This window comes from Pituophis catenifer, unplaced genomic scaffold (assembly GCF_029215685.1).
Source record: "Pituophis catenifer annectens isolate HBS135680 unplaced genomic scaffold, rPitCat1.0.hap2 SCAF_1, whole genome shotgun sequence".
In the NCBI taxonomy this organism is placed as follows: domain Eukaryota; kingdom Metazoa; phylum Chordata; class Lepidosauria; order Squamata; family Colubridae; genus Pituophis; species Pituophis catenifer.
Window position 1 is genome coordinate 146,827,854 of NW_027256881.1, and position 72,089 is coordinate 146,899,942.

Here is a 72,089-nt window from a genome sequence, read left to right on the forward strand (position 1 = left end):
TAGCTCAATGCCATCCCTTATTTGAAGCAATGAAGAGCCACCAGCTCTTAAACCACACAAATTCATCCTGTCTCATCCTGTTGTGGGATGTTTTATGCCCATACACATGCACACATCTTTTATTATGACAACGAATCAGGGAGGAAAATTAAACTGAGACTTGATGATCACTCAATTATTTTTTATGGCTGAGCAAGACCTTTGAACCAAGGACTTCCAGTCTCAATCGTATGGTCTTAACCAATGAAACAGTCTGGTTCTCGGTCTTTTTGTTTTTCCTCGGAGAGCGACAAGCACTTATTAAAATACACACTTATTTTTTTATCGTGTAAAATACACAATTATACACTTTAAAACTTCTTGGCTTTACCAAAGTCTAGATGAATTAAAGCCTCTGTGCAGCATGTACAATATTCTCCCTCATCTCTGGTTATTGATCATGAAATCATTCAGAGAGCCATTTCAGATAATGGAAATGTAAACTCGGTGGCATCTTAAAGATTAGTGCATGATGACATCATAGTTTAACAGCTGCCAGCTATTGATGGGTATCACAAATTATGCTATTTGCACACCTGTTTGCATAAGCCAGCCAATAAATAAACCACAACTGGCTGAGTTCACAAAACCGAAACCATGCTTTACAAACTTAAATAGTTGGCTTCATGCAATGTATCAAGCTCTAAGTAAAGAATCATACGATAGCCTAGTGTAATATAAGAATACAGGCAGTATCTATCCTGCCTGTCTTTGGAAACTTCTACAAATATTGGGCTGGGTGCTGTTACAAAGACAATAGTAGACTGCCATAATGTTCATGTGAGAAGGACAATATCCCCGTTCTTTGCAAGCAGACATAGTTGTATTTGGCCTAGCTATCTCACCTCCCCTTTTTTTCCCTTCCTGTTTTGGAAATTGTTCTCTTCTCTTTCCTCCCAACAACATCTAGTTCCTAAGTATACAGATGCTTGAACATATCAGTCAAGACTATTTTCCACTCAGAAAATCATCATCATCACCATTAACTAAATCTCTCAATTTTTTCTGGGTAGTTTAGGCAGCAATTACTAGGGCTGATCCACTATATTATATTTTTCATTCATTCCAAGCAACGTGGATGGAGGGCAGTGACAAAATTACCGTGGATTAGATCCATTGTAAAATGTTGGGAGTTATCTGAACTGTGTTTCGATGTAAGTAGAAAAATCCTAGCTATAATCAAGAGAGAATCAAATAATGGATGCAAAAGCATTTAAGAAGCTGGAGAAGTTAGGTTAACTGCTGATCAGCAAACTACCAAGTAACATGCAATCAGTATATAAACCCTTTCCTTAAACGTCTTTGCTTTGCTGACGTAATTCCTATGGTTTGATGGGAACCAGTATAAAACTAATGTAGACACTTTGGGAAACAATCTCAAATTGTCTGTATTAATACAACATAGGCCTTTAGCAATTATTTAATGTCCCTGACATAAATCTAAACTAAACATAGACTTCATGTCAGGTCACCAAATGCTAACCTTTTCCCATGATAATCTTTGTATTCAAAATCCACCCCAATCTCTCCTTCAACCTCCAATCTAGTCATCCAACTCAAATCAATCCAGAAAGGCCAGACTGCAAAGCAGGTAACTGAAAAAACAAAACACAACTAGCAGCCGTGTGGCTGTGCTTTCATCATCTCACTAAGACTGTCCACACTGTCAAAGCTTCTGAGCAAAATAATAGAATGTTTTGCCTCTACTGAAAGACAAGATCATCAGAAAACGAATGAAGGGAACCCATTTCTCACATATTTCTTTGTTTGATCAACTGACTGACAATACAGTTCCTCCCAGGTCCTGCCTCAACACTCAACTTTTGTACAAGGAACCTGATTTTATCCTCTCTTATCTCCCCCACCCCACCTCTTTAAGCTAAGGCTGAAGTGCAGAACAGCCTCAGGCTGGAACCTTGATCGCTGTCATTGCTGCTTTGGGACCCTAGCTTTCTTTTCATTTTTATTTCTTGAAACACCTGGTTCTCTGCTGTATTTACATCCCACCTACTCTGCAGGACCCAATGGCAATATAAGAATGGTTGCAGGAACTGGGTAGGTCTAATTTAATGAAAAGAAGGAGTAGGGGTAACATGATAGCTGTGTTCCAATATCTGAGGGGCTACCACAAAGAAGAGGGAGTCAACTTATTCTCCAAAGCACCTGAAGGCAGGACAAGAAGCAATGGATGGAAACTAATCAAGGAGAGAAGCAATTTAGAACTAAGGAGAAATTTCCTGACAGTTAGAACAATTAATCAGTGGAACAACTTGCCTCCAGAAGATGTAAGTGCTGCAACACTGGAGGTTTTTAAGAAGAGATTAGGCAGCCACTTGTCTCAAATTGTATAGGGCCCCCTGTTTGAGCAGGGAATTGGACTAGAAGACTTCCAAAGTCCCTTCCAACTCTATTATGATTGATCTTCATAAATGAACTACATAAGGGTATAAAAAGGGAACTCATCAAATTTGCAGATGACACCAAGCTGGGGAGAATTGCCAACACTTTGGAAGAAAGACTCAAGATTCAGAATAATCTTGATAGACTTGAGCAGTTCAGAAAAGTAACTTTTACTTTACTTAGGCAGGAAAGTAAGCTTGCCTCCAGAAGTTGTGGGTGCTCCAACACTGGTGGTTTTTAAGAAGAGACTGGAGAACCATTTGTCTGAAATTATATATAGGGTTTCCTGCTTGAGCAGGGGGTTGGGCTAGAAGACCTCCACAGTCCCTTCCAACTCTGTTCTTCTTCTTAAGCTTCCTAGTAGCCCTGCGAAGTAGATTGAACTGAGAGGCAGGGATTGGTTCAAAGCGCGCCCGTCCCACCCAGGAGAGATATTGAAGTCCAATGAGAATTTGAATCTGGGCCTTCCCCCACCCACCCCCACCTCAATCCTCTTTCAGCGCTCTGCCATCTGAGGAAAAGAAAGAAGGAAAAGACACGGAGGCTGACTTTTCATTTCTTCAGAGTAAATCCGCCTGTCAGATCTCCTGTGCACGGAATGTTGCATAATCAGCACTAAATAAAGTATGGTTCTAATAGTAGGAAAGTACAGAGAGTTTCTCCCTCCTCCCCCTTCCACCCCCCCTCCCCTTCATTACTTTATATTACTTTGGAAAGCTTGAGAGCTCCAACTGTATAAATGCCAATAACTTCCCGAGTTTTTTAAGGCTCCTGCTGAAGTAAGAGATCAGATTTTAGCAAGTGCTTTGCAGGCAACCAGCCAAAAGCCTTCTGATTCACTAAAAGCAACGAGTGGACGAGAGGGGGGAGGGGTCCGATAAAAGTTGGCGAAGGAGGAGGGAGGATTAACTTCAGTTACCGCACAAATTAAAAAGAGGAGGAGGAGGAGGGAAAGGGGGGGCTCCTCTTTTTTTTTTCTTCCTCCTGCCAAGTGCGCCCATTTGCCGCGCGCAAACGCCTTTCCTTCCAACCGCAAACTCGTTTCCAGCCAAGCTCGGAGAGTCGCTTTCTGCCGCATTTTTTCTTTTTTTCCCTCTCTCGTTCTCGCTCTCACTTTCCCTTCAGAGTCCCGTTCCCGAGTTGTTGGGTGGTTTTTATTTTTTTTTTCCCTACTCTAACTGGATCGTGGTTTGTTTGGTTTGGGTTTTTTTTTTTTTTCCTCCAGGAAGGTAAAAGGCTACGGCGCCGCTTTCCGGCTCGCCGGATGACTCAAGATTTCCCCCCCTCCATCCCCGGGAGTTGAGCTCCTTCCCAACGCTGGGAAGGAAAAAAAAAAAAAAAAAGATCCGCAAAGAGAGAGAAAAGCCTGGCAAACAGGTGCATTCCGGGCGCGAAGGAAGGAGGTCGGACTGGAAGCGAACTGGAAAAGGTGCGGCCGGTGGAGCTGCGCCGGAGCAACTTGCGCGGGAAGCAGCGCCGCCCGCGAGGCTGCCGGGGAGGCCTCCGGGGGGCGCAAAGCACCTGCTCTGCCAAGCTCTGGATCGTGGGGCGGGGCGGGGCTGCTCGCACGTGTTGCGTTTACCTCCGTGTCCAGCCGTCTACCGAGAAGGAGAGTCTCTTCGGGCGCTACCCCCCCCCCGCCCCACACACACACACGCTTAACAAACAAACAAAAAAAAAAACCACGGCCGAAATCGTGGAATACCCTGAAAAAGAATAGGATCCACCGAACTACAATACCCTGCACCGTCTTTTTTTTTTTTTTTTTTGTAATTCTCCTCACCTCACGTCCCTCCCCTGTATCACACATCGAACGACAGGTATATGCGGCGTTTCTAAATTCCTTCCTTTTCCAATCTATCTTCCTTCTCGCCCCCCCCCCCCAACACACACACAATCCTTCCTGCAATCCGGGCTTCGTTTCTCTTAAGAAACGAAGGTGTGGGGAGGGGAGGGGGGGCGGAGAGGAACTTGACCCATTCGATTCCATTGTCGGTCGGTCGCCCTCCTTCCCCCCACCCCACTCCCGTCCGGCTTTGAGGAAGAAACTCCGACGCTTTCAACGCTGAGCTGACCCCAAACTGCAACCGCACACAAGCCCCGCCGCCTCCCTTTCTCCCTCCCTCCTCTGCCCCCCTCCCTCCCTCCTCCGAGGCTCCCAGAACAGAAGCTCCTGCCCGCACTTTCCACAACGTTTGCGGCGGCTAACTTTTCCTTCTCACCTCGTTAGCCGGCCTCTCAGGCCCTCCGCAAAAGCACTCGCTACTAAAGAAGGCCCCTGCCGTCCACCAGGCGACGGCAGCCGTGTGGGAAGGAGCGGCCGGGCGGAGTGGCTCTGGGGTTGTGGGGGGGGAAACAACGCAAAAGGTGCTTTGATTTACACTTGCGGCTGCAGCTGGGGGAGAAAAAAAGTTCGGGGAAAGAGAGGCGCCGTTTTGCAGAGCCGAGGATTATCTGCCGATTTGACTGCACAGCAACGGGTAGAATAAACCTCAGACTACAGTATGCAAAACGCCCGGGATCTTTTAAGACGGGAGCGGTTAAGCGCTCTCATGAAAGGTGCCTCCACGGTTATAACTCAAATCCACGCCGGCGCTTCAGAGGAACAGAAAGAGCGGCGGGGGGGGGGGGGAGCGGGAGAGAAATTGGTTAGAGCAGGGAAGAGGAGGGGGAAACAAGGCGCTTACCTGGACTTGGATGCAGAGCAGCAGGTAATGTAACCATCTGGGGAGAAAGGAGTGAGAGAGAGAGAAACAAAAACAAGATAAGATTAGAGGACGAGGTGAAACGGCGAAACTTCGACCCACGCGGGGTGGCTTTGTTTATAACGGTCGCGAGGAATACCGTCAGAGCCGGACCGCTTTGTTTTCCTCAGGGGAAAACCACCGCCGCCCCCCCCTTTCCACACACACCCCCAGCCGCCGCAACAGATCCGAACCACCCAAACCGAGACTTTTGAGAAAGCAAAAAAAAAAGGCAGGCAGGCAGGCAAGCGCGCGCGACGGGAGGGGCGGGGGGCCAGAGAGAATGCCACTATCCTTACAGGCAAGTGCAGGCGGAGAGCGGGGAATAAGACATCGCTGAGTGAGGTGGAGCGGCGGGGGTTGGTCAAGTGGCTTCAAGGGAACGGCGTCAAATCCCCCGCCGCAGGCTGGCCATAGGAAGGGTCCTGCTCCGGGAAGCTCCGCCGCTTTCCAGCGATCTCGCTTGGCGCTCAGCAGCAGTGAGGAGAAGTTGAAAGCCTGCCTGCTTTGCCTCCACCGAGTGACTCCCTTAGACATCAGCTCTCCTCTTCTCCCCCCCCCCCCACACCACCACTCTCTCCTCCTCCTCCTGGTCTGGGGATGGATGTGTGTGTGTGCGTGCGCGCGGGTGTGCGTGTGTCTCACTCCCTCTCTCTCTCTCGTGCTCGATCTCTGGAGCGGCAAAGGTCCTGCTTGATTGTCAGTAACTTCCGATCGTCAGCAAACAAGCCTGCCCTCCGGTCGCCTCCCCCCCACCCCCCTTCTTCTCAGCCTATTCTTCCCGTCTCTTTCTCAGATCCGGCTGCTTGCCCTGACCAAAAGAGCGACCCAGCCTGCGCTTTGGCGCTCAAGGATGGCTCTCGGATCCCGGCGGACTCTCCGCCTTTCTACCCTTTTCTCCTCTTGATCGAGCGCAGCCTCCGGCCGGCGCAAAACTGCCCCCTCCTCCCGGCGACGTCGGACAGGTTCCTGACGAGGGCATCGAAGAGGAAGGGCCGAGAGCTTGCTCGGCCAAGGACAACCCGAATGGGGCCACCGGCCTTGCCCCGCCGCCGCTTCAGCGCCTTCTCCGCCTTAGCCTCCCTCTTGTCTTCTCTCAACATCCTCCCCACCGCGCGAGAGAGCGCGCATCATCGGCCAGTGAAGGGAGGTGCTGGCTGCTGCTTGCACTTGCTGGAGGCGAAGGACAATCGAGAAGCCAGCTGGCTGCCGGCCCCCGCCTCCCTCCAGTCCCGTGGCGGGTGTGGAGCTCCACCTGGGCAGCCAACGGCGACCGCAGCAATTCGGGGACAAAGCGAGCGTAGCCAAGGCGCCCCGTCTTCTGATGCGGAGGAGCAGGCGGCTGACAGGCGAAACCGAGGCTGGGCGGTTGGAAAGAGAGAGAGAGAGCTCTCCCGGGAGGGCTGTTTGCCCGGATCGATCGGCCATGCTCAGAGGCAGTCTATCCTTCTAAATGCAAGAGAGGGCGGCGGGCGGTGCAGGCGAAGCGCCTTAGCATCGTGGCGACCTACGAGCCTTCCAGACATATGCCAGCCCAATTGAAAAGGTGATGTTGGACTAGCTGGAAACTTTGGTTCTGTCTGATTTACCCTTATCCCGGGCCCTGTCTGCTGTAGCAGCGCACCTCGGAATCCAGAATCAAAAAGAAAAGAACAGGGGCTTGGAGAGGGGAGGATGTTGTTTCCTCACTAGGTCTGTCCTCTTTCCACCTTGCCCTCTTGGAATCTGCCGGTGTATCTTGAACATCTTTCCTTACTAGTGGCTTAAAGCACCATTCATCGAAGCGTCTGAGTCCTCCTCTGTCCCTAACCACAGCACAAACATGCCCTTCAGTATTGAGATTTCTTGCTGTGTCTCCTGTGGTCCCCTTCATCTCATTCTTGGTCCATAAGTGAGAGGGGCTTAAGTTGTCCTTAGCTACGCTTGTATTAAATAACTTTTTTCTTCTTTATTCCAACACTGTCCAAAGACAGTGTTGCTTAGGCTTTGTCACTTCCTTAGGAGGAAGTTAATTGACTACAATGGCCCTGACAACTGAGGCAGTCAAGGCAGAAATAGGGATCAGCAATGAGAAGAGCAGATGTCATGCTGCTATAGTTTTGATAAGGATAGATGGTTCCAACTCAATAAAAAGAATGGCCACCGTAAATTAGGTTGACTGGGTGGTGGCTTCCATCCTGTGATCCTCCATGCTAACTAAATGCCTGGCCATTACTCTTGATGCTTTCAGACCAATGGTCAATCAATGTGACTTGTACATACACACTCTTCCCGTGATCTATGGGAGAAAGCTCAATATTTTCCCAAGACATAATGTGGATCTGGCCTTGCCTTCTCCAGAGGGATAGGAAAGAACCATGATTGTTCCACTCTGCCTAGCAGGACCCAATCAGTTTAAGCAGGAACAATTAGTTGTTCTGGAACAAGAAGGATTGACCAGTTTAAATCCTAGGATAGAGACAAGATGGGGCCAGCGTGAGAAGAACACTGATATTGCCTGTGTGGTCTGGTAGGAATATAAATTGTGAGTAAGAAAAGAGCTTGATAAATACCATGATACAAGAGTTATTTCTGGGGTTAGGTATAGCAAGCCAGCTCTGTTATGTTGGGAGGACATTCCACCATCTCATTTTATTGAGCGGGGTCCTGAAATCAACCCATCTTTCCAAAGGACAACTAGGAGCAGTAAAAAACAACTTCACTGTTTAAGAGGAAACTTAAATCAAAGAAAGTTGCATGACTGTGTGAAGGGACTCCTTACTTCACCTATGTTAGAGCCCAAGTCAAAATCTGCAGAGCCGGGAACCTCCTGGGCTGAAACAGAAACCCTTCTTGGATGGAGAGCCTGTTAGAATTGGTTTATGTCACTGGAGAGGAGACAATCTCAGAGTCAAAAAGGAAGATCTGAGCAGAAGGGACTCTTGGTGTTCCATCCTGAGGGGCCCTGCTTCAGATGGCAATCCCAACTCCTTTTGCTTGCTGAACACAAGAGAAAGCTTTACATCTGCCTATATTTTTTTTTCAGCTGGCCTGGAAATTAAAAGTTTCAGATCAGGTCATCTTTAAGTGCAGGTCCCAAATGAAATCCAGTTCTATCTAATCTCCTTCCTTCTGCCTTTTTCACTCTACTGCCCTCCTCTCACCAGAAATGGCATTGCCCATTATGGAAGCATAGCCATCTACCAGCAGATTTTAAAAACAAGTTGTTTTGCCTCTTGTACAGCATTGGATAATCTGCGACCCTAATCCTTTGTGGAAATCCCCTCATTGAAATGGCTGAGGACAGAGTTAGGCAGCATTTTGAGGTACCTAACACTTTAACAGGCATATCATAAGCCCCACTCTTATGTATGATGTGACCATATTCTCTGGGGGTGTCAGCTGTCTAAAAAATATTAAGTGCAGTCCTCAGCCAGGAAAGGTTATCCATCCCTTATTTAAGGGAGCAACTCCTTAGGAGCATATTAAGATTTATTTATCTCTGTCTCCTGTGCCCCTCCTCCCATCCCCAACTTCATCCTGAATGTTAAAAGGCCTATTAATTTTTTTTCAGCTAAATTAGGGAGATTTTAAAGTGTGCAACATTCAATTCAATATACCAAAATGATGACGGTTGTTTGGAAGCATCCCAGTAGAATTGATAATACAACTAACACTCAGTGTTATACAGTGAGTGGATAATATTTTGATAAACCTAGATTCAAATCCCTGATTTGGGCTTCTTGCTGTCTTTTGAACTAAATTCAGATTTTTATTTGTAAAAAAAAAAGTGGGAACTGAAACACAGGCTTGTTTAGAGCAATACATGCACTTTTTCACAAGTGATGAACCCGACTGTGGCCATCACATCCTCACTACACACACACACACACACACACACACACACACACACAGAGTTCCCCATGGCTTCTGATCCACTGCAGGTCTTAATGTAAACTATGACTGACCACTCATACTAGTTGTATTTAAACCAAATTTCATCCCTCTATTGGAAGTATAGATATCTTTGTGTAATATATGTGTGGGATATACATTAGTGTCTTTTAGGCACATTTGAGCATCTCATTTCTGATCTTTTGGAAACACATACAGATGTCTCAGCAGATAACCAAGGTAGACAGCTTCTTATCTAATAAAGCTTCAGATTTTATGTTCCTAGCTGCTGTACCCACCTGCTCACCTGCTTTTTTATATAACACTCTCAGGAAAGATGGGATGTGTCTCAAAAGTTGTGACTATGGCATGAATTAAAACTTTCATGCATGTTAAGAAAGTATGGTTGAGTCTCTACTTAAGAAGAGGATGTATATGATCTACTCTAGGATCACAGTTGAAGGAAGAGCACAATAAGGAGCAATAAAAGTTAAGAGTAAGAAGCTTAAGGTAGTACCTGAGATTGTAAAACTGGTCCTTTATTTATGGAGTGAGGTGTGGAGATTCATTAGACTCCTTTAGCACACATGAAAAGTGCCACAGTTTTAGTTTGGTCCTGCCAACATATAATAGGGAAATAGCCTAAATCAAGCTGCCCTATTCATACCACTTCCACATGTGTTGGGCTTCTAGCTCCTTAAGTATTGGACATCTGGGAACTGAAATGCTACACATCTGAAAGCTACCAAGTTGGGAAAGATTGGTATGACCAATAGGGTGAAATAGCTTAAGCTGGGAGGAGGAGACCTGCAGTAGTGCTGCCTTCCCTTAAAACTATAAGAACATAATGTGGGGGAGAAGAGGCAGTATTGTTGGAAAGAAAGTTAGGCATGGTGACTGTCTGAAGGGCAATTGCAATCCAGTCTCAACAAGTCCATTGTACCTGTGTAAGCAATACTACTTCAAACGTCAAGTAAGGAAGAACCAGAAGAAGGAGCTGAAGAAGCTTCTTGGATGAGAAGCGAAACATCTTCAAAAAAACCCCAGAAAATCCAGTTGCCTCCTGAAAAAGCACCTTTGGGACAACCATGACCTGGATGACTGAGAATCTCCATAGACAAATAAGGGAGAGTTAACTTACTCAGTTTGGATGATACAATTCAGAGAGAGGTTGACAAATGCAATGTGTGAGAAAGGGAAAGGGAAAGGAAGGAGTATCTAGCAATAGTTGCAGAGACTGCCACATATTTACCTCCGAGAAGCAATGCAAGAAACACTCTCCCTCTATAAGCAAAAAAGACTTTAATCTCAAGAAGAAGTCAAGCCAAGGAGAAAACATTGGATGACTTCCTTGTTTCAGAAAAACTTTAACCTGCAAAGTCTGCATTTCTTCGAAAGATACCTTGGATTCGTTGAACACCTTGCTGAATACTGGGCCATGCCCATCGTGAAAGAGCCAGATTGAGCACCAGGCTGTGATGACTGGCAGAATCAGTGGATGAGAACAAGTAGCAAGATGCTCTGAGGACAGTTTTCTTACAGAAGAATTAGACTAACATTAAATCCTAACCATCCCGGGAAATACCTCGTTAGTCCAACTGATCAAGGCACATCCTTGTGTCAATACCATCAATGTGTAAACATTGGCAAGATCTACAGGATAATCTCCCATTATAGGTCCTTTCTTCTATATTTGGCTTTGGTGTCTATTTCCTAGTTGGATTTTGATAGGACTGTGTTCTGTGTTTATGCAATGTTCTGCTTTGATCCAAATTTGCATTACTTGTTTTGTCAAGTTTTTTGTTTTATATATTTTACTGATACAATCCATGTGTAGGGAAACTGGCACAGGATTGTAAAAAAAAAAAAGCATGCCTACTTATATACAATTAGCATAATGTTGGTTTTACAAAGCTATTTTTGTTTTGCTGTTGTTGCCTCACTGAGATATTTCTTTCTTTCTCTCTCTCTCTCCCTCCCTCCCTCCCTCCCTCTCTCTCTCTCTCTCTCTCTCTCTCGTTTTCAAGAACAAAGTTTTAAAAAAAAGTCAAAGGAATTTTCCCACATCCCAGCTGTTTTCCACCAGTTGCTGGTCTGAAAGAGTTTTCAAACACTTCGCTTGCCATCTAGTGGTCAAGTAATGGAGGTGAAAATAGCATTTTAGAGCAAATAACTTGCTTTTACTATTTGAGGAAAAGATCCACTCTTTTCTTTTTGAACCAGCAACTCTTATGAGAGAGCCAAATTTGAAGATATTTACACTGAGGGCAAAGGTTTATGGATCCATATCTAAAATATGGAAGAAAATAGGTTGCATTCATTTGTTCCTTTTGGAACAGAAAAGTCTTTTTAAGGATAAATATATTTTAGATTTATTTTAGGCCATAATAAATTGCTTCCCATTGATCTCAGTTAGAGATAAATGATCTTCTGAATTAAGGATGCACAAACCATACCACTTTTTCAAATCATACGATTTAAGAAATTGCATGCTTACTTGCATTGTACTTCATAATTTACATACAGTATCTTTGAGCAGGTGGCTGTTGCTAATATAAAGTAAGTTTCATTAGCACAAGCAAAGATCATAAATCTCTGGTGGAACTTTTCAGAGTACTGCAAACAGCTCTGATATCATGAGATAAATCAGAAAAACAAATAATTTGGGAGTATGTGGTGGAAGTAGAAGTGTATAATTTGGGAGTATGTGGTGGAAGCGTTGAGAATCTAATGTTGGCTTTCATTTAAGAAAAAGCATCCTTAACAGCGAATTTGCAAAAACAATTAAAAGGGCACAACAACAGTTAAAAAAATGAATTAGAGTCATTACTAAAATGATTTAACACTATATTGTGTAGCTAAAGATAATATGTGCAAATCTAAAATAAATATGCCCTTGACGTGATGTTCTGTTGCCTGAAGGCCGTGCGGATCTGGATGGGGAGGAAGAGGCTCAGGCTCAACCCCTCCAAGACTGAGTGGCTGTGCTTTCCGACGTCCCGATATAGCCAGCTAGAACCATCACTGGCTATTGGGGATGAGATCTTACCCCCCTCAGAGAGGGCTCACAACTTGGGTGTCCTCCTGGACTCAGCTGTCGTTGGATGATCATATGATGGCCTTGGCAAGGGGGGCCTTTTATCAGGTTCGCCTGATCTCCCAGTTGCGTCCCTTTCTGGATCGGGGCGCCTTGCGCACAGTCACCCATGTCCTCGTCACTTCCCGTCTGGACTATTGCAGTGCTCTCTACATGGGGCTCCCCTTGAGAAGCACCCAGAGGCTCCAACTGGTCCAGAATGCAGCCGTGCGAGTGATAATGGGGGCGACCTGTCGCTCCCATGTAACATCTCTCTTGCGCAAGCTGCACTGGCTCCTGGTGGTCTTCCGGGTGCTTTCAAGGTGTTGGTTACCACCTTTAAAGCGCTCCATGGCTTAGGGCCTGGATATTTACAGGACTGCCTGCTGCCACTTACTGCCTCCCATCGACCGATACGCTCCCACAGAGAGGGCCTCCTCAGGGTGCTGTTGGCCAAACAATGTCTGGCGACTCCCAGGGAGAGAGCCTTCTCTGTGGAGGCTCCTGCCCTACGGAACGAATTGCCCCCGGATATACGAAGGATCCCTGACCTCCATGCCTTCCGTCGTGCGCTGAAGACCCTGTTATTCCAACAAGCCGGTCTGATGGGACAATAATTTTAATTGGGTTTTAAATATGGGTTTTAATATGGTTTTATAAGGGTTTTAGAATGGAAATTTTAAATTCGGCCAAAATTGAATTATTTTAATATGGTTTTTAAATTTGTCTTGTATATTGTTTTTATTATGGCTGTTCACTGCCCTGAGTCTTTCAGGAGAAGGGTGGTATAAAAATATAATAAATAAATAAATAAATAAAATATGCCTGTCTATTGATTGACTGATTTATATTGAGATCGTGCTTCTCCACTGAAACTGTTATAACAATATTGTTTGTAATTAAAAACTATTAAAAGTTCATTATTAAAATTAGAAGTTGATAACGGAGCCATCAATATTGAAATACACACATCATGTTGAAACATTGAACTATCAAAGAACATTACACATTAGGTTACATTACACATTAGGTTTTTGTGTCTGTTTATAGGCATTATTAAATGCTGTTCAATTGCTTTCCTGTCAAGCAAAATCCACACAGCCATTCAAAACCACTTCTTGCTTTAGGAATCACTTCTATTCTGGACAAAGCAAGCGAGCAGTGCCTTCATACAATATTTTCAACAAGAGTCTCCTACAGATTTGATACTTTTAAAGGCTGCCCATTTCTTGTGAAGTCTTAATTTCTAGCACTGTTCCTTTCTGTGTGGTAATTTGACACTAAAGTTGGATTTTAAATTAGTGTCGCTCTCTTGAGAAATTACATTTGTTACAGGCAGTTTTAATTTGCATAGCAGCACCAACTGATGAGTGTGAGGTCAACTTCAACTAACTAAATTAATGAAGGTAAAGGAACTTTCCATTTAATGAAAAAGTCACATCTTGTCCTTTAAAAACATCTTACTGGTTTTATTTAGGAAACTAGTAACACAAATATTATGTTCAATGCTCAAAGCAACATATAAAAGTAAAGGAGTCCCTGCAGATTTTACTCCGCTCATTGTAGCTGACTGTAGGAGGCGGTACTGATCTCCGTTTCTAGGCCATTGAACCAGCACTGTCTGAAGACGTTTCTGTGTCATGTAGCCACAGTGCAGAGTATACAGCAAAACACCGCACTGTTATCGTCCCACCAAAGTGGTGCCTATTTATCTACTCGCATTCACATGCTTTCAAACTGCTAGGCTGGCAGGAGCTGAGGCAAGTGACAGGAGCTCACTCCATCACACAGGAGTATGACTCAAACTGCTAGAGCACAGACCTTCTCTGGCATCTTTTAAGCCACTGAGCTACCAGACCTCCACCAAAACAACATATGAAGCACAATATTTTCAGCTTTAAAAGCCACTACTTTTGCTGGAATAATGTTACATTAGCTATGGAAAGGTCCAGCAAATCATTGCAGCCAAACTGAAGTGTGTTAGGAAATCTAAGTATTATTAGCTTCAGGTTCTCAGGAAGCTCCTTAAATTCTTGCTAACTTCTGATTACAATGAATAGAGCCACACAAAATGTTTTTGAAAGAAGTGGTTGAGATTTTATATGGGTTCAGCACCTCTTTGTTCATTTTTTCCCAGGCTTCCACACAAGCCTAAAAAATAGGAGCACTGCTTTAGGAATTATATTATGCTTAATGCATGCATTCCATAAAGCAGTGGCATTGTTTCTTTTCAAATTCCTTCCTGATAGGCTACTCAGTAAGTGCAGATTTGATGTATATAAATCACACTGCTGCAGCAGTTGTGGTGGTTTCCTTTAAGAGAGAAATCAATGAATTCCTCAAACAGCCTGGATTGTTTGTGAGATATTCATCCAAAACAAAAATGTACTATACAACTGTGACTTGCTTCAACTGGGATAACTATTTAGTATGGACAAAACCTTTTGTTTTTCTTCCAGACCATACCAATCTGGTTGTTCTAGAAATGGGCCAGCAGTTTATCCTTTGAACTATATATTAGTAGTGGCATTCCAGATATGGCATCCTCATACCTAAAATGAAGTAGGTATATAAACAGGGTGGACAAAAACCAGGAATATTGTCTAAAAGATCCTTTTGGGAGAAAAAATAAGGGAGATAGATAAGAAGGAACTAAGTCATTAAGGAAACAAAGAAAACATGTCACCTAAACCAGGCAAAAGTAGTTGGGCCTGAGACATGAGAAATCTCTCCCCAAATCCCATCAACAGCTACCAAACTTGAAAATCAACAAGGCAAAAATAGCTGCCAGACTTGAGGATCAACAAAGCAACCTTTGTGGAATAAAAGGGGTCCTGAAGCCCACCCACTTTCTGAGTCTTTAGATCCAGACTTGGTGCCTTCCATCTTCCTTGTACCACTAGCGGGGGATGCAATGCTGCAGAGGCTTAATGACACGGGAACTGCTGACCAGAAATGTGGTCTGGCAGTTCGAGCCCAGCTGTGTCACTTGATCCCTAACTCTTGCCCACCCAGCAGTTAGAGAGCATGCAATGCTGTGAGTAGATAAATGAGTACCACTTTAATGGGGGGGGGGAAATAGCTGTGTTCATGTGTGCTGAGAGTAGAAGTCAACGCAACGCATTGCAACACGAGGTGGGGTGAGGCAAGACCAGCCAGGAGCACAGAAGACCCAGCAACCCAAGTACCACTAGTCAGCTGGGGTAAAGCTAGTTTGCCCTGTGGTACATCAAGAGGCACGTAAACAGAATGAACTAGAATTTTAGGCTGTCAAGACTGCAGTGTCTAGTGTGTAGATTTTCCTGACATTATATGCTATATGCTCGATAACAGTACTTACTAGCCTAGTTGTGGGTATGGATGAGTTATGTGTGTGCATGTGAGAAAAAGCAAATATAAATTACAACCAACGAACTTTTGCTGTTGGGTCTCCGTGTATCTAAAGAACTGGTTGTACCTCAGTGTTCAGTTGAAAGGGATCCGAGTGTGGCTGTTGACCTATTCTGTGAGGTGGGATCTTTGGTGCTCTTTGAGCGTGGTTTTCTCACAGGTTTTTTATTACTAAATTAGTTAACACCAACAGCATAATGTGATGATATAGTAATGAAATGTGAGAAAATATTCAACCTCAGAATGCAGATAACAGAAATCAGTTTCCCTTAGAGCAAGTAGAATGGTGTGAAACAATATGGATATAATTTTTTGGATATACTGGTATTACCTAAAAGGATAGGACTCCGCCAGCATAAAAAGTAGAATATCATTCCAATAGTTTATCAAAAGCATTCCAGTGCAGGGGTCAAATTGATATCCCTTTTGCTATTATCTAATAAATCCAACATGTAATCTGTAGCCTTGATTTGCTCCACTCTTTTGCAGTTAACAGAAGGCCTGGTGATCACTAGTTTATACAACAAAGAACATAAAAGCTTTCTTTGTTGTATCAATCTGGTTTGGTTTCTTATTTAAGAGGAACATTTTTCTCATAAGCCCATGAAAAAGCTGTAACAAAAAACTTATGTAGTAGGTATATGCAAAACATTTAACGCACCCTTCAGTATTGGGATGGTTACAAAGCTTAAAGCATGTATTCATTGCCTACACATGGATCTGAAACACAAGCTCCAGCACTCCTTTTGTCTTTTATTTAGGCAGACGAGATTATTTGGTGCCCTGCAAGTTCCTGGCTCCCATCACTTCCCCACAACTACCACCTTATTAAAGCAAGTTGGTTTGAGAGACTGACTAATTCAGTCACCCAGAATTTCTGAAGCAGCAAGAGAAAGTAGGCAGTGCATGGGCTGAAGCTGGCTTAGAAGCTTGCTGGATGAGTGCAGTTGAGGGGCCTATCAGGTGAAATAGAAAGATCAGCAACCAAGCCATTAGTTATGATGGGGGAAGAAGAAAGAAGATGCCCTGGCCTTGATCTTTTTGGTCCTAAAGGCTCCTCTGGATTTGTCTCAGCCCAAACCAGGAAAACTTAAATGATCCAGATTTCATCTTCCTAAGATAATTATTTGCCTGGAATGCTGCAACCAATGTCCAAGGAACATTCATTCATTTTATGCACTGTTCAAAAATGTGAAAAATAAATATTCTGCTTTGTACATTCTATGTGAGGCCAGATAGAACTGATTGTAGAGGAGACAAAGGAAGAAAAAATGCACTCAAATGATATCCAGAAGATAGAAAAAGGCAGTTCAGATCAGTTATGTGTAGGAACACAATCTGACTTAATATGCATAGTGTGCACTGCCATAACTTGCATTTTTTTTTAAAGCAGAAATTCTAAATTCTGAAAAGCATTACTACCTGAATGGGTTGCTGGAAAAGTGAGCATCTGCAAGTCCATTGGGCAAATGTAGTAAGTGATCCAGTTGGTATGACTGTAGGGCAATTCATACAGAATTGTTCTCTTCCCATAACAAAGCAGCAAAACGACTTAAAATACTAATTTTTTATTTTCACATTTACATTTAGTCTCCCTCTTCCCAGATCACCACTACTATGTATTATCAAAACATTTCCATACATATTTTAAATGAAAAGGATGGAATCTTGGTATTAAAAAACTGAACAGGCATTGTGGACCATACATTCTTGCCAAAATAATGTGGACGACATTAATCGGACTCTGGAGAGAAAGCTTCAGTCAGGTATTAATGGTTAAACACACAGGACCATCGTTTAAAAATGTAACCATTTGACTTCTTGCTTACAAAGACTGCCTCCACTGCCAGAGCTCTTGAATCACCTAGAAATATACACAAGGAGGTTAGCTTTACCCAAGTCTCCTGCTGTAATTTGTAACCTTACAACACCATAAAACTTGTGAATAAACTTATTATTTAATAGATGTAATGCCTTTAAAAATATTTATGGTACAGAATATAACAGTTCTAGGTTTAAAACAAGATGCACATACAGGAATTTCAGGTGTGTACCGATTTTTAAAAACATTTACTAAATGCCCCACTCAAGATCACAATGATTAAAATTATTCAGTGTATTAGTATAGTAAAGGCCCTTTCACTATCTTAACTTAAACTGTCAAGAATTCTCTTTTAGGCAACCATAATTTCACTCTCCATCACAAAATCTCTTGAGAAGAATGAATTCCTGGGGAAAAGGAAAACATTCTTTCAGAAATTTGTATCACAAAATTTAAGATTTATGGCTCTAAGATAATCAATTTGTTCTTGACACTGATACCACCACTATCTACCGTGTTTCCTCACATGCTGTTTGACTTTGGAGGAAAAAAAGCTTAAAGCTACAAAATAGTTTTGATCTAGAAATTGGCACTAAAGGACAGGCAAGTGCATCAGGCAATGCTCACGCAAAAGCATTTTATTTGGTTAAAAATGGGATTGAAGCACCTTATAGGCTTAATGAAAGAACTCATTGATACCCCCACAGAAAAATGTTAACATTCCATCATCAGAAAAACATCCTGTTCTGGTTTTTTTCTTGTAATGACTTGAAGAAATAACACAATTCTGTTAATTTAAATGATTTTATCAAGACATAATTCCATTACCTTCGGGTCTTCTGCCTTGTAACAACTCTTAATGTAATTTGCAAACTTGGCTTCTAATTTAGGAAGATTCATTCCCTATTGAAAGAGACAAATACAGCATTAAAACAATGAATTACAAAATCTATAATTCACACTACAAGTAAGTTCATTTAAGATAGAACTGGTTCACATGAAAATGCCCTAGGCCAGGGGTGTCAAACTCACTTTGTCATGGCGGCGTCACGTGACATATCGGGACTTATTTTTTCCCCTTTGCTAAACCGGGCATGGCCAGCGCCGTGACGGCCCACGGGCCAGGAGTTTGACAGCCCTGCCCTAGACAAAGCTTGGAATTATCAACAAAGACCCATAAAATTGCAATTCATATGGTAAATATATTAAATGGAGACTGAGTAAAAACTACAATTGGCAGGAGGAAAAATCTAATTCTTCCACCAAACAACAGTTAATGCTACATGCCTTGAAGAATGCACAAAGGAAAAGCTGGGGAGGCAGATGACCCTCCATTGTAAAAATACAAAAATTAAAAACCTAAGATTTGTTTGTTCACCACTATAAATTGAAAAATCATCAAGTTTTCTACATCAAAGAACATACATACTCTCTATCTCAGTAGCCACGGCTATTCAGTGTGATAAAATTACCTTTTCCATGATTGTTTGCATTTTTGCTTTTATCTCCTCTATAGAAAATTGTTTTGGTGATTTTGCAGGCCGTGGTGATTTGGGAGTCTCTGATCCCTTTTCTTTTTGAGATTCTGGAGTCTGAAACATACCAAACTAGGCTTAAAATCCCTCAACAATAGAACAAGAAAACTGATGATCAACAATAGATATGTAAGCCTCAGGTTATATTAATGAGGAAGGGAAAACCAAGCATATGAAAGTTAGGAAGGGAAAAATCTTGAGCCACTACATTAGTTGGTCCAATATCAGCGAGCAATTCTTACTTAACTTCAGTCGTTTATATAATGGAATGTATTTTTTAAAAGACTTGAAAGACATTTCAAGTACAGGCTTCTAACTTTTCAGTAAATGTTCATGTCTGTAAACCTCTGTAAAATTTCGTCAGAAATAATATCCAATACTATATAGCTTTTGTCATTGTCACTTTTTCACTGATTATTTTATCCACAATAGAATATATTGCTTCATCCGTTGACTTCTGCAAGGATGATAGATTAGGTGTTCATTCTTTGGGGAGCCAAGACTGCAGATGTTAACTTTATATTTACCGACAATCCAGGCTCCTGGATTGGGGCTGAAAGGCGGAAGCAGTATGCTCTATCCCATATATGGGTAGACCAGGTTGCCCTGATAGAAAAAATACTTAAGACTGCAGATGATTGTACAAGGATAAAGCCTACTTAGAAGTCATTGCCTTGCACTTTATCCTACTTTCATTTATTTGAACTTCTGTGCTGTTTCAGCCAGTTCATTTATAGGAAGTCCTCATTTAACTATCACAATTGGGATCGGCAACTGATGCAAAGCAAAACATGTGGCCATGCCAGATCTGCATCACTTCCACTGTTGTTTAACCATGCTAAACCATCACTAAGCAAAACACCCCTCATTAAGCAAGACATCACATAACTATGACTTGTGATTTTACTGCTAGCTTCTCCTGACTCTGCTTGTTGGAAACCAGCTATAAAGTATGCAAAAGGTGATCATGTGACTTCAGGGATGCTGTGAGGATCAATCATAGTCTCCTTTTCAGCACCATTTTAAGTTTTGAACAGTTGTTAAACAGGGCAGTTGTTAACCTGTACTTCTTCCTACTATTAGCTTTTATACATTTGCCATTAGCTTTTATTTTGTGTCAACTGACAGGGAGAGAATCTCTTGAGCATTCTATGCTTTTAAGATGTTTTCCCTGCAAAGGGAGAAGCATTTATCAGACACTTAGTAACTTACAAGACCACTAATAACGTTTGCTCTGAAGGGGAAATCCTTTCTGCCTCAGAATGATAGTTTAAGGCAGGGGTTTGCAACCTTAAACACTCAAGAGCCATTTGGACCAGTTTCCCACAGAAAACACCGGAAGCCACAAAACCTGGGTGGGCGTGGCCAACTCAACATCACTCCCAGCCAGCCACGCCTACCCAGATTTTGTGACTTCCGGTGTTTTCTGTGGGAAAGGGGTGAGGAGGGTCGTCTTCAGGGAAGCCACCACTGCAGCTCGTGCTTGCTCCTCAGCTGCGGGGCTGTCCCCCTTTCCATCATACCCTCCTCCCAGATCCCGTTCCCCCCCCCCACCAGCCCTCATGTTAGCGAGGATGGCTTTGGCCATGGCCAGTGTCACGGGACAGAGAGCAGGTTGTGCAACCGGGGAGGCAGGGAGCCGCAGGAAAGGGGTCAAAGAGCCACATGCGGCTCCAGAGCCACGGGTTGCCGACACCCGGTTTAGGATGTAACTTAAACTATACATTAATCCCTCAAAGGCTTACATGAAAAAGCTGAGCAAATATCAACTTGGCAATTCATAAATACATGCAGATTCCTATTTTAACTCCTATAATACACCAATATTACAATTCAATCAGACATCAAAAACCTAGATTAGTACAACTTCCAATTTTCCTAATATATAATAGCCAATGATGAAAATTAATCTACATACTCACTTTCAATTTGGATGTTGCCAACTTTGGTGTTGCCAATTTAGAATCTTTTCCATTCTGTTTTGATTTTGGTGTTTTCTTCACAGAAGAATCTCTGGCAGGCTAAAAGTAGAATGTTAACAGCCTTATTTTAATAATCAAGAAACTAAACTATTATTTACCACACATTTTGCACTATAATTTTCATAGCCTATGCTATTGTCCATATTTGCTGTAATTAATGAAAATTTACAGCCTGCCACTACTACAAAGGGTTACCTATCAGTTCTTATTGTAATGAAAATGTAAAGTTCACTATTCCAGTGGAGTCTATACAGTGGTACCTTGGTACTCGTTAATTGGTTCAGAGAGGCTCAACGAAAACTAAACAAATTCTTCCCATAAGAAACAATGTAAATAAATTTAATGTGTTCCCAAACCAAAGACAATGCACATTTTTAATACGGTAAGTAAAAAGATAGGGTTGCATATTACTTTACATGAGATATAAACCTAAAAATAAATACTGTACCTGGATTGAATAAAACAAAAACTTCACTTTATTTGTACTAAGAAGACTCCACGTCCTAATGGAATTGTCCTATTCCAGCCCACATGCACAAACTCACAGGGAGTTTTTAAAACTTTAAGACAGATCGCATTTGCACCAACTGCAAAGTTCCCAAGTCCATGCCTGCTCAACCTATGCACAGGGTTGTAAAGTCTGCAGGCAAAGGTACAAGTCCACATACACAGTCTGAAATCCAGACAAAATCCACACAATAAAACCAAATCAAGGAGTCCAAAGTCCAAGAAGCAGGTTCGAAATCCAAACATGAAGTCACACAAAGCACAGGTCTGAAGTCATGGAATCATGGAACTGGAGCACATGCACAGCAAAGAAAACAGGCAGCTATTTCCAACATCACGTTGCTAAATAAGTGTGCAATGGTGTTAACTTATTAGGAAGGACGAGGCTGCCTTTTCACAAGTAGCCCCTCCATTGAGCCCCCCTCCGTTCAGCCCTTTGTATCCTAGGATCTGCTGGAGAAGGTAGTTCCTTCTTATTCCCACTGATCAGGTGCAGCGATCCTTCTCCAGCCTGCACTTCTGTCTGGGTCTCTGAACCATCCAGCTGCAGCTGCATCTCATCTCCAGCCAGGCACCTGACTGACTATTCCGACGGCCCCTCCAAGGTTCCTGGCTTCTCTTCTTCCTCTGACCTGTTCACTCTGGACAGAGTGAAGGATCACAGCTGCAGCTGGTATGAGAAGGAACTGCCTCCACCAGATCCTAGAACACGTAGGGCTGAACGGAGAAGCACTATGCACAACGTAGGTCAGCAAGGCTACTCGCAAGGAGGTAGCCTCATCCCTCCTAATGAGTTACATTGGCACACAGCTATTTAGCATCTTCCTGGTGCTCCCCTGCACCCTCGTCTTCTGAGGAAGTCATTAGAGGGATAGTGGGAGGAAGTTAAATGGAGCATTGCTTGGAAGGAGACTCCCTCCAACAGAACATTGGGCATTTGCACTTAGGTGTTCTTTCTCTTTTCTGCTTTTTTTCAATTTGCACCACAAGCTCTGGCACACTCTTTGTCATCTTCGCTAAAAACATATCCAATGAGGACTGCTTCTGTCTTTTCAGAGTTTCTTGAAAGTGTGAAATTGTTTGGTCATTGAATAAATTTAGATTTTTTTCTTGTCAGACCCTTGTCTGAATGGTACTTCTATTCTATTCTATTCTATTCTATTCTATTCTATTCTATTCTATTCTATTCTATTCTATTCTATTCTATTCTATTCTATTCTATTCTATTCTGTAACTGGGTAAATCCTCCCTTATCTCATCTGAAGAAATTTCTTTAGCCACCTCTTATTGCTGCTCCTTCTGTAGTTCCTGCAGCTCCTCAGTGCTGAGCTCCTCATGATGTTCTTCCACTGACTTCTCAATATCAGCAGCATCAACTTCCAGACCCATGGATTGGCCCAAATACAACATCCTGCACAATTGTATCCTCTTTACCTGCAGGCTTAGGACCAGTCTCAAACCCTTCTAAGTCTCTCTGAGTCACAGCTTCTGGCCACAAATTCTTCCATGCTGAATTCATTGTCCTTCTTTCCAGGCTTTATCAATAAGATCAAGGCAGTGCAGGATATTGAAATGCTCATTCCAGAATTCTGTGTCAGCCGAATATCAGAGGTGGTCTCAAAGCATCTCTGGAAAAGTGCCTTGATACACAACTTTTTGAAGTTTGAAATGACCTGATCCATGGGCTGGAAGAGAGTACTGTGTTTTCCCGAAAATAAGACCCCGTCTTATATTTTGAACCCTGAAATAAGCGCTTGGCCTTATTGCCATGCGCTCAAAAGCCCAATTCGGCTTATTATCAGGGGATGTCTTGTTTTGGGGAAAACAGGACAATAGTGTTGGGGGCAGGATCCTTAGTTATGAAGCTGAACTCTTCCAGTAAGACATCCTCCAATCCTGGAGGGTGGGCAGGTGCACTGTCCATCATTAGGAGAGCTTTCAGAGGCAAATCTTTCTCCAGTAATTGTTTTTCACTGAGGGACCAAACACTTCATTTATCCACTTGGTGAAAAATTGCCTCGTGACCCAAGCTTTGCTGTTTGCCCTCCACATCACGTGGGAGTTTGTTTTTTATGATGTTATGCTTCTTGAAAACTCATGGGTTTTCCTATGATAGACTAGTAGAGGCTTGATTTTAAGTCCCCTCTAGCATTCCCACACAACAATACAATAAGCCTGTCCTTCATTGGTTTGTGACCTGGTAATGCCTCTTCCTCTTTTGCGATGTAGGTTCGGCTCGGCATTTCCCCCCCAAAAAAGTTTGGTCTCATCAGTTAAAAACTTGGTGGGGAATAAAACCCTCAGCCTCTGCGTAGTCATGAAATTCAGACGAATTCATCAGCAGCCTTTTTATTAATACTCACTGTCTCGCCATGCCTCATAACACTACGGATGTCGGTCCTCTTTTTAAAATTGTCAAACCAGTCATGGCTGGCCTTAAAAACTTTTAACACTCTCATCCACTCGGTCCCGGTTTGTTTTTCAAAAGATCAGCATGCAATAGGTTTGCTTTTCACATATCATGCCTTCCAATACATTGTCACCTGCTAACAGCTTCTCGTTTAATTAACGAGAAATTAACAACAGCTTTTCAACTTCGAATGTTTGGAAACGCTGCTTTGTTACTGCTTTAACTCCTTTTGCAACCTCAGCCCTTTTAATCGTTTCTTTATTCTTAATGATGGTGGAGACTGTTGTTTTAGGCATACTGTATTCCCTAGCAAGATCCGTAATGTGAATACTGCTCTCGTATTTGCCTATTCTTTCTTTCTTTTTTTTTGCTCTGGTGCAATTTTCTTTTCTGCGCAATGCTATCATTTTATTAGGACCCAATGTTAGAGGGGGGAAAAACGCAAAAATACACCAAATGACCACAGAAGCTAAGACCACAAGGGGATGTGCACAAGGCAAGAGCTACCATGTGACTAATTCATGACTCTTTTTGTTTCGATTGAAAAAGGCAGTGAGCCTCGAAGCAGCTGACAATAAGAAGTTCTAGTTTGCGTGTTGAGTGCCAAACATGATGAATACTGGGACAAATTTTTGCGTCAAAATGCATCAAGTATCAAATTTGAAAAATTTCAAAGCAGTCTAGTACTGAGGTACCATTGTCATAGCAGTACCAAATAAACAGTGCTTATTTTCCAGTCAACAAAATTCATTTAGTATTTTTAAAGACACTTTCTGTCTCAAAGGGATGGCAGAGGGATGGGGGGTAGGGTAATAAATCAGTTTAGTTCTAATGTAGCCTGCTTTAACAATTTTGGTTTACAAGAAATATATATCTGTGCATTTTCTAAAAAACATTATAGTTAACCAAAAATAATTTGCCTGTAAGAATCATGTATTCAAAATGGAAGCCACGTCTGATTAAATATTTACTTATTTCAACCATTTATTTATATATATGGAGAGTAAACTACTGTTTTATAATAATTTTTATCTTCTAAGAAAATCAGACTGTTATTTTAAGCTACAGCTCCACTAGTCATGCTGCCTCCAGAAACATTTATGATTATTTAACTCTGCAATAAACTATTAATTGAGCCAAATGCAGGAAAATTTACTTTACATTCCTTAACTTGAAAGCAAATTCTTTTATAATTTAATCCAAGCACTTCTTTAAACAAATACAATCTGATACAGCTCAGTTGCTATCCTTTTTCAGTTTTCAACTTGTAATAGAAATAGGATGTTGTTTCTCCTATCTAATCCTTTAAAAAAAAACTTGTAAAATAAGAGAAAACACTTTCCTCTTTCTATCTTATGATTCACAAAATATTCTTCCAGTTCAAACTTTTTTTTACCTTTTTAAGTACAGCCAGGTATAGTTTTGTTTTCCTTCATAGAAAGTCAAGTATATACGGAAAAGATATAATAGCCCATTGTGCCAGCTAAATGGTATCAACATTGACTTCCAGAAGCTTGCTGGAAACTGTTCATAGTACCTTACCATTCAAAAAGCAATGTAATGTGAGAAGTCATGAAACAGAGAAAAAGCAAATGTATTTTCTGGGGAAAGAGACAAAAAAGCTACTCCTAAATGGGTCTGCTGGTGCATGTAATAGCAGGGAGAAGACAGGAAAATGTTCTGCATATGCACTACAGAAACCCAATTTCAGAGTTAGAAGCAACAAGGTGCGTAAAACACTAAGACTGTAATGATGCACGCTGCCCATCCAAAATGTTTTGAAAAGCAAAAATAAAAATATTCAGCAAAGGAAACATTAATCTCCTTTGAATCCTTTAAATTCAATTCTGTTATGTATACCTTAAGTCTACTTTCATCTCAGAAGCACTTTGAGTAGAAATAACTTACTTTTTTCTGTGGAGTCTTATCTTCCTCCTCCTCCTCTTCATCCTCGTCTTCATCATCACTACAATCAAAATTCAGTTTATGTAAATTCCTAAAGCCTGTTAAGTCTAATAAATTTGATATCTCATATTCAATTTTACATTGGAGCAAACAGGGGGTAAGGGGGGGGATCTATGAAAATTCGCCACAGCCAACACAACATGGCTAACTCGCCACAGCCATCTCACCAACAACTTGCTGTGGGACAAGAGTTACACTAATATCAAAGAATTGGTGGAATAGAATCCTTAAAGAAAGGATGCAAAAGGAGAGACAAGACTGAAATGTGAATGGCAAAAATTAAAATAATTTTTATTTATTTTAAATAAATAGAATTGTTAAAATTGTCCTGGGTGAGCTTTCCCATGGCAAGTTGGCCATGGCAAGCTGTCCTGCAAGGAGTTGGGCATGAGTTGGCTGTTGCGAGTTGACTGTGGCAAGTTGTCACATTCCCAAATGGGGATACAGCTGTCTCTTTGTATGTAACACACACTAAGAGTAGCAACTTTGATCTCATGGCTTTGCCCATCATCTTTGACTTTTTTGACCCCTCTCCCAACAGATGGTCCTACTGGAACAAGCTGAAGAAAAACAAATCAATAGGAACTAAAGAATGTGGTATTCTAGACTAATGGAAATTTCACAAAAGGCCTAATTGTGTGACTACTTCCTGAAGTGCATTAAAATTTAGACTCTTTGATTAAGTCATACTTCCACCCATTATCTAACCAAAGATAAAATTCAGGCATGTAATAGAAGCATCATTTTTAAAAAAAACATAGTGTCTCTAAAATATATACCCAAAATATATTTAACAACTCTAGGAGAAATGTCTTTCGGCTGTATTTCCTGCCCAGGCTATTTATTTAAACACAACAGATTATTGAAATATAACATACTCTTCTTCATCATCGTCATCATCTTCATCATCTTCAAAATCCTTGTCTGCCATCCTTGCTTTTTTCTTGAAAGAACAAATGTAATTTATGAGAAGATATATACCATCTTCAATACTAATTTATGAATAAAAATAATTAAAAATTATCCAGGATGTCAAATCAAATTACAAAAATGATTAATCTGTTTCTTTCACCTTTCACACTAGAAGCAGTTGAACTATGTATTCAGAAAATTCAGTTTTATTCATAAGATTGATTTGCAAAAAGTATTTTCTTCTGCAAAGAACTAAATTTGTGGATAAATTTACAGCACAGGCATACAGGTAATCCTCGACTTAACAGTTAATTTGGTGATCATTCGAAGTTACAACAGTACTGGAAAAAGTGACTTATGGCCATTTTTCACACTTACGACCACTGCAGCATCTCCATGGCCATGCAATTAAAATTCAGACACTTGGTAACTGACTCATGTTTATGACAGTGTCCCAGGATCATGTGATCATCTTTTACAACCCTCTGACAAGCAAAGTCAATCAGGAAGCCAAATTCACTGAACAACCACATGCAGTGATTAACTTAACAACTGTGGCAAAAAAAGTCATAAAAATGGGGCAAAATTCACTTAACAAATGTCTCAACAACAGAAATTTTGGGTTCAATTGTAGTCCTAAGTCAAAGAATACCTGTATTCCTAAAATCCTGCAGGTCAAAATAATGAATTCCATTAGATGCTTACCAGGGGAACTTTAGCTAATGTCACACCTGCAGGTCTTTTTACCATATTTTGTACTTTATCTTCATCCTCATCTTCAGATTCTGGTTCTTCCTCTAAAGCTGTTAGAGAAGACAAGAGTAAACCAAATATTTTCCAACCGCAAAGACAAAAGTTTAATTTACTTTAGCAAGCTGAATGGAAATAATATCCCAAATTAAAACACAGAATGTTATAAATGTTCATACCTACAAGGTGTTGTCCACTGACATAAACAGGCCCTGAACCACTTTTCAATCTCAGGATTACTGGAGGTGTAATTTCAAAGCCACCTAATGAAACCTTAAAAGAAAAATAGAAAGTTCTGCTGAAATTAAAAAAAAAATGTGACAAGCAGAGACATCATTAACTAGAACTCAAACCAAGCCAGGCTGAAGGAGGTTGCTATTATTTCCAAATAAAGCTAAAGATTGCAATCCAAAAAAGGATCCTTTGCTCAAAGTTAAGATAGCTAACTCGGAAAGAAATGCAAAATGCCTTGAGGGTGCATAGGCCCAAAATACAGCTACCTACTTGGCACCCTAGCCAATTCAGAGAATAACAAATGTGTTTCACAGGCTACCAGTAAGCTTCTTGGTAAAATTCAAGGTGCTGGGGATTACTTACTCCACAAATTTGTTCCTTTGATACGGTTGCATCTTCCCACCCTATATGACCCAGCAGGGAAAGATGCTCTAGGGACTCCCCCATCTAATTATCAGAAGGCTGAAATCCAGATAATGATATTCTCAGTATCAGCATCCTTACTTTAGAATATGATCCCTGTTTCCCAGGCTTTTGTTCTTTAGGCTGCATGTATTTCCTAACATTTTCATTTTAAACACAAAAACGTACTAAAAAAATATTTGTATTGCATTATTCAAACCAAGTACATAAAAAAAAAGTTTTATCACAAACTTAGAGCAAAGCAAGCTTGTCATTAAAGGTCCCTTGGAGTGTTTGTTTCAAATTACAGGGTTGTAAAAAGGGAGGGCTTTTTTTCCCCCAGACAGTTTCAGTTTTTCCTGGCTCTTTCACAGTATTGGCAGAACAGGAAAATGCAGAACAGCAATAATTTAAGCATATGCTGCTGGACTACTCAAATGCCACAACTCAATCAAAACTTATGAATTGTTACAATTCATTACAATTGTTTGCCTTTCAATAACAACTAGAACTGAAGGGGATGTAGAGAATCAGTTATCAGTCGCTTCCAATTCAGGGTATGAAGGACCTAATTTTGCTAGACTTTTAGTACCTTAAAATGCAAGGATACGTTTCTGCCCAATCTCTACATGTTTACAGAAGCCTTCCCAATCATATTTGTGAATTGCAAAGCTTATGTTGCTTTGAGCTTGATATGCATAGCGCCTAAATCTTGAGGATTCAGACTCTATGCTTAAAATCAGCATTAATTTATACATTAAAATTAGCAATGGAGACTTGATTGTAACAAAGTAGCATTTCCAATATAAAGTGGAAAGAACTGAAATTATTTCTCAATTATTAACTTTGATGCAGGAGTTGGTGTCTATTTATTTAGTGTATGGCATCTACAGAGGTTACACAATCAGTGATATACAAATGTAAGTTTAAATAATCAGCAAATATATATATGTAGACATATCTGGCACGTGGACAATATATGAAATAAAATATTAAATTAAGATAAAACCATAATAAAATCACAATATATCATCATATAGTCACAATGGGAACCACCTAACTGCTTCTAGTGTGTCTGAGATGCGATCATTCTAGATGCCTTGCAATTTCCTGAGAATTCTTATATTATCACATTGCAGGCTCTCAGCCATTCTCCATTTAAAGAGCTTTACCTTAGTTCTGGCCTGGCCTGATTCTATTCAGGTGGCTCCATATTTCTAGGGCAATTGCATTCCTGGGAGTGGTTTTGTTGGATCTGGGTGATCTGTTAAGATGGTTCTTAAAAAATGCCCAATTTAATCGCCATTCTTTATCTAGATTGTAAAATTGCGGCATGTTATCCCAAATTGATTTCCTAGACTTTAGCCTGGTAGTGGTATTCCATTTTGGACTATCTGTTGCTATCACCTGAAATCAGGAGGGGTAATTTTAGAAACAACATGGAGCCATGAGAGTGGTGTGGATTTCAGGGTTTCAGATATTTTCATTGCACCATTAAAGTGAAAATCAATCTTATTTGTATGACAATTTCTTCCCCATACAGATATGTACTATTCAACAATAGAGTATTCTAATAATTGTGCCACTCTACGCAATGTTTTGTTTGTTCTCCCCAGTCTGGTTCCTGCAATTTTTCTAATCAAGTTGTTCCTGGTTTTCAATTTTTCTTCAATTACTTAAGGCATTTTCAAGTTGCAGTCTATGAATTATGGCTTAGCCATCCTGACAAAATTTAAAAGATCTTTCTTTAAAAAAAGCTCATTAAGAGAAAAGCATACAATGCTTAAGAAGATATTCTCCAGTGGCAAGCTTATCACATATGCATTCCAAGGAGGATTGGGAGATAAGCATTGTAATCAAATGTGAACTGTTGGGTCAAAGCATGTGCAAAATTATTTTTAATATGTGTTGAATGTGATCGTCTGTTAAGTGAGACCCTTCTCCTATTAAAAGGCCAATTACTTTTTAAAAAATTTATTGAATAACAGTATCAATTCTTAGCAGTTACCAATTAGATCAAGCCCTGTCAATAGTAATATACCAATGCAATAAATAAAAGGTTTCTAAGAACAATTTATAGGGATCTAAAAAAGCATACTCATCTTCACAAGTAAAATCCTTAATAAGCTAGTAGGATAATGAACATAGTATTCCTGTTACAATAGGCACTTTCTACTTTAAAAAAAAAAAAAATCCAAAATTTTTGGGCAGACTTTGAATCTTTAATAGATGCAGGCCTGTAATTACTTGTATAACTCTTGGGGTACATTTTAAGACAATCTACTTTGTACTAATATGAAGTTTCCTTCCATTCCCAAATCTTATTTGTCCTCTTGTTTATTGAATAGCAGAAACACAATCATCCAAACTAGGATAACTGGCAAGTGTAGTTTTATATAGCGAATCCAGCTGAGAACACTAAGGGGAGAACAAGTCAGTTGACATAATTCAAGGAAGAAGGTAACTCTATCCAACTTCCTTCTTCTATTGAAAGTATGGACCTATGTGACCTCAGCAGGAAAAATGATTGCAGTAACAAACTGAATCAGATTGTGGGAGTTAAAAAAGTAAGATTAGGAATTTTCTTATAAGATCCACAATTGCTAAAACAAAAATTGGGTATTTTAATTAACTGGTTTGTGTGTTCTACTCGTTGGTCTGTGAACAAAGATTTGATTGAAGTAACTGAAAATATTCATCAAAATGCATTTTTATTATGTAAATTATTTTTATAACTTTACTGAAAAACAATTAAGTACATACATGGATACTCAATTTTTGTTACCTGAAATTCCCATAACGGCTTCAAGAAAAGAAAGCAATGTACTTAAAGCAATTTAAAATTCTCAGTGTTAAGAATGGAACCACTGCCAAAATTGCAATTTACAATGTTTGTAATTCTTGCTACTCATTTTACTAAACAAGAAACATTCTTACCGTAGGCTGAACCGACATCTTCAAGGATGCCAATGTGACTTTTATCTGGTTGCCTTCATAGTCCAAAGCTTCTGCTTCAACAACATGCAATTCATCTTTAGCACCAACTCCTAAGCTAACCTGTATTATAAAACACAATGTTTGAGATGTTCCTTTACGTCTCAAGTACCTCCTACAACAATCACTAGTAAAAGAAAATGTAGTTTTATTACCTATCCAGAAATAATGAAATGTATCAACTGGGCACATGCTACCCTAACTAGTTTACATATTCAGCAAGTAATTGCTGATTATGCACATTTGAAGGTACTTTGCATGGTGAGCATTTTAAACAACTGCAAAGCATGCCCAAATAGCAGTTATGGTCTTTAAGTGTCAAATAAGTGTTCTGACTCAGAGAAATTTCCAAGAGGAAAAAAAAATAATTAACCTACCGTTCTTAGAGAAAGTTGATGTTCGTTTTCTTCATCGTTCACCTTAAAGTGATAGGGCTTGTCTCCCTTCAGCTCACAGCCTGCAGAAACACATATTGTCACCATTTAATTACTAAACAAGAAAAAATTAACTATTTAAATTCAATGATTTCCTTTTTAATTATTAAAAAGGAAAAACAATTCCATTTCAGACCAAAATACAAAAATTCATGTTAATTACACCTATCTATAAACAAAAATATTTTACAGAAGCCTACTGCCATGAACCCAGCTGCCAGAAAAGGGGGGGGAGAGAAAGAGTTAATCTTCCACATGGCCAACTTATTTTAGCACAACCAACTGGTTTACAATTTGCAAGTAGCAGCAGCAAAATAAGTGGTTTCTTATTCTGCCTGTAGGCCATAAAAACGACGTTGCCATCTACCGTTTGCAAGAAAGATGCAAACCCCGCTCTACCTACGGAAGCACGTGGCCACCCGTCTTTCTTCCCCTGCGCCGATTTCCCCCCGTTTTAAGCCTGGCATGGGGGAGAGAGGCCGTTTCTTGACCTTCCCCAGTCAAAATCGGCTCCTTGGCGATTTTTCTTTTCTTTTCAGTAGGATCGTGTTTTTTTTTTTCCCAGCGGTACCGATTTCAAAACGACCGTAATCAAGAGGCGGAATATTGATGCCTGAGCAACTTCTCCCTATCTATTCCCTACCACTCCTCTGGTTTTTATTTAAACCGTGATCCGGATTCGCACAAGCTGCTGGGCTAAAAACTGAACTCGGTTAAGAATTCAGGAACCAGCAAACCACGGCTTAGTGTGTCGCATTAACGAACCCAAATGCGCGGTTTGCAAAGAAAAATGGATAAAAAGCCCCAGAGAGAGAGAGGAAAAAAAGAGAGCCCCGAGTCGACCACGTGGCGAGGAAAGAAGCAGCAAGTACTTTAAGGGGGAGGAGGAGGATCCAGCCCCAAAATATGCAGCATTTCTCCGGATCCCGCACGCCGTTTTCTCCCGGGCCAAAGCCCCACCAAAACCCCAGCCACGTGCGAAGGCCCAGCGGAGGAGAGCAGCCTTGCCGCCCCTGCAGCGGAAGAGGGCGCGGAGGGGGAGACGGCGGAGAAAGAGCCCCATCGATTACCGAAGAGGAAGGTCTGCGGGCGGAGGGAGCCCATGTTATCCATATCGCTGTCCTCCATGCTGCTTGCGCGCTTCGAAAGCACCGGCCTCGGCTGACGAAGATTCGGGAAAGAAGGAAAGGAAATGGGGGAAAAGGGAAAAAAAAAAGAAAGAAGAATCGAGCACGATGGCGCCAACGACGCAGAGACGGCAGCGACCTCTGGGAAAGAACACGCCTTTTGCCCCACCTCCCTGCTATATGAAGTGGCAAATCTCGCGAGAAGAGGCGAGATCACCCTTTTGGCGACTCGGCGGCCCCGATTTTTTACGCCGGGGCCTTCGCCATGTGATCGGAGTGGCGCACGCGGTTGGAAAACGGGTCGGCCGCGGGGTGCGCAGGCGCTCTTCGGACTGCTGTGCGTTTTAGAATCGGGAATTCGGAGTGGTTGGTGCGGGGGGCGGGGCGGGATTCCGAAGCGCGTGCGGTGATTCGTTTTGCGCCTTAACTGAAAGTCTTGCATTCGCGGGCTTAATCTCCCCTGTGCAGAAAATTGCCTTGTCTTGTCTGTCTCTGTGCTTTTGGGTCATAAATACATCAATCTCAAAAGTTATTTGCATTTCTGGTCTCGCCTTATTTGTTCCAGGTTCAGGATTTAGGCCACTGCTTTTTAAAATGTGTTTTTAGGAGCCGCCCCGAAGACCCTTTCAGTGGTCCTCAAAAATCAAGATTATTTGAAACACTGTGTTGAAAATTAATACAATATTCAAATCCATGAAGCAATAGTGAAAAGCAGTAGTGGCAGTAAATATAATCTATAAAGCAAAATCTGTTTTGGCATCGTCCATAAGAAACACTGTTTTAAACCTATGAAAGTTATTCTAGATGTGATTGTCACAATCTTACATAAATTTTATTTATTTTATTTATTATTTATTTATTTATTATATTTCTATACCGCCTTTCTCCCGTAGGACTCAAGGCGGTGTACAGTCAAGAAAAATATAGACACACAAACATCATAAAATTGCTAATTAAAATTGTTACTTAGTTTGGTCAATTAAATAAAACCCAGAATTAGATAACATTTAAAAAATCATTTGCATGTTTGTATGTTTAGCCCTGCCTGTTGGAACATCAGGGTCTTGAGGGCACGGCGGAAAGCACGGAGATCAGGGATATTCCGTATCTCCGGGGGCAGTTCATTCCAAAGGGTTGGAGCCCCCACAGAGAAGGCCCTCCCCCTGGGAGTCGCCAGTCGACATAATTTGACTGACGGTACCCTGAGTAGTCCCTCCCTGTGAGAACGAACTGGTCGGTGGGAGGCTATTGGTGGCAAAAGACGGTCTCGTAGGTACCCAGGTCCTAAGCCATGGAGCGCTTTAAAGGTGATAACTAACACCTTGAATCGCACCCGGAAGACCACCGGGAGCCAGTGCAGCTCGCGTAGGAGAGGTGTTACATGGGCGTAATGAACTGCGCCCATAATCACCCGCGCGGCTACGTTCTGGACCAGTTGGAGCCTCCGGGTGCTTTTCAAGGGGAGCCCCATGTAGAGAGCATTACAGTAGTCCATACGGGAGGTAACTAGGGCATGAGTGACCGTGCGCAAGGCGTCCCGATCCAGAAAGGGACGCAACTGGCGGATCAGGCGAACCTGATAAAAGGCACCCCTGGCCACGGCCGTCAAATGATCTTCTAAAGATAACCGTGAATCCAGGAGGACACCCAAGTTGCGGGCCCTCTCTGTGGGGAGCAAGATCTCATCCCCTATTGTCAGTGATGGTACCAGCTGACTATACCGGGACGCCGGAAGCCACAGCCACTCGGTCTTGGAGGGGTTGAGTCTGAGCTTGTTTCTCCCCATCCAGATCCGCACGGCCTCCAGGCAACGGGACATCACAGCAAGGGCATCATTGGGGTGGTCTGGGGTGGAGATGTATAGCTGTGTGTCATCAGCATACTGATGAACACTCACCCCAAAACCACGGATGATCTCACCTAGCGGTTTTACATAAATGTTGAACAGAAGGGGTGAGAGGACTGACCCTTGCGGCACCCCACAAATAAGGTGCCTCGAGGTCGACCTCTGCCCCCCTGCCAACACAAACTGCGAACGGTCAGAGAGGAAGGAGGAGAACCACCGAAGAACAGTGCCCCCTATTCCTAACCCCTCCAGCCGGTGCAGTAAGATACCATGGTCGATGGTATCAAAAGCCGCTGAGAGATCTAATAGGACCAGGATAGAGGAGCAACCTCTGTCCCGAGCCCTCCAGAGATCATCCACCAATGCGACCAATGCCGTTTCTGTGCTGTATCGTGACCTGAAGCCTGACTGGAACGGATCCAGATAGACAACTTCATCCAGGTATCGGGGTAGTTGTCGCGCCACCACACTCTCAACAACCTTCGCAACAAAGCGAAGATTGGAGACTGGATGATAATTTGATAATATAGCCGGGTCCAGGGAAGGCTTCTTGAGGAGGGGCTTCACAACCGCCTCTTTCAAGGTGGCGGGAAAGACACCCTCACTCAGGGAAGCATTTATAATCCCCTGGAGCCAGCCTCGTGTAACCTCCCGGGAGGCCAGTACCAACCAGGAGGGACACGGGTCCAATAAACATGTGGCAGCGTTAAGCTTGCCCAGAATCCTGTCCACGTCCTCAGGAGCCACAGAGTCAAACTCTTCCCAGATAACGCTCTCAAGACCTGCCCCCGTCTCCTCCCCTGGATCTACCCAATCGGAGTCCAGGCCTTCCCGAATCTGAGCGACTTTATCATGCAGGAATTGTACAAAATCCTCAGCTCGACCCTTTAAGGGATCTTCCCGTACCCCCACCTGAAGTAGGGAGCGGGTCACCCTAAACAGCGCAGCTGGGCGGTTCTCTGCAGATGCAATAAGAGCGGAGAAGTAGCTAGACTTCGCCGCTCTTATCACCACTAGGTAGATCTTAATATAAGATCTCACCTGTGTTCGGTCAGATTCAGATCGGCTTGTCCTCCAATCACTCTCCAGGCGTCTTTTCCGACGCTTCATCTCTCTCAGCTCCTCGGAAAACCAAGGAGCTAGACGAGATCGGCATCGGGTCAGAGGCCGCAAAGGCACGACGCGGTCCAAGGCCCCAGTAGCCGCCCTGTCCCAGGCGACCACCAGGTCCTCAGTCGAGTCGTGAGCCAGAGTCTCAGGAAATGGCCCAAGCTCCATCAGGAACCTTTCGGGGTCCATCAGGCGCCTGGGACGGAACCATTTGGTTGGTTCCGTCTCCCTGCGGTGGGTGGAAGTGACTTGAAAGTCCATGTGAAGGAGAGAATGATCAGACCATGACAAGGGCTTGATGTCTATATCCCCTATTCTTAGATCATTCAGCCACTGATCAGAGATAAAAATCAAGTCCAGAGTGTGATTTTTATTTTATTTGATTTTTATCCCATCTTTATAGGTAGTCCTCGATTTAGGACTGTAATGGAGTCTGCCCATCACAGACAAATCACGAGAGTCATAAAACTCCAGATTTTACAAACCTTTTTTGTGATGATTATTTTAAGAGAATGGTGGTTTGCTATGGGTGGCAGTTTTGCTGAAAAATAAGCAAATGCTGGTTTTCGGTAAAACCATTGTAAACCACCATCACATGACTGCAGGACAATGAAAATGGCCATATGTGCAGCCTGACTGCAAAACATCTAAAGTTCAGTCATGTAACTGAGAGGGTCCAACCATCAGAACTTAGAATCCAGGTTGTGAATAGTCCCCCAGTAGGTCCGCTAAACAGTTGGTCATAAATTGAGGACTGTCTGTATTACTTTATAAGTAACTCAAGAGAGTGAGCATACGTAATTGTCCCTCCTATTTTACCTACAACAACAAACCTGTGAAAAAGAGTCCTCCACTCCTCTGTTCGCAACAAAATACCTTATGCCACCAGACTTTAAATTCTGGGCTTAAAAAACTTAGAACTACGCCGCCTTCAATATGACCTAAGAGTAGCTCATAAAATTATCTGCTACAACTTCCTACCTGTAAATGACTGCTTACGCTTCAACCGCAACAATACACGAGCACACAATAGATACAAGTGAACCGCTCCAAACTCTATTGCAGAAAATACAACTTCAGCAGCAGAGTGGTCAATGCCTGGAATGCACTACCTGACTGTGATTTCATCCCCAAACCCCCCCAAATTTTAACCTAAGAATCTACTGTTGACCTCACCCCATTCCTAAGAGGTCTGTAAGGGGCATGCATAACAGCACCAGGGTGCTTACCGTCCCTGTCCTAATGTTTCCTCTATTTGTATCTATTTTATGTATCCAATCTATGTTTGTGCTTATTACCTAATATGTTCTTGACAAATATATATATATATATTTTAAAAAGTGAGTTGGGCTGAGAGAGACTGACTGGCCCAAGTCATTCAGGTTTCATAGCTAAGACCGGACTACAACTCGTAGTCTCCTGGTCTCTAGGCCAGCACTTTAATTACTACACTGAATGCTGAATTAAATGAATTTTAGGCTTTCAGATATCAGATAATTAAAATAAATTTGATGGAGCATTGAAAATATATATTAACGTAGTCCTATGCATCTCCACTTACTATTGAGTTCAAAAGGACTTAGCCTCAAATAAGTGAGTATATAATTGCAGTCTTAAAGGTAGGAAAAAAAGCAAGCAAAAAAGACAATTCTCAACATGCCACTCTGCTGTCATAAATAGTGCTGAATCCAAGCAAATTCCCTGAGTTAAACATGGACCAACCAGAAGGAAATCAGGTTTCACAGACCCTGCAAGCAGTTATTTGTCAGAATTCTCATTTTTACACCATAGCCAGGCAAATAAAAAACTGAAGCCATTTTTTCTTCCTTTTACAAAACAAAAGTATTTATATATTTATATATTCATCTAGCAAAATTAATTTGTCATCATGTTTTTAAGTCATTTCTGCCTCAAAGGGAAGAGAGGGCAAGGCTATAAATCAGTTTAGTTCTAATGTAGCCTGCTTGAGCAAATTGGTTTACAGAGCATATATTAATTTATTTGTATAGCATACAAAGCTGTCTTAAAAAATGTTGCAGCCAACCAGAATTGTCATTATCCTGTGATAAGATGGGTGGTCAATAAATTTTACAAATAAATAAAGCAAAAGTAACTTACCTGTAAGAGTTGTGTATTCAAAATGGAAGCCAGGTCTGACTGAATATTTCCTTATTTCCACCATCTATTTATAATATGATATGTAAACTACTGCTTTAGAACTATTTTTATTTATCTTGTCTTCAGACTGTTATTTTAAGCTGCAGCTCCACCTACTGATGCTGCCTCCAGAAACAACATACAATAAACTATTAATTGAGCCAAAGGCAGGAAAATTTTAATTTAGCCTTTTTAACTAGAAAGCAGATTCTTCAAATTTATTCCAAACATTTCTTTAACCAATGCGATCTGAAACAGCCCAATTGCCATCTTTTCTCACTTTTCAACCTGTAATAGAAATAGGAAGGTGTTTCTCCTATCTGATCTTTAAAATAAATCTTTAAGACCAAATTAGAGAAACACCTTCTTTCTATATTATAATTCACAAAATGTCCTTCCAGTCCAGACTTTTTTTTACCTCTTTAAGTGCAGCCAGGTGCTGTTTTCCTTCACAGAAAGTAAAGTGTGTAGGGAATAGAGAAAACAAATTGCCCACTGTGCCCACTGAATGGTATCAACATTGACATCCAAGAAGTATATGCTGATCAGTGTTCAGAACAGTGCCTTATTACTCAATAAACAATATAATGTGAGAAGGTATGAAACAGAGAAAAAGAAAACACATTTTCTGGAAAGAGATGAGACAAATGGCTATTCCTAACTGGGTTCACTGAAATTTTTAGTTTCATCATCATCATTTTCGTCCTTATCTTCTTCATCACTGCACACAAAATAAGTATTTATACTTATATCTAAATAAATAATTTATATAAATTCCTTAAGCCTGTCAAGTCTAACAAATACAGGTAGTCCTCGACTTATAACAGTTTATTTAACGACTGTTCAGTTACAAAGACTGTTCAGTTACAAAAAAGTGACGTATGAACGTTTTTCCAGTTTCAATCTTTGCAGCATCCCTATGATCATGTGATCAAAATTCAGATGCTTGGAAACTGGTTCATACTTATGACAGTTGCAGCATCCCAAGGTCATGTGATCACTTTGTGCAACCTTCCAACAAGCAAAGTCAATAGGGAAGCCAGATTCACTTAACAACCAGGTTATTAACTTATCAATTGCAGTGATTCACTTAACAACTGTGGCAAAAATGTTGTAAAATGGGGCAAAACTCACTTAACATATTCTTACTTAACAACATAAATTTTGGGCTCAGTTATGGTCATAAATTGAGGACTACCTATATAAAGTATATCCCCCACCTTAGAAAGGGTTCTTGGAAAGAAACAAAATTAAGAGTCATAAATCATTACGTCTTAGATCTTTTACTGCTTTTCTATTTTAAGGCTTTGTTGAGGTGATGATCTGGATATCATGAAGGGGAAGGCCAGTGCCTAGAATGAGCTCCACTTTCTAGTGCAGGTTGTGGCTGTGAGTCCACCTCGGAATAATTCATGCTATCTGACTTTATATCAGGTTCCAGTCTTTGTTCCAGTCTTTATTCCAGCCTAGAGGAATCTTTTCAAGAAATAGCTAGTAAGAACAAAGGGTTCACGAAGCAGGTTTTCTGCAGCTCCAATTTGGAGGCAATATAGAATCCAGAATGTCATTCCTGGAGCGCAGATATAAAGCCCTCCTTTTGGATGAAGTAGTACACCAGAAAAGGCCATGCTCCAGGAGTGAAATCCAGCAGGTTCTGACAGGTTCTGGAGAATCAGTAGCGGAAATTTTGAGTAGTTTGGAGAACCGGCAAATGCCACCTCTGGCTGGCCCCAGAGTGGGGAGGGAATGGGGATTTTGCAGTATCCTTCCCCTGTCACGCCCACCAAGCCATGCCCACCAAGCCACACCCACAGAACCGGTAGTAGAAAAATTTGGATTTCGCCACTGCCATGCTCCTAATGACTTCTCATGAGCCAACTCTTTTGGAGGAGGAGGAGTTGAAAATGACAGCAGCCGCCTTGCAAAATCTAAAAGCACAATGTAGAGGAGCATTGGCTCCACTGAAGAACCAATATATCCAGCAACAGTGCCACAGCCCTTTGGTCCCTCATCTCAGGCTGATAGTTTGACTGCAATGAACTGTAGAAGTACTGTGAATATCATACTTCTAGGCTGAGTCCTTGTGGCCCCCTTTTCCAAACAATGTAATGCAATCTGGTGCTCTGTATACAGAAGTTATGAAGAACCTCAGAATCCATAATGGAGACAGTAAAATGACCTGAACAGAAAGGGATCTGGAATGGAAGCGCAATGGTCACATTAACGCTTGAAGAACAGCAGCAATATTAGGCCATCCTTGCCCCCCTGAGAGGCTCTTGGATATGAAAGGACTGCAAATTGTAGGAAAAGTATCCCATCCTAGGATGCAAATGAGAGCCTGACAAACATTGTCCATTTTCTCATATGTCAAGTATGTTTTTTCAAATGAAAAGTGTAATAAAATTTTTGAAATGAAAGTTAAAAAAATAAAGACTGTCTACTTTGATCTTGGCGTGTTACAAATTTGGAAAATACCTAACCCCCCCTCTCTCTCCCCCCCTCCCCCTCCCTCCCTCCCTCCCTCTCTCTCTCTCTCTCTCACACACACAAGAAACAATTCTTTACATATTCATTTATTTAAAATGAACACAGTCTAATCATGCGTGTAATCCCCAGGATCTGCCATGCATTGCTTACCTTCAGTTGCTGTTTCTGAATGCTCTTCCTGACCCTCCACAGCCTCCCAAAAACGTATCCAAAAGCATGTCCCATTTCCACACAACTTTCGGAGTGTCCAGAGCAGGGGTGAAATGCTCCCGGTTCGGACTGGATCACCCAATCCAGTAGCGATGGCGGCTTTCTACAACCTCTTCAGCCGAAGAGGTTATAGAAAAAAATGCCTTTAAAAGCCTCTGGCAATCCCAGCTGAGTTGCCTGATCGTCAGAGGCTTCTAAAAGCATTTTTTTCTGCAACCTCAAAGTTGTAGAAAAAATGCTTTTAAAAGTTAAAAAAAAAAAGCCCACCCAGTCACATTACACGCCCCCCCCCAAGCCACGCCCCAGAACCGGTAGTAACAAATTTTACATTTCACCACTGGTCCAGAGGACATGTGAGGACACACCCCATTGTCATGCGGCCTCCACAGTTTCCAAAACCCATGCAAGAAAATAACGTGCTTTCGAGAATAATTGTTGTTAGGTGTTGGTGAACGTGGCATATCACACAAAATATGGTGTTTCACCTTTGACACACATGTCATAGGTTTTTCATTACTGACTTAAAATAAAGAGGGAAAAAGCTGGAGGGAAAAAAAACCCAATGAAACATTCATATATCAACACGTTTTATGTCATTTTGTCCTTATTGTAAAGGAGCCCTTTCTCTGACTGAATATTATGGGGGGGGGTGTGGGTTGTAATCTACCATATCATTAGGGCACCAAGATGCAGAAGACTGGTCTTCGAATCCAGCCTACTGATTTAGAGCACCCTTAAAATATTTTTCTTTCATTTCTATGGAATACATCTATACTTTTGCCATCCCTCCTGTGTTCTACTGAAATTCTGTTGAATTGGGATTACAGCAGGTGGCGCTAGTGAAGCTAGCATGATTTAAATAGCAGCCATACCGCACAGCTTTTAAAACACAAAACACTTCAAATGTACCTTCATGTTTAACTTAAAGCAAGAATATGAGTTGATTGTGAAAAAAAATACTAATTTTTTAAAATAGACAAACTTTTTAAAAATATATTCCATTGCAACAATAAATACCATTGAAGCAAATACAGATAATTAGACCCAATAGTACAAAGCATGTATTATCTCAAATTCTGTCTTAGAGTTGCTCTCCTAGTCTGCTACTGTCATAGTAGAAATTTAATCATGATTCCTTTTTCTCTTTGAACTTGAAAATTACTGCTGTGGGATAAGAAAAGAGGAAAATAGAATAAGGAATAAAGCATCATGTAACTAGACTACTTTCCCTGGTAAATATAATTTACCTAGAATCCTGCTTCTTTGATTCAAAAAAGAAAGGGGAAGGAATCTCGAAAAAGGACAAAGGCTCTTCAAAGACTTTGAATCTCCAAAACCATTGACGTCAAATATTCTATTATTGGGAAATAGAACAGTAAATGACCTTAATCTTAACATATCATATTGCACTGTGTTTTCAGTGATGAGTGGCAAAGATGCATATCAAGTGTTTTTCACCAATTTTTCTCATGATTTTTTTTCAATTCTTTTTGATTTTCTCAAGGTGTGTTAACTTAACATTTTGTAGTAAAAGCACTAATTAAAATTCTAAAAGAACTTTGTATCTAGACAAACAATTCAAAATCAGCCTTCTGTTCTAAGGATTATTTCCAAGTTGCATAGAAAACACTCTCCTTAAATCCATAAACTAGCAGAAAAATTGAAAAGCACAGATTTGCTATCCAATCTAATCCCATTGGCCACTGTCCTGGCTGGTAGCCAGAGGAGAGAGTCATCCTTTCCTATGCAGATATTCTGCCATCTCCACAACTTTCCAGGATCACTAATTGGTGGGGAATCCACTTGCCAATCATACAGTTTCCATTATTGTCAGTGGTTTTGTCAGATGAATAGATAAACATTGGAACATTTACTCCCACTTTCACCTTTCCAAGATACCTGGGCAGGGAGTGGTGGCAGGCGAAATGAGGAAAAAAAGTGAGACCTGTTTAGCACTCTTCTGAAAAAGAGTGAGCCCTTATTTAATAACTGTTTACATACCAGCTGACAGGTTTGAGGGAGGGGACTTACACAAGATAGTGCTTTCTCTGTGCCTCTTAATCACTCAGCCCCCTACTATTACTGTTGGTAACTACTATTAGGACTAACCCTGCTTGTCTATATGATACACTAGAAGGACAGGATCATGCAAGGCATCTCTGTTTCTAAGGCTACTCCTCTCTTTCCTACTTTGCTACTCTCGTGGTAGAAATGTAAATATTTTTTTTCTCTTTCTTGTTGAGTTTCAGATCTGCTGTCAGGATATAAGAAAAGGGAAAAACAGAATAGGGAATAATCCTATCAATCCTATATTAAGAAGCTTGGCTAAACTGACATTTTCTTTTAGTTGGGCTACCCTCTTCCTCCTCCTTCTCCCCTCAAAATTAAACTAAATGCTAAACAATGACAGGATAATTTGGGGCATCACACAATTAATTTGAATTAAAAGCAACTGAAAATAACTCTGATCCAGCTAACAGCAGTAATTCCTTCACACCATTCATTTTATTCTAATTATATTTGGGGAGAAGTACTTGTGGGATTTTCTGCCTCCAGTTCCAGCATAATTTGGACACCATGCACCTTGATCTGGGTGGGGCAGAGGTTGGAATATCACTTACTATGATGCCTTGGGTAATTTAACATATTTGGGGGCAGGCCTTGTTTTTCATCTCCCCTCCCTTTCTCCTTTCTTTCCTTCCTTCCTTCCTTCCTCCCTCCCTCCCTCCCTCCCTTCCTTTTTCTTTGTAGAAAACAAATCAATTTTTAAAAACTCTCCAACATAAATTTCATAATCTAAACCTGTACTTTCACCAAGATGACATTAAGTATTTAAATTGGCATTACATTAAGCAAAAATATTACTCTGAGTAAAGCATTTATTTTAGAAGAGAATAGTGTCACATTTGTACTGTTATATTGGCTCTTTGGGATAAATCTTGTTTTATCTTTTCTTTTGCATGCAAATAGTTGCCTTTATAAAAAGAAAAATCAAATGCTATAGATAACCATAATCAAGATACCTAAGCAACCTATTATTTTTCGAAATAATAGTACAGTTAATACAAATCCTTCGATCTCCATCATCTCCTTCTCTTTTATATTCAGTCCCATTATTTCAGGCATAGTCATTAGGCTTAAAACAAGATATCTCTCTGCATTTTCTTATTACCATTCATACATCTTTCAGGGATGCAAATATCTTCTCAGAGAAAAAAAATCATACTTGATCTACAAACCTGAAATGTATAATCAATATGATTTAGTGAGTTATGCGTTTTCACAGGTACCAGTAGTAAAACTGAATATTAATTCAAATAAGCAAGAAATGAAAATTTATTTCCAAAAGGACAGCACATTTCATCTCTAATCAAAATATTGCTTCGTTCCTTTTTCACTCTCGCAAATAAATAACTTCATTGTTGTGAATCAATCAAGTTTTTGCTGTGGGCTTATTTTTTGTTGTTGTTTTTGTAAACCAAAACATTGCCTTCTTTTTCAAACCAGAAATGATAATACTAAATGGCCATTTCATTGTTACTTATTGCTACAACATACCTACGTGCCAAGTTCATTACAGTCTATATTTCTTTAAAGAGGCAGCACCTGCAATGAATAAATAAAGACAGTACTCTTTGCCAGCCTTGTTTCTGTGGTAAAATAGGGATCAGAGTAGCATATTAATGGCAGCATTGACTTTTCTGCTAGCTCAAAGATGGATGGATAGCACTTCAATCACCTGGATGAACTCTGTGAAAGGAGAAACACCAGACACACTCAAAGAAATAGCTAGAGTACCAAGCTGGTACCCTCCAGACATTTTGAGGACAATTCCTATCTTCTATGATCCCACCATGTACCCTATGTCCCACCCACCCCCCATATTCCACCATCAGCAACCTATTAACATAACGCTTCTATAAACTTTTAGAACAAGTGCATAATTTATGCATTCTTAAAAGCCCAGTTCAGTTTGTTTGTGCGGTGTTTTTTTTAATGAAACATAAATAAAGAAAAAGTAGCACCACTGTGAAGTATAATCTGCAACATTAATTCCTAGAATGCAATATATAAAGTAATAATGGGATGGATAAAACATGGTGACCTTCCAAGGGTATTATTCCCAGTGCAGCAGAGTTCTTTAAATAAGGACTAAAATCCCAGCTCAGTAATGGAGGCAGAGCTAACAGCATTTGAGCAGTATCTTTCCCAATCCAATATAACTGATTCATTGTCCAATGAAGCCATCAAGAGTACAAAATGATTAATATTACATTTCTACTGCTGTCTTCCTTGAAGAATAGAGCAGAACAACTCTGATTCAAACAGAGGCAATAGAGGAAAAGTGAATGAGAATGGGCCTGCAAAAATAGGCCTCTGACTGAGGTGCTCTAGCTGCATCTGGATATCACCACCACTTAATAAATGGGAACATTTTGTGGAATGCTTCTTTATCCCTAATTTCCCCTGCAGATAGAAAGCTATGGAATTAGTGAAAAAGATCACATGGAAGGGGGGGGGACATAATACCTAGTTTCCTCTTGTGAAGATGATGAGTTTAAGTTGCATGAAGTAATAAACAGTAATAAACAGTCAAAAGAGCCACATAATCGGGAATCAATATTTATGTCAGCCAGTTCTCACTGACAGCTACAGACTTATATACGATTACTCAGGAACTAGATTTGCAACCCTTGTTTGAAAAGAAAACTAGCCTCCTAATAAATCCACCATCTAGGGGCTTGCTACTAAATCATTTTCTAAAGACTTCCATATCTGCATTGTTTCCCATCTAGATTGGTCACTGGGGCATGGGATCCAATTGGAGCCCGTCAGCAAAATTGCAGAAAATTTTTTCTTAATGGACTGTGAATTAAAATAATAATAAAGCATAGCTAAATCTCTGGGATAAAGTCTACCACTACAACTTCACCTGCTTGGTCGAGGAAGAATCCTTGCCATCTCTCTTAGGCAAGATTTCCTTTGGGTTGTTTTTTTAAAAAAAAACATTATTTGCGGGACCAAATAACCTATAAAAAGAAATATTTATAACCTTTTCATTAACTCAAACTCATAAATGGCCTTTTTTTCTGAAAGACCCCAAAACAGAGTAGCAATTGAAACCGGAACTTTAATCATAATTCAACTATTAATATTGCATCCTTTGTTAAATGACAGTGAGACGTGCTTTTCTTCACAAAGTAGGTAGAGCAAAAAAAAATTCCTATTACTTACTGTATTAATTTTTCATTAGAATCCATTGGAAAAAGCAATTTTGCCATTTTCCAATGTATTATAAAGATCCCTCAGTGGTAACACTTAGAGCAAAGCTCAAGCACTGGCTATTGTGGTGTTTATTCATTTTTAATGTGGGACCAGATACCTGAAAAAAAGTTCACGGGGTTGCAAGGATCTCTCCGAAGCCTGTTTTTCTTCTTCTGTCTGGCCCACCAGCCATCTCATCAACATGTAATAAAATTGCAAGATTTGGACAGGAGAAGATTAACTGAGCCAAATGAACTGCTGGAGACTCTGTTGAATAGCAATATTGCTGTATATCACTTTATTAGCAAGATGTATGACTGATTGAGGCTACAGTACTGCCAAGCCCGATCTTTTTTTAAGTCTTCTAAAGAACAGCATTCCTTCAGCTCTCCAAAAAGTTGAGGATGGTAAGTTCAGGTGAAGGAAACCAAAAACACATCCTCGATTAAAAGATTTTAAGAGAGACATTAAGGAGGAAGGAAGGAAGGAAGGAAGGAAGGAAGGAAGGAAGGAAGGAAGGAAGGAAGGAAGGAAGGAGAGAGAAAGAAAGAAAGAAAGAAAGAAAGAAAGAAAGAAAGAAAGAAAGAAAGAAAGAAAGAAAAGAAAGAAAATCAATGCACCATAAAGTGCTTACTGTTTTAATGAAGTAAAAGATTATTATTATGGCTGGTCGCACAGTCAGCCAGATGTTTAAACTGGATTTGGCATTTTTATCTACTGTATCTATCGAGTCCTTCCCAAAGTCCTGGGATAGGCAGATGGTGCTGTTTAATGGTATTAAAGTGATCATCACAGGATGTAAGCTGTTCTAAGTAAAGTTGCCTTTTGCAATTGACTGGTGGTGTTTTTGTCAATGCCAGTGGTGTTCAGGTGCACCATTGCACCCAAGGTGCTATTACTATTGATTCTTCCTTTGCCTTCTTTTGCCACATCCGTTCTATTTCTATTTACACACCTTTTCATTTTTCTCCAGTTCTTTCTCTTTCTACTTTCTTCAGATACTGTAGTGTCTGTTATCCAGACTTTATCTTTCTTATCGACAATTGTTAAGCCTAGGGTATTAGATGGCAAATGCTTGTCTGTTTGAATTCCAAAGTCCTAGAGCACTTTAGCTTCTTCATATTTCTATTACTTTGTCCCACCAGTTTCTTGTTTGCAGGCAAGTGGTATTTTTTGCATATATTACAAGGTGCCATTGTTGCTACTTTGCTATATTGTAGTCTGTAGTCATTCTGTGCGATCTTCTTGCAGCAGCTAAACTAGGTGGTCCATTGTTTTTATCAGCTTCTTTGCATTTGCTGTCTGTTGCTGCATTACTATTATTACTTATTCACAACAATGGGAAGTCACAGCTGCCACTTCTTTACCTGTTGTTGGGCTTCATACGCAACAAGTTCTTCCCAAGAACTTGGGATGTCATAATGTATTGACGTAATATATGTTCAGATTCAAGCAGGGGTTTTTTTTCTGCAATTGACAGATGGAAATTTTGTAAATAGTTTTTTCTATTCTATTAAAGATTTTTTGATATGGCTATTCTACTATCTCCTGATATAGTCACATCAATTATCCACATTTTCTTATTTTCAACTACAGTTATATCTGGTGTGTTATGAGCCAAGACTTTATCAATCAGTATTTGGAAATCCTACAATATTTTAACCTGCTCATTTTCAACTATATGTTCCCACCAATTTTTCATTATGGCTATTATTAAAGTGCTTGACTTCTGCTTGCTTTATGCTTAATCTATATTTTGGTTAATAAGCTGAATTTTTACATTTGCATAGGCATTTATGTTTATTAATTCAGATCCCATCTTTTTCTATCAAAGTCTGATGTGTTATGGAATTGTACTGTGTTTCCACCATGAATCTCAAATGTCTTTTTTTTTCTTGAAGTTCTATCATGTTCAGCCCTGGTACTGAAGATTTGGATGGCAATTTCTGCCTCGGGTGTTTCTGTTTAATATGTTAATTTATTTGCAGTAAAGAGTTCCCAGTAAGTGAAACAGGAACAATTTGCTCCTGATATACCATATATCCGTGATGGCGAATCTATGGCACACGTGCCCAAGGTGGCACATGGAGCCATGTCACCTGGCATGTGCGGCATCGCCCATTCCTCTTCCGGGTTTCTGGCGCACATGCGATAGCGATTATCAGCTGGCTTTTGTGCGTGCGGCAGTGCTGGAAACCAGAAGAGCTGGTCTTCCATTTTCCAGCATGACCATGCATGCCAGCCAGCTGATTGGCATTTGTACATGCACAGCAATAACCGGAATATTTGCTTGCTGGCACCAGAAACCGGAAGTACCTTATCCAGTGCACGCATGCCCCCTGGGCAGCTCCTCTTCCTGGTCATGGCCCTGACAAGCCTGTCCACAAAGTGCTCCCTTTTCAGCCCTCAGTGCTGAAAAGGTTCGCCATCACTGCCATAGATGAATTTTTTGTTTGACGTTTTTCAGCTTTAGATCCGCTAATCATTGACACCTGCAAATGAGGATAATGAAACTTGTTTTGATTTGCTCTCTGTCTTCTTTTCCATCTTTACTCTAGTTTAATTCTACACCATTGTCCAAATTCAGCAAAAAAAAAAAAAATAGGTTGCATGAGTATTTGTAGATATTTTTATATATACTTCTGGTTTGGCCTAACCAAAGAATAATATGTAGTTAAACTTAAGTGTCTTTAAACTGCCATCATGCAGACAGGAGCTGGCCTTTTTTCTCTATTTCTTTTCTTTTTAAACAAAACACTTTGGTTTGTGTGTTTATTTACTCTGGACACGGGCCAGAGTAGAAAAGCATTAACACTTTCCAATTTTGAAAAATTTGGCTTGTATTTTCATTGCTAGGAGCATGCAATTACAGACACTTAGTAAGAATTCAGCCTTTTTATATCATGCCCTGGAGCATAAAATTAAGAGGCCAATGCTGACTTTATGCGGCTTTCAGATGCAGTTGGCTTCAGCATAGATCAACGTGGAGACGGACTGTCGCCTCTCTATTGAATTAAGTCTATATTTTTGACAACTATGGCAGCCGTATCATCCCTTTAATCAGCAACAATCCATTGTGTCTCTTTATGCTAATAAATAAAACATCCCACATTGAATATTGCCCAGTAAGCGTTTGCAAAAAACCTGCAGTCACCACCTGCCTGCCTGTTTAGCAAGGAGAATAATAGGACGGTAATAAAATAACATCAAATCGCATTGAAGGGTTGTATAGACACTCTCCACAATTATTGCAAAGTGCCAATTGGATATGAATTGAACAACACCGTTTCTTTTTAATCCAGTGGCCCATGCATATTTCACTAACTCGTCTCTAGATGTAAAATGAATTTAACACGATGATGATGGAGGTCAAAATACTCAGTAAATTCTTTAAGAGAGCCTCCAGTGTACTTGCTGTTACTGGGCCAAAGTGTTAAATTTCTCTCTGTAGAAATCTAAAGAAGAAATCGCCTAACTTGGGTGGAGGGAAATGGACTTGCATGCCTTTCACTCAGCAGCGTTGAAACCAGCCATTCATTCGAAACGCAGAAGCTCAGATTCCTACGCAAGATCAGCCTGAACAGAGAAGACCTTTCTCACAAGGTGCTTCTGTTGCTGCATCCTCCATCTCTCCCAGGCCACTCCTCCTCCTCCTCCTCCTCCTCCTCCTCCTCCTCTTCCTCTTCTCATTCCTTTCCTTGTCCTCCTCTTCCGGCTGGCATGTCGCCATCCATCCTATCAATGGGATCCCAGATGTTATTCCTTCAGATCACTTCTGCAGCACAGTTTCTTCCCCCCCACCCATCCATGTTCAATGGGACTATAGATAGTCCTCACTTAGCAACCGTCTAAATTTATGGTGGATCCTGAGAACAGCTACTTAAAACCCAGATTCGAAGTTCTGAGTCTGCCCACCTGTTTGATCATTGCATTTTGGGTGCTGAGAAACCAGCCCGCATTTACGTTCATGGTCACATGAACACAATTTACATCGTTTTTCCTGCCATAGAAACTGGCATTTACTTCTGGTTTCCAGCAAAAACCACCCCATAGAAAACAATGGATTTGCTTAATGACCACAGCTTTCCCTTTGCAACCACTGCACTCATTTAATGATCATTTCATTCATTTAATGACCACCGCATAGAAAGTAAAAACAACAGGATGTGATGACCCATTTTACAACTGTTAGGAGGCTCGATTAGAGTCATCAATCAAGGACTATCTGTATTCAAAGAAACAAGAAATGGCTGGAAGTCTTTGTAGTACCATTAGTTAAATAGTGCCTGTTAAATTTTCTTCATATAATAAATGTTAGGGGGTTGAAGAATGTTCTAAAACTTCATAAAGGGGTCAATAAGATGAACAGGTTGGGGACCTGTTCATCTGCAGGATGCCCAGCAGGGTTGCAAATCACCGTAGGGAGCTGTGAGTGCACACAATAAGTCAGGGCTGCCAAACTCGTGATGACACATTGTCATCACGTGATGTATCACAACTTTTCCCCCCAAGTCTGACATCCCTGCAATAGCTGAATGCTTACTCCAGCAACGAAGCAGGAAGTCATCTGGAGAGCCTTGGCCCCATTTACCACCTGTCTAAATCCTCTGCTCAAAAGGTTATTTTATTTCACTTCTTAGCTCTGCATAGCATAAGAAACTCTCATTTATTGGGGAGAGTTCATTGTGAGCTACAGATCTAAATTGCAGGCATTCGCAACACACATTTCCTCCAGTGGAATATAGTTCTTGAGTATGTACAGAGTCCATTACCCAGCTTTTCCTTCTTCCTCTGGAGAGAAAAAAAAATATGTCTGCTTCAAATGAGGGGGGGGCAGAGAACTCCAGAGGGAAGCTGGAAGCTGAGATGGGGAAAAGCATGTGACTATCTTCTTTCCCACAACCATTGATTACATTCTGAAATTTCAAAGAAGCCGGGCAGTCTAGGAAATCTGTTTCAGAAACTTCCAATTCTGTAGGAATAGGTAAATGTTTGGTCAGGAATCCACAAAAAGATTTGATTGCTGGTTCTTTCTGTAGTGCTAAGACACTGCTTCCTAGAAAAATGAGTGCTTTATTAGCCTTCATCCATATATCAAACTGAGGATCTCTAAGATCTTATTATGATGGGTAATAGATTGAATCCAGTTTTAATCACTGTTAAAGACTTCTTTTTCTATTTGGAGTAGAACCTCATTTTCTGTGATCTGACTGGAGTAGTCATTTTCTTTTGAAATTTTCCATTTAACTAAGTTACCAGGTGATGTATTGGTCTGCTACAACACTGAATGTTTGGCTTTTTAATATTTAATATTTAGGGATGAAAAGAGCTTTGTTTTTTATTTTACTTTTTCTAAATACTAGAACAATACCTATCTAGAGGGCTCAGCACACCTACAGCAAAGCTTTCCATCTCTCTGTCAGAAGAATTAACAGCTAGCTTGGATCTAATTGATGACTCTCTTAAAGGCAAACCTTTAAACTTCTTTCCATTTATTTTCAAACATGTGTAATCATTGTTATTATTTTCATTAGTGTACCATTTTTACTCAAAAAAACCCCAGAAATACATCTAGATTTCTGTATCTCTTTGGTCTGGAATTAGTTATCAGAATGAATAACTATTTTAGGCTTAATTTTAATTTGCATAGGATTCCATTAATTTGCATAGGATTCCATTAACTATTATAAAGACAAATCCAATGACATGATTAAGATTGAGAGTATCTTGGCGACGTTTCGACGAGGTCTCACTCATCATCTTCAGGCTGGTGTCTTTGGCTTCGTGCGTGTGCGAGGAAAGCGTGATCGGAGCTGCCGTCTCTCTATAAATACTGGTGGGGAGGTGTGGGGTGCTGGCTTTGTTGCTGTGAGCGGGTTGGTTGCCTGTGTTGTAACATCTTGATTAGTTGATGGAGTTGATGCTTGCAGATTAGTCAACTGTTTCGTAATATCCTGTGTGGGTGAGGTCCTTGATGTGTGCCCATTAGTCTTTTGTGTTTTAAGGACCTGGGTAATGGGCTGTGTGTTAACATCCTGAGTTCTAGTGTTGTGATATCCTGAGTTTTTTGATGTAATGTCCTGAGCAGATGGCTGTGATGCCACATCCCAGGCTTTGGTTTGGCTCTACCCGTGAAAATCTACGAAAACATATATATGTTTTTCTTTCTTTTTCATAGGTTTTATGTGTATGTCTCTTTAGCCAGGTTCTACTTATGTAAACCAAGATGTTATGCAGCCCTAGTTCAGTGAACTCACAATTCATTAGTTTCTGGGCTTTTTTTTCTTTTTCTTTTCTTCTGGCAGCCAGCAGACCCTTTACTGCCCATCTATCTTAGTCTCCCAATGGGCAGCAAAGGGTCTGCTGGCTGCCAGAAGAAAAGAAAAAGAAAAAAAAAGCCCAGAAACTAGTGAATTGTGAGTTCACTGAACTAGGGCTGCATAACATCTTGGTTTACATAGGTAGAACCTGGCTAAAGAGACATATGTATGTATGTATGTATGTATGTATGTATGTATGTATGTGATATATATGGAAGATATATACATTTGTTCATTTCAAAAAAAATCCCCTTACCCTCAAGTAAGGAATTGTTAAGAGTATTATGATGACCCAAAGGTGCTTTTTCAAGAGGCAACTGGACTAACCCTGGTTTTTCTTTGAAGACATTTCATTCCTCATCCATTCTTCAGAGTTGAAGAAGCTTCTTGGATGAGAAGTGAAATGTCTTCAAAGAAAAACTAAGGAAGTACAGTTGCCTCTTGAAAAAGCACCTTTGGGACAACCATGACCTGGATGGCTGAGAATCTCCATAGACAGTACTATGATGAATATTGTTTAAGTAATATCTTGATTTAAAACGATTAGATTAATATAGGACAGTATGGAATAGCCAGCTCATTTTTAAAACAAAGATTGATTAGAATTTCCTCCAAAGATCTGCCTGTTTTTAAGAATAATTAGAGAACTGAAGGAAATAGAGAGGCTTTTACTATACTCAAATGTAGTATTGCATTTTTAAAACTGGTGCCAGCTCTTTCTCTGAAAAATGGCCATGTGTACTTTTTAAAAAATGGGAGAAACATTTACAGCTTCAATTGAGAGAAACGTTTCACGTTGCTTGAGTAACAACACTGAAAGGACTCTGATTATGATAAATGTGAATAAAAACACTTTTTAAACCCTTATATCAATTATATTTGACACCATTGTATAAAACCGAAAATGATGTATAGAGCAGGCATGTTAATTGCTGACTGACCACCTGCCTACATTTTGCATATGTCAAATAATTAAAGCTCAAGTGGCAATTACTGTTAAGATGTATCAAACAAATGATTGGTTACAAGGTTATAATCCCTGATGGCAGCTCTTAATTTATTATGGCTAATCTTGAAAAACCGGTTAGTCTTTGAGTGGGAGACATCCAAGAAATTCTAAGACAGTAAACTGGATTAGAAAGCTAAAAAATGTTATGAAAGAAGAAAGCATTGGCAAACTACTTCTGAATTGTTGAGGAAAATACTGCTTAGGCATATTCATAAAGAAATCAGAAGTCAAGTTTGACTGGGAAGAATGAGTTTACTCATTCCTTTAGCATTCAACCTCAAGCCAGTAGATTGGTCAGATTCCTTGTTCTGAGATCAGTAGAAAAACTCAGGCATAGAATCAGAAAATGTAGCATCAGATTCCCAATAGGATTCTTGGATGGCTTTTTCAATCTCTGGTTTTGGAAAGGTCTACAAAGGAGTTTAGTAAAAGTTGGGCAGACACAGATTAGGAGGAAACCAAAGGAATTATTGTGTTCTCCTACTAAATTCTACTAAATCTTGTCGGCCTTTCCAACATCAAAGATTCTTAACCTCAGAAAGCCAATATAAGTACCAATATAAAGTACTCTATTTCTACCCTTCCATGTATGATGATGTGAATGTAGAAATGCATTTTTGCTCATCTTACTACGTTAATCTTAAAAGTAAACACTTTAATGTGGTAGCAAGGTGGGTGCTTGCTTCTGAGGTTATCACTCTTTCCTTACTCATTGCTCGATCCATGTGATTTGATTCAAGAGGGCCTCTTAGAAGCAGGAAAATTGGTCTGATAAATTATTTGAAAGAAAAATGCTCCCACTGAAATATAAATCAACAAGCACAAAAAATAGCACAGGCATGGAGAAACTTCTTTTTGAAAAAGGAAAAAATATAATTAAATAAAAATTATAAAATGGTTTGATAGATATTTATAAAATAGTATGGTAGATATTTTATTCTATTATTGATCAACAGTTGTGTATGACATTCAGATTATCAGAGTCATCAGTGACTAGCATATCAGAAACTATTTTGCTGATCCCATTATCCCAATGGATTTGGTCCACAGCTATCTTAAATATTGCGTTCCCCTCTCTAAAATGGTGTTCCCCAAATATGTGGAGACCTCAAACCCCAGAATTCCCAATCAACCATACCTAAATGAGAATTCTGGAAATTGCAGTCCCAATACATCTAGGAGAATGATGCATTGGGAAATGTAATGAGCAGAAAAATTCAATTTCTACATATGGGCATGTTCATTCAGCTAAAGGCAGTTACACTGGAAATTTTTATTTTGGAAAATATTGGAATACAGTAAGTGGCAAAGGCAGGTTTCATGCCATGTGGTGCTGTGAGGCCTTACCTGGAATCTCTCAAGTTAGATTTATGAACTTCTTTCTTGTTCAATAATTTTAGGAAGGACCATCCTTTGTGTTCTTTCCCCTTATTTCATTTCTTTCTAACTGTGGGTCCTGAGCATTCGGTATGGAAGATTATATTGGAAATTGTATTCCTTACTTCTCAATAGTCCCTTGGTTATTCTTTTGAAGTCAACTCTTTACCTTCTTAACTATGGCTTCAAACTCAAAATCATCCTAAATAAATCTTTGCTAAACTTTACTTTTATTATCCAGGGATCCTCCCAACCAATTAAACAAGACCATTTTTTTTCCTATGGGCTTGGTTGATAAGCTAGTAAACCGTCTCTCAATTCCCATACCAATACCCTTTCCCTGAGTCTTTCCCTAACTTAATTAGATATTCTAGCACTTTGGTTTAAAATAGTATTTAATTTCACTTAATGGATTTCAACCAAAATATTAGGATTCCCCAAACAGACATGTTCCTTCTCATTATTTTATCCAAAGGCTTCTGTTTCATCTTTTCCTTGCTTTGTCAAAATCTAGTTAATTGACTATACTTAAAGTATAATCTTAGCAATTTCCCTTAGTGAGGCATCAGTGCTTCTTCTATTAACATTACCTAATTGCAGTTATAATCTCTAGCTGATTACTTCACCCACTTCACAACTCTGAAAAGCGGTAAATGATAAATATTAACTTTCCACTTAAATATATATAGACTCCTCCCAAATATACTCTGTGATCCTTTGAGTGTAATCTTATTAGATTAATGGGATTTTTCTATGTGATTCTGAGGGAATGTTCAAATACTTATTTCATCACCTTGTTAATGGAAGCATTACCTTGGGGACATAGGATCTGTAATAGGTTTTTAAAGTTTATTCCAAAATTTTATTCCAACTTGTCAAGGTGAGTTGCTAGTTTCCAGAAGTACAACAAAAGAAAAGATCCTAAAAATAAAACAGGGAATAAAGTGATAATCTAAAGTTCCTTCTCTATCTCCCATGCACACATGTGCTCACAACTGAGCCCAAAATTTCTGTTGCTAAACAAGACATATGTTAAGTGAGGTTTGCCCCATTTAATGACCTTTCTTACCACAGTTTTTAAGTGAATCACTGCAGTTGTTAAGTTAGTAACATGGTTGCAAAGTGAATCTGGCTTCCCCACTGATTTTGCTTGTCAGAAGGTTGCAAAAGCGGATCATACGACCCCAGGCACTGCAACTGTCATAAATATAAGTCAGTTGGCCAGCATACAAATTTTGATCATATGACCATGGGGATGCTGCAATGGTCATAGGTATGGAAATGTTCATAAGTCACTTTTTTCAATGCCGTTGTAACTTTGAACAGTTGCTAAACAAACTGTTGTAGGTTGGGGACTATCTGTATTTGCAACCACATTGTTAGATTTTCTCCATAATGATCTGTCTCTAACTTGATCTTTCAGGCCTTCCAATGATACAACCATTGCCACTGTAACTGAGTCAATCCACAGGTTCACATACAAATACTAAAAATACTTTTTGCATTTTCTGTCATTATAATGTAAATTTTAACCACATAGTTGGTGAGGGTGGTTGGTGTTGCAGCCACCTAGAGGATAACAGATTAGAAAGGCTGAGGCAAACTAGAAGTGGTGATAGCCAGATTAAAATCCTCTATAATCTAGAAGCCCACTAGCTATCTTTTTAGTTAAAAACAATCACTTGCTTTATTGTAGTCACAGGACGGTTGTAAGGGCAAAAGGGATGTAGTTTCAGCCAGAAAGGGATGTATATAAATAGAATAAATAATAATGCCAAAGAGAAGTTTTAAAACACTTCTTTTCAATTGTTGAAATTGTGCAATTCACTTGCACAATTATTTAAGACTGTCCCTTGAAAATTAATCTAAGATACACCTCTGAGTAAACAGATATGATATTGGGCTACAACCTATATGGGGAAATAGCTAAAACTATTGACTTAGTCGGTTGTAGAGACTGCCCATTTGTTTCAGAATTTACCATTCTCTGAATGAATTTCTACAATTAAGGGATGAGATACACTTACGTCAGATGTTCAGTTTAAATTATTCCAGTCACACTGAATTTAGCATATTATGAACATTAGCCTCTTAGACATAATTGATTTCAGTCATTGATCAAATTGACAGCAGAGAACAGGAACAAATGCAAAGAGTGGTCTTTTGTGATTCTTTCCTGCTGGACTAAATTAGGTGTTATCAGGGCATCAGTAGTTGTACTATTGCCTCTCCTATTGGAAAGATGTCTCTGGAAAAAAGATGTTGATTGTCCACTAAAAGATGATGAATTTAACACTGCAGTCAAGTATATTCTCCACATCCATTTAGAACTGAATAAAACAACCCAGGGTAAAATATATTTAGAATATTTAACATATCAGGCATCAACTAGAAAAAAAAACATAACTGGACATTTTCTCTCCCCTTTATAAAAAAAAAGAAGTGGTAATAATGCAGTAATAAAACCCAATAGGATTAAATATTACTAGTTCTAAAAGTACTGTTCCACAAAGGATTATATGACAAGCTTTTACCGCTCACTTGCTAAGTGCACTTCTAAACCATAGGTGGAATATGTTGGGATAAACTCAAGAAAAAGTGCAGTAACACCCCAAGCATGAAAACTCAATTCTCAGCAATGGTAATTCTTCTGAAGAATTCTGGAAACTGAAGTCCACAATTTGGAGAACACCCATGATGGAAAAGCCTGTCTTTGAGGCTACCTTCTGGAAGAAGCAGGAAGCAAGGGGAAAATTTCAAGCAGTCAAATATCATAAGGCATCTCTGAAATAGGTCTAGAGTTTTACCATATAATAGGTTTAATATGGCAAAAAAACCCAAAACAAGACAACCCAGACAGCAGATGCATATGACTACATAATTAGCAAAATCAACAATAAAAATGTTGGTTGTTACATCTAGATAAACAAAAACAGCAAGAAAAATGACATAATTTCCATAAATTTTAAGACTGTATTAATACCATTTGGAGGCCCAGCAATGCTTCTGGGGTGGTTTGTCCCAATGGCAGTATATAGGTTTTCTTTCATTCATAGAATCTGGATGTTGACAGTCAATGGACTATCATGCCTGTTCATAAAAACACATAGAATAATTGGATACAATTAAAATGCAAAACTGTTTAAAAAATACAGCGGTCTACAGAAACATATAAGAAATCCCCTCAAATCCACTTGATCAAATAGACATTAAAATCAAGCTACTTGCTCTTCCTCTATTGCACAGCCTGGAGTTCTTCACACGGGCTACAATTTGTTTGTTTCTCTATGTGTTTTTATTCCACCTTTATTACTTAATTTTTATGTATTTTTATATCTCCACCCAGTATTTTTTAACTCAAGGCAGCAAACATACCTAATATTGTTTCCTCCTCCTATTTTCCCGACAACAATCCTGTTAGAAGGATTGGGCAGAGAGAGATTGACTGGCCCAGTCACTCAGCCACCTTTCATGCCAAAGGTGGGACTACAACTCATAGCCTCCTGGTTTCTAGCCCAGCCCTTCATTCTTACATCAAACTGGCTCTTCTTACCTCTTCCAGCGATCAGATTGGTGCTGGCTCTTCTAAAAGGAATTGGAATATTTGACTCTGGCATAGGTTTTTACTGTATTCATTCCTTACTAGATTTTTTATTTCTGTACAGTAGGCACCATGATTTTTATGGAAAACTCAGTTGAAGAATTAGCATAATTTGATGTGAAACCGTATTATTCAAAGTTGAAAAAGAAACTAAACCATGCCTAAATTTGGATTTTCTTTTTCTCAGATATTTACATTCAGGAAGATTTTTTTTTCTAGTTTGCAGAGGTAGCTCATGTCATCCCCTTCTCTCTGATCCTGCTTTGTTTCTATTTTGAAGAAGTTTACCTCATAAACTGCACCAGAGGGCACTACAGGCTGTTTAACTGGAGTATCCCTTCTAAGAAAGTGGCAGACATACCTAACAACCCATATTCACTTTCTGCTTGGCAGCTGCCTTTTGTTTAATTATTTCAATCAGCAGTTCTGGAAGTGGAGATTCTCATTCAACGTTAACCACCACTAATTATTTAATTAAAATTAACAAGGAACCTTAGCTCTCCTCAAAGACTAATAACACCGTTGTAAGATGTTGACCAAGTTTATCCCACAATAAACAACAGCAGTATTTTAATGATTAAAAATATTAACATGGATTGGCTATCATGGTAAGAAAGTCTTGGAAAGATTTTATTCCACCTGCCATCTGTTAGGAAAAATGGTGTGGGCGTGCTATTTCCTTACTTTAAGAAGCAAAATAGAATGTGTAGTTGTTATTGGCAAATATTCAATAATTTATTTGCTGAAATTATTTCGCTGTGCCATGATGTAAGTCATATTTTTTCAACCTGCTGGCCCCCTCTATTTGGATTTGGATTTGGATTTGGATTTGGATTTGGATTTAGATTTAGATTTAGATTTAGATTTAGATTTAGATTTAGATTTAGATTTAGATTTAGGTGACTTAGGTGATTTAGGTGACTTAGATGTCTTAGATGACTTAGATAACTTAGATGATTTAGATGATTTAGATTTTTAAGATTTTTAGTCGACATTTCTCATCACCCAAATACATTTTTCTTCCCAGTATGCATGATCAAGAGGATAGATTATCAATCATGGAGGAGGCAAATGTATATTAGGTGTCTTTGTGTGAAAAGTAAATGGTTCCTGTTCAGGTTATTTGTTCCACTCCTAATATATTTAAGATATTAACAATTTTTAATTGTTATTTATTTTATTTAATGGATTGCTTAGATCTACAAACAAAGTAATTTATTTGTATCATTCCACAGTTCAATAGGAAAATGTTTTATTTAGTTATTTGATTTGTTATGAGCAGCATGGTGGCCTAGTGGTTAAGATACTCACCTCCCACTCAGAAGGTTGAGTTCAATCCTAGGTGGTGGCAGATGTTTCTCTTCAAGGGCACAAAGAAAAAATATCTGCTGTGAATTCCGCGTAAGTGTCAAGAAGGGCATCAGCCAATAAATGCTCAGCTCCATCCAGTCACCCCAACTTTACCCCGAATTAAGGGATTATAGGGTTGTAAAAAAGGGGGTATTTGTTATGTTTATTTGTAAGCAATCTATGCATAACTGTGCTTCAAAACAGAGTAAAAAGCATCAGATTTTCCTGATTTGGGAAGTCCATTTTGTTAAATGTAAAGCCTGTTGGCCTTGAGCATTTCAGGTAGCTCTACATGTCCCTCAGCATCTGTTCCAAATGATAGGGAGGAAAAGAGGGGGGAAATACTCTAATACAGAATGTGAGTGAAAGTCCAGTTGTGTAATGTAGGATTCAAGGTTCAGTAGCTGATTCTGTGAAGAGCTGTAAGTCCTCTATTAAAAGGTCTCCCTTAATTAAAGATCTGTCCAGTATAAAATCAGTTTAGAGTTAAGACCCATAAAAGAGAGCAACTTGGAGTGTCCGATAAGGGCTGGGCATAACTCCCAACCATATCAGCCACCAAGTGATTGATAAAGCAGGTCAGATCATACCCACAGCAAACATTTTGTTGGAAAGAGAAAATCAATACTTTACAACTAAAACAACTAAGATGAATTTAAGCCTCCTCAGATATGAGCTGGACATAAGAAAAAATAATATCACAAGAACTATTGTTTTCCTTTGTTCAATCATGTCTGATCCTTAGAGATTGCCAGGACAAAAGATCCTGCAGCTTTCTTGGCAAACATTTTCAGAAGTGGTTTGCCATTGCCTCCTTCCTAGGGCTGAGAGAAAGTGACTAGCCGAAGGTCATCCAGCTGGCTTGGTGCCTAAGGCAGAACTAGAAATCACAGTCTCCAGGTTTCTACCCAGATACCTTAACTATTATACCAAACTGATGCTATCCTGAGCATATGGGAGAGTAAAAAGCATTTACTGGGGCATGTTCATACAATGGTTAAAAGTAAATGAGGAAAAACCCATAGCATTGTCTATAGTCCACCAATCATCGCTATGCTAATAACACCAAGGAGAGCAAGCTTTAACTCTTATTGACAATGGCTTGGTAAAACTGACAGACTAGATCAACCAGGATATCTGATTAAGAATTCTCCCCATCACCAGCTACCACAACATTTAACTGGAGTATCTGATCATCTCTAGTCATGGCAAAAGGGTAAAATAACTTTCTTCAAAAATGGCACTGTAAAAAGCAAGAATGCACAGCAGTAATAGTGGTTTAATTGAAACAGCACAATGTTTCGCATATTGGTTTGTTATAGAAAAGTGGACTCCTTCAGAAGGCCCATCACATCATGGACCAGCACAGATGTTTTCTGTATGAGAAGATAACTAGTCGTCATCCCCCAATTTAAATCTCTTCAACAGAATATTGTGCAACAGCTTCAAGATTGAATACAGTAAGATATTATGACATGTAAGACAAGCCATTCAGGATCTATGAGGATTTTTGTTTCTCTGTTTTGGATTTTTTTTTTTAAGTTAAAGAAGAATGAGAAAAAATGTCAGTCATTCTGTTAAGTCAATATCAGCCATCACTAGAGAGCCAATGGGGCTAAAGGTAAGGTAAACATTTAATAAATAAAATATTTTCCTCTTGAACTATAGATATAGGTATAAATAAACAACTTTATTTAGCAAAAGATATGCTCATTTTGTTTTAGGTGAAAATAACCATTCCTGTTTCCTTTGAAATAGTGCATTGACGATATTTATTGCATAACTATTGCTATAATGAAGAAGAGTCAATGCAATGAGTCAATGTAAATATATAGCTTATAGATGTCCATAATGTCTTGGGCTCTTGGAATATGAAATGTATTTTATGACATAATCAATGTAATTAAATTTAGTAGAAAGTCATGGAAAATATCTTATCTAGACAGCAAAGGAAGATAAATAAAAATATTATATCTGTATATACTACTGCTGTCTATAAATATCTTTGAAATGAAAACATACTTCTTTTGTGACACCACTAAAATGTTATCAAGAGAAGGCTTGCTGCGAATATCCTGAAATCAAATATATAAATGTCAACCAGCAATAATTTCATTTTTCATCCTAAGCTATAGAATTCCAGATGCAGAAGGTCACACAGGATCTATTTTACCAGTGGACCCCTGAATTGCTGGCAGTACAGGTAGTCCTCAACTTATGATCACAATTAAGCCCACAATTTCTGTTGCTAAATGAGACACTTGAATTTTGCCCCATTTTACGACTTTTCTTTCCCATAGTTGTTAAGTGAATCACTGCAATTGTTAAGTTAGTAACATGGTTGTTGAATGAATCTGGCTTCCCCATTTGACTTTGCTTGTCAATGGTCACAAAAGGAGATCATGTGACCCCAGGACACTGCAACTGTCATAAATATGAAGCTGTGGCCAAACATCTGAATTTTGATCACGTGACCATGCTGCAACAGTTGTAAGTGTGAAAAACGGTCATAAGTCACTTTTTTTCAGTGCCGTTGTAACTTCGAACGGTCACTAAATGAACTGTTGTAAGTCAAGGACTGCCTATAATCAACAAAGTTTCAGGTTTCCAATGGATTACAGACAGAAAACATCCATACACATGCATATTTTTCATTTTTCAGAATTAAGCTGAAGGCAAGAATAGGAAGACAGAAGTTTATTTATTTATTTATTTATTTATTTATTTATTTATTTATTTATTATATTTCTATACCGCCTTTCTCCCGTAGGACTCAAGGCGGTGTACAGTCAAGAAAAATATAGACACACAAACATCATAAAATTGCTAATTAAAATTATTACTTAGTTTGGTAAGTTAATACGTATGTAAAAAGATTTGTGCACGAATTTAAATCCTAATACTGAAAACAAATTCCTATATTGAACATGTACTAGGAAGCACTTTGGTCTGCAGAATTATAAGTATATCTCTATGAAATGGGCATTGCCAGCCTTTCATTTCCTGGTCTCTTCAAATTGGTTTGGAAAGGACCTTTGATTCTCTTCAATTCTCTTGGCTTTGAAGTGCAGATAACATACTGAAATGACTATCAGCCAATCTCCACAGACCAATTAGAGATTATCAGCTCTCTCCAATTAGAGAGCACAAAAAGTTATTAAATGAGGACCTTGAGAATGAACTGCTAAAGCCCCCAAAGCCCATCCCCATGCCATATTTTTTTTAAAAAATGATACTGTTACCATCACCATCTTCCCACATGTTACTATAATGGAAAAGTATGTGAGAGATAATTAGCTGTGTGAAAGGAAGAACATATCTTATAAAAACATTTGAAGTTGTTCTAGGAATTTAATTTTAAAACACAGCCAACATAGATTCAGACTGAATTGAAGCTTTTTCTTGTTACATCTTCTTCTTCTTGCTGTTGTTAGTTGTGAAGTCATGTGCGACCCATCGTGACCCCATGAACAATGTTCCTCCAGGCCTTCCTGTCCTCTACCATCCTCTGGAGTCCATTTTAAGCTCATGCCTACTGCTTCAGTGACTCCATCCAGCTACCTCATTCTCTGTCATCCCTTTCTTCTTTTGCCCTCAATCGTTCCCAGCATTAGGCTCTTCTCCAGTAAGTCCTTCCTTCTCATTAGGTGGCCAAAGTATTTGAGTTTCATCTTCAGGATCTGGCCTTCTAAAGAGCAGTCAGGGTTGATCTCCTCTAGGACTGACTGGTTTGATCTCCTTGCAGTCCAAGGGACTCGCAGGAATCTTCTCCAGCACCATAGTTCAAAGGCCTCAATTCTTTGGCGCTCAGCCTTTCTTATGATCCAACTTTCACAGCCATACATTGCAAACACCTACTTCATACAGTATTCCCCAGGTGAAGAGACCATGAAAAGGTACAAGGATGACGATTGTTCCCTGCTTTGGCCAAACAGGATTCAAAATATTAGATGCTTTGAGGGGGGGGGAGATTGCCAACTATTATGAAATAGAAGGGCATGCTTGAATTCAAGAAGAGAAAAATGTTGTTGTTAATTAAGAATGATCTGACCACCTACTTTTGGACTTTCATTTTGAAACAAAATGAAATTTTAACCTGAGGACTTGATGTCTATTTTTATTTTATTCATTTATCATATTTATAAACTGCTCATCTCCCTTATACAGGAGCCCTGCGTAATGTACAAATAAAATGTCAAAAACATATAAAATGTTAAAAACAGAAAACTGAATATAAAGAATAGTTAAAAATGTGACCTTAAAAATTACTGAAAAGGTGGAGAGAAGGCCTTCAGGATGCTAACCAGTCCCATGAGTATACTCCTCTGTTTGCTCCAAGTAGGGGAGATGTGGCATAAAAATGTAATTAATTAATTAATTAATTAATTAATTAATTAATTAATTAGCAAGATGACTGAGCCAGGTCTTTAAATATTTTCAAAAGGCCAGGAGATTGGGGGTGGAGGCGGACAACAACTGTTTAGAACTATAGAAGTATGATGTGCTATGGTTTACTCTTATTTCAAAGAGTTGTCATGTTTCACGCTTGTTACCTTTACCAAAGAAAGTTGGAAATTAGGTTTTTTTATACCATCTTTTCCCTTCTTGTCTGCATCCCCTAATTTTGTTTTTTCTCTGCTTTCTCCTTTTTAAATGTTTTTTTTTTGTTCTTTGTATTTTAGAATTTTCTGAAATTCAATAAAGTTTTCAAAAGAAAGAATGGACTGCCCACAAGCTCCTATTAAAAACAAAAGATCAACATTGCTTCGATTTTAAATAAGCCATCACAGAACCAGAAAACTGTAATCTGCAGGACAAGATTGAGACACAGCAAAATATTTATGAATCCATGAGGTGATTTGTAAATTACTGTTTTACATGCAGTTTCCAAACATATACAAGAGATAGTATAGGGATGGAAACGTAAATCTCCATTGGAAAATGAAGCACTAAACATGGAAAAATATGGAGATTGTTTACTTGATAGGGTGCCTTGAAATCTTAGCTTTGCTTTGGAAAATCTATGACACAAAAGCTTCTGTGTAGCTAGTATCCTGGAATAGGTCAAAGCTTGTTAGTGTTTCTCAAGAATAAGTGGAGCTAAAAATAAGTGAAAAGTATGATATGATGAAGCTGAAAATATGGCTAAGGACCTTGAAATTGCCGTTGCTAGCCTGGCAGTATCAAAAAATCACTCTGACAGTGATATAACCTGTAGATCACAAAGAACAAAAGAAAATATCCAGCAAGCTGGCACAGTGGGATAGTCATCTCCACAGGCTATTCCTAAGAGCAGTCAAAAAATACATAAAAATTGATTTCTGCTATCCTGTGTTAGATACAGTTCTTGTTGAACTCGACAGATTGTTCACCTCTAACATTAATTGGCTCTTGAATCTTATAGAGACCTTGGGAAGGAGAAAGAAATAGAAAGGGTGAAGGGAAAGAAAGCACCAAAAATTGCAGTATTGTACTTTTTTTAAAGAAAATTGATAGTTTATTCTGGCAGGACTATTTACAAATTAGCATGGCAGGTCCATAACATTTTTCTACCCAGATCAAAACATAAGGTTAGTCTTGCAACCACATATAAAAGCTAATTAGACTGACATTTATGTTGGCATCAATGAAAACACTACATATTGCATTGCATCTATAAAAGCAGATTAGTTGGGGTGGCAGAACTGGATAATAGGATATATGTAGGTCTGGCTTCAAAGTTATGGGTGCCAGGCTTAATACCAGGTTTGTTGTAAATCTTGATTCTCCAAACATTTTATTCAAACGTGGTTTACTTGATAAAGGACTCTCAGGCATGACTCAGTCAGATTCATCTCTATTGGAGATAAGAATAAAACCATATACTGTACACCATTGGTGGGATTCACTTTTTTTTACTACCGGTTCTGTGGGCGTGGCTTAGTGGGCATGGCATAGCTTGGTGGGCGTGGCAGGGGAAGAATGCTGCAAAATCTCCATTCCCACCCCACTCCAGGAGAAGAATACTGCAAAATCCCCATTCCCCCCCCCACTCTTGGGGAAGGATATTGCAAAATCTCCATTCCCACCCCACTCTGAGACCAGCCAGAGGTGATATTTGCTGATTCTCCAAACTACTCAAAATTTCCACTACTGGTTCTCCAGAACCTGTCAGAACCTGCTGAATAGCATCCCTGCTGTATATATTACAGGTTTGCCTCTTGAAAAAGAAGGAAACAAATCTTTGATATTGACTTGTGTCCTTCAGCTTCTAGAATTCTCCATGGTTGGCTAGGAAATTCTGGGAGTTGACGTCTACAAGCTTAAAGTTGCCAAGGTTGGACACCTCTGGTTTAAACCTCCAGGCTTTTTCCTCCTACCTTTCCTAATTAATAATACTTGCCTTGGCTATTGTCTTGATGGCCTTCAGAGACAACTGATCTCTGTAGATGCAACAGTTCTCTCTGGGAAGCATTGGTTCCTGGCTCATTTAGCTTTACTCCTGCCAGAGTCACTTCAAAATTAGCCATATAGTCCTATTTTTCACATGGTATTCCTTTTCTTATAAGTGCCAATGTCAACAAAATGGTTTATTTCTATGTCTGCTCCATTTTGCAAATGTATACCTGTCCAGGAGTGTTCAACCAACCATAGGTCTTAGATGGCATAAAAGTTTGCTCTGAAAAAAAATAATACTGATGATGAAATGAATACGTTTCACAAAAGCTGAAAATTTGATTCACCTTTAATTGTGGGAGTTACCATAGTCAAGTGTCAGGAGATGTGATTTAAAATATTCTTAATCACTGTTCTAGTCTGTTTGAGGACATATGTATCAGTAGATATTCTGAAATGCTTCCATCAATAGAATTGCAGATATCTTCACCTTGCTGTTATTAGTTGGTTTTGGATATCAACATCCCTTCCCATCTCTCAGTGGAGAGCAGCAAAGCAACAGGTGCTCAGAGCTCAAGTTGAAAGCAACAGGTGGCAATGACCACTGGCAGTTGTAGTCCCAAAACTGCACATGGGCAGTCCTTGGATTAATGGTCATTCATCGAGTACCTGGGGCAGCAGAGATATCCAGCAGCATCCATGGCAACTGGTCAGCCCTTTTAGAATAACAGTGAGGGAGGGTGGCAGAAAAGTTACTCTAAAGATTGCCTGCCCTACAACACCTGGGCAGTTAACCATGTCTAACAGTTCATCTCATTAGTGGTCAAGAGTCATGAAAAATAAAAGAAAACTTTCGAGCCTGGAATGTTCATACCTTGCTGGATAGAGACAAGGTGTCAAGGCCTAAAGCATGTACCGCACTCATAGCAGCCAAGCCTGGCTATTACAATACTGACATTGCTGCACTCAGTGAGACCAGGCAGGCCAATGAGGGTTCATTACAGGAAGCAGCAAACAGATATGCATTCTTTTGGAAAAGGAAACCACAGGCTGACAACAGGACTTCAAAGAAGATTTTGCAATCAGAATTGCTCTGCTGAAGAACATCTCTACTCAATCCACTAGAATAAATGAACACATTATGAAGTTCTGCTTTCCTCCCAGTCCCAGCAAATCCCAGTATTGTCAGCAAGAAGTACAGAACTACCCAGATGCATCCCAGGTCCAACACTGGCATATACTCTGCTGTGTCACAGTATGTCAGCCCAACTTTAAAGATGTCACCATCACCCATGAAAAATGGATGAAGTTTAAAGATGCTGTCATGCAGACTACATCAAATGTACTTGGACTGAAAACCCAGACGCATCAAGGCTGGTTTGATGGAAACCACAAGACTGAAAAGCCACTGGGCTGAACATTTTCCCAATGTATCCAATAGGCCACCAACAGTTGATCATGATGTCTTACAGAAGATTCCTCAGCTTTCAGTCTTGGATGCCCTAGACCTGCCTCCTGCTACTGATGAGATGAAGCGATCTTGCAGATGAGTTCAAATAAAGCAGAGGTGTCAAGATCTGGCCCACAGGGCCACCCTGGAAACAGCAAAGGACCTGCCTCTACCAGTGAAAACGGAGCTCGGGAGGGCTGCGTGCAGCCCTCCCAAGCTCCATTTTCTCTGGCAGAGGGTTGTAGGAGGCTGTCGCAGCTGAAAAAGGAGCTTGGAAGCCCATTTTGCTGGCAGAGCACTTTGGCCACCACAGGTGCCCCTGACACGAGTGACATTGAGCTGTCCATGCTCACCCTGACCACACCCACCCCAGCCTCCCAAGCTCAAACAACCCCGATGCGGCCCTCAGTGAAATCGAGTTTGACACCCCTGAAATAAAGCAACAGGACAGGATGGGATTCCTGCTGAGATTGGCAAAGCACTAGATCCAAATACCTCAAAGGCATTCCAAGACCTCTTGGAAGATATTTTCTCCACAGAGGAGATACCTGATGACCTCTGTGATGTCCTCATTGTGGCTTTCTATAAAAATATTATTTTTGCCCATTTGGGACATTTCTGTAGCACATAGTATGGTGTTATTCTTTACAGGATTTGCACAATCATCATAAGGATGCATTTTGAAGTACAGGAAACTCTGAAATCAGAATGATAGAAAGAAAACTCTGTCAGAAAACTCTGACAGATGACGAGAAACCATAGTAAATGTGTAGACACAGAATGCACGATTGTGCAATTCTGATTCAGCAAGACTGACAAAACTGTAAAATGTATGACTCAGCCATTTCACTGGCTAGCTCATATGCTTTGATCTGCAGTCTACTTTGCAAAAAACAGCAGGTTAGGGGGCCTGTTCTACCTAGGTGAATTTTACTGTTGGCTAACTCTTCTGGCTGAATGAGAACTTCAGGAACTGGTGACCCTGCCAACAATTAAAAATAAATAAATCAAATATCTTTTAATTCAATTCAGCAGGAAATAAATTGTAGTCTGATAACATAAAGTGGTAGGTTCCACTTTCATTAGGATACCTTTTTAACTAAGAAAGATGAAAACATTAAATAAATACATTAAATAAACTATGTGCACCCAAAAGTTAGTGGACAAATCTATCAATTGCTGTTGCAGTTGGCTTCATTACCAGTAAAATGTTCAGTTGATTGTAACAATGATTTATTTAGAGATCTGTCAGGAAATGAAATATATAGAATGGTACGTATGAATTCTGATGACTGAATTCTATGGTTCCAGTAGAAATTTGTATGTTTAAAATTTAAAGCCTACAAAAATATATTATTCCTTTATTATACTGAGCCCACATTTATGTATCTGAAATTGCACCTCTATTGCTGTTTATTCATTTGTTGGGGGGGGTTCTTTTTGTTAGTTGGGTTTGTATCATTTTAATTTTCTTTTATTGGTCATTTTTATTTATTTATTAGTTCAGTTTATATAGCTGCCCACTTGGGTGGGGTACTTCCCATAACTGAGTCCATGTTAAAAAAAAAGACATAACACAAAAACATAAGAACATAAAGAGCTTGGAAAAATTTGTTCATCAGGATCATATCACTTAGTCTTAGTGCTAGTGCAAAGAGCCAGCTCAGAATACCGTCAAGTCATGTGACTCTCAAGAGGGAGGCTGTTCCAAAAGACTGGAGATGGGGGGGGGAGTTATATTCCTGTCATGTAAAGAAACATACCATAGAGATGAACTTGGGGAAGAGATGGAGGGACAACAATCAACTAGCATTCCTGGCATATTTACACTGTCTATATCCTGCCCATCTCAAAAGACTGGCATCAGACTTGAAAGCCTGATAGAATTTCCCTCTGCCCCCTCTAATACGAAACAGAATTAAGATTGGGTTATTTTGTGTTTCTTTCTCATGATTTCCACTCTCCCAGGACTGAGTCATCACTTCACCTCCCTTAACAGTTTCTTTGCCCTTTCCAAAGGGGTCATCTCTACATGGCATTGTCTAAGTATCACACCCAGAGCCTGGTTTGGCAGGTATTGATGGAACTTTCCTATTATTATTGACCCATAATGCATAGTTCCTCCCCTTTGCAATGTGGGAAACAGTCAAGTCAAGGGAAATTACAGAAGACAAGACCAACAGCTGATGAAGACCTGGATATGACTCTCAGTCATCTCTCCCTTTTCATTTAGATGAAATAAACATTGAACTGGAATGTCTATGGAGATTCTCAGTCATCCAGATCATGGTTGTCCCAAAGGTGCTTTTTCAAGAGGCAACTGGACTTTCTTGTTTTTCTCTGCTAAGGTGTTTTGCTTCTCATCCAAGAAGCTTCTTCAGCACTGACTGGACGGTGGGGAAGGGAAGGTGGCCTTAATGACTCTCTAAAAGAATGCAAATGACCAGCTGTCTGCAAGGAGTATAAATCTGTCCATCCCCCACCATCCAGTCAGAGCTGAAGAAGCTTCTTGGATGAGAAGCGAAACGTCTTCAAACAAAAAGCCAGAAAGTCCAGTTGCCTCTTGAAAAAAGCACCCTTGGGATTGAACTGGAATGCCTGAAACAGAAGAAAGGGATAAATTTGCAGGGTGGAGAAAGGGTTTGGTGGATACATAGATATCTCAGGTGGCTCTTCAACCTGTATCTCAACCACACTTTGCATCTGTCTCAGATGTACTTTTGCTCCGAGTTCTTCTGAATTTGCCGGCTACCCTGATCTGAAGGCACAGACATCTCCTGGATTAAGTTTTACATCTCTTGTGATTTGTGCTAACAAGATGAGTGAAAAATAGTTCTTGGGTTTGCCTCCATTTTGATAGAGATTTTATTGTTTTCTGCAGATAGTAAATAATGGATAGAAAAGCTTCTCTGTGAAATTAAAATGGATGCCCCTTCGCTGACACGGCAGAGAGTTCTCCTATAACAAGAAGCCTAAGACACATGTAAAGCTAGGGTGACTGCCGTTAATCTTCAGATAAACTGTAGGGCTGGGTACAGAAGGGAGGCATAAGGGAAAAAAAACTTTGCAAGAGTCAAACTCATAGAACAAGGCACAATTATGTTCCTCGTGACACGGAGGAGCAACATGTGCCTAGCTCTCCAGAACTCCAATTCCCATCAGCTCTCCACCATGGCTAGTCATAAAGGATGATGTGTGTAATATTCCAATATCATTTGGAAAGCTTCAGATTGCCCATTACTCCTTTGGGGCTATGATAATAATACGTAGGAAGGGTTCACAAATCATACCAAGCTGTGATTATTATATATGGTGGTCCTTCGGGTTCAAAGAAGACACACTGTTTTGTGGCTCAACTGTGAACAGCGAGGACGTTCTGCAGTCCCAGCCTGGAAACTCAGAGTCCAGCACAACAGGGAGCACTGGAAGTGCTTTGTTGTAGTAACTGGAAATGTTATTTGTTACACCCCTCGTGGTTCTCTATCCATCACTATCTTGCCTTTTTTGACAATTGAGGATTCCAGGGCTAAGCAATAAAAATACGTAATCATATATATTGTGATGCCTGACTAATATAATGGCCACATTTCCCCAGGAAAGAAGAATATTGACCCTAACTAGTTTTTGAAATTGTAGTATGCAATGAGAAGTCCTAAGTAGGGTTAGTGAATAAGCCAGCCCATCCCTGGCAGATGGACCAAAGAGGATCTCTATTGCGAAGATCTTCTTCTAAGTGAGGAAGAGAGTCACTTGCTGGTTGTTTCAAGAAGGAGAGGAAAAGCCAAGATCTGCTCCTGGCTCATCTGGGAACAAGGAGATGTTCGCAGAGAGATGTTCGCAGGGAAACCACAATCCCCTTAATAGGAGTGGGGTTTGCAGAAATATGGAAGTAAACGTTTTCACAGAATGCACATGAACACTGAGTTCTGTGGGCAGCTAAAATTCTCCCCATAATTTCTTTGAAAACCTAAGGCGGTAAGGGAAACCATCAGTTTACCAACAGATTCAGTATATTTGATGGCATGCCTCTAACACTCATAGGAATTATAGCCTACTATGCACTTTGCAGGAAAAGCAGATATATAACCAGCAGAGAATGGCATATTATCCTTCCACAGACTTCTTGGATCCCTTACTAATTTTAATCATTTCATAATTTTCGTAATACATAAAGGCACAACTTATAGAGCCCAATTTAAAATGTGGCACCATACCGGGGCATAGCAAGAGGCTCAATAGTTTTTTTTTCCCCTATTGCCTTTGATTTCAATTCTGAGCTTGCTTATCCCATAATAAGTCTGACAATGAGGTTCCTTCTGAATAGACATAGTCCATTGCTTCAGTGGGAAGTATTTTGGCTGACCTCAAAAGAAAAAAAAAAAGGCAGATCAGACCTGATTAATAATTGAGCAGGGGAACTGTGAAGAGATGCCAAGGCTATAGGCTAAATTTGGGCATTTTCACACACCCTACTATCACTGCCACTCCAGAGTGCCAAGCTCCAGAGTTCAGGTCTTTTAACAGCAGTGATATTCAGGCCATTCGACAGTGATGGTTGTTGGTGGAGCAGGTCAGGGGATGTATTCACTTACCTTCGCTACTGGTTCGCAAATCTGAGCACCTGCACCACCTCCATGCATGCGCAGGGCCTTCCGCATGTCATAAAAATGCCCCATAAAAAACCCAAAGAGTAAACCACAAGTAATAAATCTTACTTTAAGATCAGAGGTTTATTCATGAGCAATTTGGAACATGAACAGCCAACATAGCAATCAATTTTATGACAAAATTTGCATTATTCAACCATTGCAATGGGTTCCAATGTCACATAGCAAGTCCTACAAGGACTGCTATTGGGCAAAGGACACCAGTCTCATCTCAAGCCACATTTCTTATACCTTCTTTTTTACTGACATACGCATTCCATAGTTTCACT

At 40.0% G+C, this 72,089-nt stretch overlaps 1 protein-coding gene across 1 annotated transcript; it reads right to left on the bottom strand.

The window, feature by feature from the left end:
• Window positions 1–17,074: 17,074 nt before the first annotated feature.
• NPM1 (nucleophosmin 1) lies at window positions 17,075–32,746 on the bottom strand. Its single transcript, XM_070933046.1, has 11 exons — window positions 32,540–32,746; window positions 31,413–31,492; window positions 30,979–31,098; window positions 27,585–27,678; window positions 27,361–27,458; window positions 26,622–26,686; window positions 25,687–25,744; window positions 20,802–20,900; window positions 18,817–18,936; window positions 18,173–18,247; window positions 17,075–17,386 (listed from the first exon to the last, which is right to left on the bottom strand). The coding sequence occupies exons 1-11, from the start codon at window positions 32,595–32,597 to the stop codon at window positions 17,348–17,350; spliced, it is 906 nt and encodes a 301-aa protein (XP_070789147.1). The 5' UTR covers window positions 32,598–32,746; the 3' UTR covers window positions 17,075–17,347.
• Between the last annotated feature and the right edge of the window lie 39,343 nt (window positions 32,747–72,089).

Excerpts from the sequence above, each read along its gene's own strand:
- NPM1 (XM_070933046.1), bottom strand. The coding sequence starts at position 32,597 with ATGGAGGACAGCGATATGGATAACATGGGCTCCCTCCGCCCGCAGACC. Across the intron at positions 25,745-26,621 it reads GATGACGATGATGAAGAAGA|TGATGATGAAGACGAGGATG; the intron begins GTATGTTATATT and ends TTTTGATTGTAG. Across the intron at positions 20,901-25,686 it reads ATAAGACTCCACAGAAAAAA|CCTGCCAGAGATTCTTCTGT; the intron begins GTAAGTTATTTC and ends TTCTACTTTTAG.